This window comes from Oncorhynchus keta, chromosome 7 (assembly GCF_023373465.1).
Source record: "Oncorhynchus keta strain PuntledgeMale-10-30-2019 chromosome 7, Oket_V2, whole genome shotgun sequence".
Lineage (NCBI taxonomy): Eukaryota > Metazoa > Chordata > Actinopteri > Salmoniformes > Salmonidae > Oncorhynchus > Oncorhynchus keta.
This window is the reverse complement of record NC_068427.1, coordinates 47,676,948-47,731,048: the sequence shown is the minus strand read 5'-3', so window position 1 is coordinate 47,731,048 and position 54,101 is coordinate 47,676,948. Positions and strand designations below refer to the sequence as shown.

Below are 54,101 nucleotides of genomic sequence, written 5' to 3'. Positions count from 1 at the left end.
ACCTGCTGATCACCATGCTGGTGTTTGCCTCCATCGTGGCCCAGACTGGCTAATCCTACCTCATCCAAACGTCTTCCATTTAAGAATGATGGAGGCCACTGTTTACTTGGTGACCTTCAACGCCGCAGTAATGTTTTAGTACCCTTCCCCAGATCTGTGCCCCGACACAAACCTGTCTCGGAGCTCTACAGAGAATTCCTTTGACCTCGTGGCTAATGGCTCTGTCATGCACTGTCAACTGTGGGACCTTATATAGACAGGTGTGTGTGCCTTTCTAAATCATGTCCAAACAATTGAATCTACCACAGGTGGACTCAAATCAAGTTGTAGAAACATCTCAAGGACGATCAATGGAAACAGGATGTACCTGAGCTCAATTTCGAGTCTCATAGCAAAGGGCCTGAATTCTTATGTAAGTAAGGTTGTGCCTGGATTTTATTATTTGTACATTTGCAAAAATGTCTAAAAACCTGTTTTCATTTTCATTGTGGGGTGTCGTGTGTAGATTGACGAGGGGAAAAAATGAATTATCAATTTTAGAATATGGCTGTAACGTAACAAAATGTGGAAAAAGTCAAGGGGTCTGAATACTTTCCAAATGCATTGTAAAACCACAAGAAGCTGTTCTCTTTCTGCACCAACCTTGACAGAACAGGACCAACGTACCATGACGACATAGACATTTTACCTTGATAGGGGAGCAGATAGAAATACATCAAATCAAAGTTGATTTGTCACGTGCGCCGAATACAACAGGTGTAGTAGACCTTTGAGTGAAATGCTTACTTACAGGCTCTAACCAATAGTGCAAAAAAAGGTATTAGGTGAACAATAGGTAAGTAAATAAATAAAAACAACAGTAGCGAGTCTGGGTACATGGACTCGCTACTAATCCGGGTAGCCATTTGATTACCTGTTCAGGAGTCTTATGACTTGGGGGTAAAAACTGTTGAGAAGCCTTTTTGTCCTAGACTTGGCACTCCAGTAATACTTTCTATTATACATGAATCGATAGACATAGCAAAGGGGGGATAGCTAGTGATTTCCAAAACCTGAAAGCATTCAACTGAAATGTGTCTAACACATTTAACCCAACCCCTCTGAATCAGAGAGTTGTGGGGTGCTGCCATAATCAACATCCAGGGACCAGTAGACATTGAGGGTTAATTGCCATGCTCAAGGGCAGAACGGCAGATTGCTTAACTGCTGGGCTACCTGCCACCTACTTGTCAATTATAACTTTACATAAATGTTACAACAGTTATTTAAAACAGTCATTCCGAATAGTCATTGTAATCAAACATCCATATATTTGAACAAATCTATTTAAAAGATACATTTTATTGATCGGTCTGTTTCCAGTTAGGAACACCACATGAGAACGGATTCTGTTAGGCATTTATACATTCTCACTTAGTGAGCCGTCCAGGGGAGCCATCAGCTGCTGCAGCGTTCTATGCGGCGTTCCCTTTAAATTGCGCATAGCCCTACGTAGTAGAGTGAAGGTGTGTTCCAGGAAGTGTCACGGGACACGGCCAGTGGACGCAGCCCCCAGCCATATATCAGTGGCTTATTCATTACGATTCTGTTGCAAAACGTTTCTTAAACGGAAGAAAACGGAACGAAATGGGGATGGACCTACCTGAGTTTGTCCAATTGAAACTAACGTTTTCGTTGCTCAACGCAACTGTTTTGTAACTGTTCAGACTAATGATTACTACCCCCCACGACTGTCTGCATGCATAAGCATTTACTAAAAACAAACCGGATTTGTACATGACATGTGGGGCTGACTATCAGAATACATGATGGAGCCTCAAGAGGAGAAGCCCATTATTTACACAATGGAGAACAAGCCGATTGTGACATGTGAGTGTTTTGTTGCTGGGATGATGTTGCAGTCGTTTTTTATTCAGCCGGGCAACAATTTCTAGCGAGGTTTGTGAGTTTGACACTGAGCTCAGGCAAGGCAGCCAGTTGCCGCCGCATATCAGTGGCCCTATAAAAATTTGCTGGCTTTTTTAACGTCAGCACCATTTCTTGCAGGACAGTGGCCGTCGCCGCTTGACAAATTGATAACGCTCATTGACCCATCTTCAATCACAGTTTCTTTCCTTATCATTTTATGATGAGATATGTATTAGGCTACGCTACTATATCAGCTAATGTAGACCGATCATATGTGCTGTCCTTCTCCTTACGCCACAGCTCGTGATGCAGTTTCATCAACCTGCTGTCATCATGCACCTGCTTCAGACTGGATACATAACACCTGGCTTAGCCGGAACACACACAAATGAATGAGTCTTCAGGCTTTATACAGACAGTGGCTACAGTGTGAGCAGTGGTGTAAACATAATTTAAAGTAGTACTTAAGTCGTTTTTTTTTGTTGTTGCTATCTGTACTTTACTATTTATATGTTTCACAACTTTTACATCACTACATTTCCAAAGAAAATAATGTACTTTTTTTACTCCATACATTTTCCCTGTCACCCAAAAGTACTTGTTACATTTTTGAATGCATAGCAGGACAGAAAAAAGCTCCACGTACATCCCTGGTCATCTCTACTGCCTCTGATCTGGCGGACTCACTAAACAGAGAACATCCCTGGTCATCTCTACTGCCTCTGATCTGGCGGACTCACTAAACAGAGAACATCCCTGGTCATCTCTACTGCCTCTGATCTGGCGGACTCACTAAACAGAGAACATCCCTGGTCATCTCTACTGCCTCTGATCTGGCGGACTCACTAAACAGAGAACATCCCTGGTCATCTCTACTGCCTCTGATCTGGCGGACTCACTAAACAGAGAACATCCCTGGTCATCCCTACTGCCTCTGATCTGGAGGACTCACTAAACAGAGAACATCCCTGGTCATCCCTACTGCCTCTGATCTGGAGGACTCACTAAACAGAGAACATCCCTGGTCATCTCTACTGCCTCTGATCTGGCGGACTCACTAAACAGAGAACATCCCTGGTCATCTCTACTGCCTCTGATCTGGCGGACTCACTAAACAGAGAACATCCCTGGTCATCCCTACTGCCTCTGATCTGGAGGACTCACTAAACAGAGAACATCCCTGGTCATCCCTACTGCCTCTGATCTGGAGGACTCACTAAACAGAGAACATCCCTGGTCATCTCTACTGCCTCTGATCTGGCAGACTCACAAAACAGAGAACATCCCTGGTCATCTCTACTGCCTCTGATCTGGAGGACTCACTAAACAGAGAACATCCCTGGTCATCTCTACTGCCTCTGATCTGGCGGACTCACTAAACAGAGAACATCCCTGGTCATCTCTACTGCCTCTGATCTGGCGGACTCACTAAACAGAGAACATCCCTGGTCATCTCTACTGCCTCTGATCTGGCGGACTCACTAAACAGAGAACATCCCTGGTCATCTCTACTGCCTCTGATCTGGCGGACTCACTAAACAGAGAACATCCCTGGTCATCCCTACTGTCTCTGATCTGGAGGACTCACTAAACAAATGCTTCGTTTGTAAATGATATGGAAGTGTTGCAGCTGGCCCTGGTTATCCGTAAATACGTTTTTTTTAAAACTAGAAAATCATGGCGTCGGGTTTGCATTCAAAGCAATGTGAAATGATTCATACTTTTATTTTTTTCAATTACATTTACTTTTTAATACTGAGGTATATTTAAAACTAAATCATTTTTAGACTTACTCCAGGTATTTTACTGGGTGACTTTCACTTTTATTTCAGTCATTAAGGTATCTTTGTTTTTTGCTCCAGTATGACAATCAGGTACTTTTTCCTCCACTGAGTGTGTGTGTGTGTTGGGAGAAACTCCTCTGTTGGCCTTTCAAGTGAGCTTCTCAGAAAAGTTATTTTAAGGTTTGACCCTATTGGTGGTCTTGACAGCTCTGGCCTGCTTGTCCCCAGACCACCCTGGCTGGTCAACAAGCTCTCACAGTCACGTCAGAACTAGGTAAAAAAAAAAAAAAATGTTTCTCAAAAGTCACATTTCAAATGTCAAACTGTTTTAAGGTTAAGTTTCAGGCATTAACTCTGAAATCGTAAGGTCAGGCATTAACTCCAAATGGTTAAGGTTTTGGGATAGACTTAAAACAGATATCTCAAAAACAACTTTCTATCACTGGATTCGAAACATGCAACCTTTGGTGCCAGACAAAGACTCCCATCCACTATCCCCGTCCACAAGGACCTTGCAAAACCGAAACCCATTTTAAGGTAACAGCGCTCACTGTTGCCCCTAGTATCCTGTTTCCACGTAGTCTCCCAACGCCCTTCTAACATGGATGTATGTCGAACACTGACTTGTATCACAGGTGACCTGGTTGGGTTGGTAACCTATGGGCTTAATATACCATACTTCTAGTAGCCGATTAAACTCAACTCTGCAATTTATTGTGCGGTGACTAGTCACTTAAAGTTGTTTAAGAAAAAGACTGATTATTTTGTGTAATTGCGGACTATTTTCTGGGTAATGAAATCATTCGTTCTTGATTAAAAAATAAAATTTTCTGAGACGTCGGAGCTCTAGTCCGCCGCCACTAGTCGCCGCACATCTCCATCATAAATCATTGCGTTTAGTCGGCTATACTACTGGCATCCTATAGGTTTCCTATACTTAATTTGAGGGATGAATGGATGAGGAAGTCAGTGATTCAAATATAAGTAGAATAACCTCCGGTATGCTTGATAATATCTGTCATCATTTGGGGCGGCAGGGTAGCCTAGTGGTTAGAGTGTTGGACTAGTAACCGGAAGGTTGCAAGTTCAAATCTGTCGTTCTGCCCCTGAACAGACAGTTAACCCACTGTTCCTAAGCCGTCATTGAAAATAAGAATTTGTTCTTAACTGACTTGCCTAGTTAAATAAAGGTAAAATAAAAGAAAAACACAATTTCCATTGTAGCCAGAAACCCTTAATGAGCTTCCATTCTCTTCTCTCTGGGGGCACCATACCAGGCCTCTTCTCTCTGGGGGACCATACCAGGCCTCTTCTCTCTGGGGGGCCATACCAGGCCTCTTCTCTCTGGGGGTGGGACCATACCAGGCCTCTTCTCTCTGGGGGGCCATACCAGGGCTCTTCTCTCTGGGGGGGGACCATACCAGGGCTCTTCTCTCTGGGGGGCCCATACCAGGGCTCTTCGCTCTGGGGGGCCATACCAGGCCTCTTCTCTCTGGGGGTGGGACCATACCAGGGCTCTTCGCTCTGGGGGGCCATACCAGGCCTCTTCTCTCTGGGGGTGGGACCATACCAGGGCTCTTCTCTCTGGGGGGGGCCCATACCAGGGCTCTTCGCTCTGGGGGGGGCCATACCAGGCCTCTTCTCTCTGGGGGTGGGACCATACCAGGGCTGTTCTCTCTGGGGGCCATACCAGGCCTCTTCTCTCTGGGGGTGGGACCATACCAGGGCTGTTCTCTCTGGGGGTGGGACCATACCAGGGCTGTGTGCAGTTTTACTATTCGAGGCAACAACAGGAATTACTAGCAGAGCTATATAGCGTTGGTCTCTGAACAGCCCTATTCACAAGGGCAAAGTCTCAGCTTTATGGTGCAGCGCAGCCTTGCAGAAAAAAATTATTGAAAGGTCAATGAGATTTGAATTCCAATGGCTGTTTGCCTGTGGCAGACACACAAAACAGCAGCAATATAAGCCTCACAAGGGACATACTACATTCTTCCAGTGCATGTGTACCACAGTGTATTAGAATATTCCCACAGCTTCATTATGTCAAGCCTTGTTATGTTTCTTAGTCCTGAATGTCCAGCAGTGGGCTTTGCTTTGCTGTTGTCAAGGTAACAACAGAATGCTGTTTACCGAGACAGAATTTGTCTCAGCATCAAATTTCTGAACAGGTGTTGCCCCCCCCCCCCACCATCTCTCATAATCACACAGGGAAGGAAAGGTTGGTTCTGGGAGTCTGGTGGGGGATGGGATACTCCCTGACATATCAACCTTTAACCACACAGGAAAAGGTTGGTTCTGGGAGTCTGGTGGGGGATGGGATACTCCCTGACATATCAACCTTTAACCACACAGGAAAAGGTTGGTTCTGGGAGTCTGGTGGGGGATGGGATACTCCCTGACATATCAACCTTTAACCACACAGGAAAAGGTTGGTTCTGGGAGTCTGGTGGGGGATCTTCAAAACCTGTGCTTTTTTAATCTGTGGACGGGTTTGGATACACCACTAGGACAGAGGGGTGATAGCCAGCAGGGCTTATTGAGTGTAGCTGGATCATAGGGCAGGGCTATTCAATTACAGTCCTGAAGTTCAACTGGCTGTTTGAAATGAACGTATAATCCTGTGTTGACAGGTATTTTTTGGGTATCAGGGGATTTTCTGTTCTCCTCATTCTCTTTCCTCCTACCCTCACTCTCTTTCCTCCTTCCTTCCTTTCCTCCCTCCTCTTCCATAATTTCCCCCCTTTCTCCACCAGGTGCTGGGGACCAGGCCTTGTTCACTTCTCTCTACACCCCATTGGCCCAGCAGCTTCCCAGGGAACCAATGGAGTGGAGGAGGTGAGTGCTGACAAGATGTTCCAGGGAGTAATTGGTCTAATTGACAGTTTTTTTGAACTGTTGAATGACTTTGAATGACTTTGAATGACTTTGTCGACTAAATGTTGGCTTACTGGTCTATGCTAGATAAGAGCATCTCAGTGTATAAGCATTATAATGTATAAACTCCTTTATAGAATGTCTATACCATAATCTATATATATATTTTTTTGTCTTAGGCCGTATGGACGAGCACCAAGGATGATCCATTTAGAGGCCAACTTTGTCCAGTTCAAAGAGGAACTCCTCCCTAAAGAGGGAAACAAAGCCCTCCTCACTTTCCCCTTCCTCCATATCTACTGGACAGACTGCTGTGTACGTGGTGCTGTGCCCGTTTTACTGTAAACACACACATTCTTGTACCGCTAACCTTGTGGGGACACACAATTCAGTCCCATTCAAAATCCTATTTTCCCTTTCACCCTAACCCAAAAACATAACCCTAAAACTAACCCCAGCCTAACCCTAAAACTAACCCCAGCCTAACCCTAAAACTAACCCCAGCCTAACCCTAAAACTAACCCCAGCCTAACCCTAAAACTAACCCCAGCCTAACCCCAGCCTAACCCTAAAACTAACCCCAGCCTAACCCTAAAACTAACCCCAGCATAACCCTAAAACCAACCCCAGCATAACCCTAAAACTAACCCCAGCCTAACCCTAAAACTAACCCTAAAACTAACCCCAGCCTAACCCCAGCCTAACCCTAAAACTAACCCCAGCCTAACCCTAAAACTAACCCCAGCATAACCCTAAAACTAACCCCAGCATAACCCTAAAACTAACCCCAGCCTAACCCTAAAACTAACCCCAGCATAACCCTAAAACTAACCCCAGCATAACCCTAAAACTAACCCCAGCATAACCCTAAAACTAACCCCAGCCTAACCTAAAACTAACCCCAGCATAACCCTAAAACTAACCCCAGCATAACCCTAAAACTAACCCCAGCCTAACCCTAAAACTAACCCCAGCCTAACCCCAGCCTAACCCTAAAACTAACCCCAGCCTAACCCTAAAACTAACCCCAGCCTAACCCTAAAACTAACCCCAGCCTAACCCTAAAACTAACCCCAGCCTAACCCTAAAACTAACCCCAGCCTAACCCCAGCCTAACCCTAAAACTAACCCCAGCATAACCCTAAAACTAACCCCAGCATAACCCTAAAACTAACCCCAGCCTAACCTAAAACTAACCCCAGCCTAACCCTAAAACTAACCCCAGCCTAACCCTAAAACTAACCCTAAAACCAACCCCAGCATAACCCTAAAACTAACCTAAAACTAACCCCAGCCTAACCCTAAAACTAACCCTAAAACTAACCCCAGCATAACCCTAAAACTAACCCCAGCCTAACCCTAAAACTAACCCCAGCCTAACCCTAAAACTAACCCCAGCATAACCCTAAAACTAACCCCAGCATAACCCTAAAACTAACCCCAGCATAACCCTAAAACTAACCCCAGCATAACCCTAAAACTAACCCCAGCCTAACCCTAAAACTAACCCCAGCATAACCCTAAAACTAACCCCAGCTGCTAACCCTTAATGTAATTCTAACCTTAACCCTAAACCCCCTAGAAATAGTATTTGACCTCGTGGGGACTAACAAAACGCCCCCAGGTGGTCAAATTCTAATTTCTTTACTATTCTTGTGGGGACTTGAACACGTGTACACACACACACACACACACATAAATTCTACTCTACCCTCCATTAAATAACCGGTGAGATGTAACAGGCTAGCTTGATGATTTGCTCCAGAGTGGATAATCAGTATTATTCTCAGTGCAGGCAGCAGATGGATGGCAGACAGACACAACACATTACATGTTGTGTATTCCAGCTGGTTCACATGTTGTTTGCATTTAGTCTCAGGAGGATTCCTCTATTCCTCGTCTGTCTGTGTGTCTGTGTGTCTGTCTGCCTCTGTCCTCCTAATGAGTGTAACCTAGCTGGCCCCTCAGTTTGTTCAGGGAGAGAAGAGCGATCAGTCGAAAAGCGCTGAGGAAACAGACATTTGTTGATGTACTAAAAGTGGCGGTTCACTTGTTTTAAGGAAGTGCAGTCCAGTCAGCGACTCGTGACCGACGTGGGAAACAGTGCGTGACGGATAGCTATGGCAGAGAGCCTTTTGTTGTTTTAGAAGCACTTTTAGTATATCAAGGCTGTTGGACTCATTAAATAATACATGTCATTCATCCGGGGCATTTGATAGTAATGACTCCTATAGAGGTTGGCACCATTACTATTTCCTGGCATTTGATGCCCTGAAAAGGGACTGGAGATACACAGCAGTTTGTTTTGTTTTTACTCGTAATGTGAGAGTTACTTTATGATTGTCTGAAACAGTGAACCAACAAGAAAATACCTTTTATTGTTGTTATTATGATAATTATTATAATTATTCTTGTTATTATTATGATTGTTATGATGTCATTATTATAATTATTATTGTTATTATTACTGTTATTGTTATTACCATAATTTAATATTTGTGTTATTATTATTGTTATTATTAACAAATGGTATTATTATTAGTGTTGATAGTATTATTGTTGTTGTTATTGTTATTATTGTTTTTGTTGGTTTTATTGTTTTTGTTGGTATTATTGTCTGCTAAATGACTTAAATGTAAATGTTATTGTTAATATTATTATTATTATTATTATTATTATTATTGGTATTATTATAATAATAATTATTGGTATTATTATTATTATTATTATTATAATAATACTGGTATGGTATTGTTATTATTATTATTATTATTATTATTATTATTATTGGTATTATTATTAGGGGTTCAGAAAGGACTAACCAATGAATGAATAATGAACTGTCAATAAACCCTCTAGGACACTGAGGTGTACAAGGCGTCAGTCAGGGACAACATGATGAGGTGGCAGGGCAACCTGCGGCTCCACGGGTCAGCTGACTGGGTCATCGTTGTCGTGGAGACCAGCGACGCCAAGAAGAAGAACAAGACCAACATCCTGCCTCGCTCTTCCTTAGTGGACAAGATCCGCAACGACTTCTGTAACAAGCAGAATGACCGGTGAGACACACAAGATACAAACTAAATGGACACACTTTACAACACAAGATACAAACAAAATGGAGGCTGGAAATGAAAAACACAAATGGCCAGAAGAAATAATTGTTCTGACAGATCAGATACAAATGTCTCTCATTTGCTCTTTCTCTCTCTCTCTCCTCTCTCTCTCCTTCTCTCTCTTTCTCACCTAGTTGTGTGGTTCTGTCAGACCCTCTAAAGAATTCGTCCAGGTCTCAGGAGTCGTGGAGTGCCTTCCTGCTGAAGCTGAGGACTCTACTGCTGATGTCCTTCACTCAGAACCTGGGACGCTTCGAGGAGGACATGCGCACCCTCCGGGAGAAACGCAATCAGCCCGGCTGGAGCTTCTGTGACTACTTCATGGTACAGGTAGGTCTGTACCTGCCAGTCTGTGTGTCTCAGGTGAGAGCATGTCTCAGGTGAATCTGTGGTTTTATACAGGAAGAAGAGGGTGTGTGTGTTTTATTTATATAAATACACTACCATTCAAAAGTTTGGAGTCACTTAGAAATGTCCTTGTTTTTGAAAGAAAAGCACTTATTTTTTTGTCCATTTAAAATAACATCAAATTGATCAGAAATACGGTGTAGACATTGTTAATGTTGTAAATGACTATTGTAGCTGGAAACTGGATTTTTAATGGAATATCTACATATGTACAGAGGCCCATTATCAGCAACCATCACTCCTGTGTTCCAATGGCATGTTGTGTTAGCTAATCCAAGTTTATCATTTTAAAAGGCTAGTTGACCATTAGAAAACCCTTTTGTAATTATGTTAGCACAGCTGAAAGCTGTTGTTCTGATTTAAAGAAGCAATAAAACTGGCCTTAGACTAGTTGAGTATCTGGAGCATCAGCATTTGTGAGTTCAATTACAGGCTCAAAATGGCCAGAAACAAATAACTTTCTTCTGAAACTCGTCAGTCTATTCTTGTTCTGAGAAATGAAGGCTAGTCCATTGCCAAGAAACTGAAGATCTGGTACAACGCTGTGTACTACTCCCTCCACAGAACAGCGCAAATTGGCTCTAACTAGAATAGAAAGAGGAGTGGGAGGCCCCGGTGCACAACTGCGCAAGGGGACAAATACATTAGAATGTAGTTTGAGAAACAGAGCGCCTCACAAGTCCGCAACTGGCATCTTCATTAAATAGTACCCACAAAACACCAGTCTCAACGTCGATAGTGAAGAGGCGACTCCGGGATGTGTGTGTGTGTGTGTGTGTGTGTGTGTGTGTGTGTGTGTGTACTAATCAGTTTCTGAACTGTATGTTCGATCACGTGTGATGTGTATCTGTGTTTTGTTGTGTGCAGGAGGAGTTGGCCTTTGTGTTTGAGATGCTACAGCAGTTTGAGGATGCTCTGCTACAGTACGACGAGCTGGACGCCCTCTTCACTCAGTATGTTCTCAACTTCGGGGCTGGAGGTACATGTATAGCCACTCCCTCTCACGCAAGCTTTATAGGTGTTCTAATAAGGGTCTTTGGAAAGTATTCAGACCCCTTGACTTTTTCCACATTTTGTTAGGTTAAAGCCTTATTCTAAAATTGATTAAATTGTATTTTTTTCTCCCTCATCAGTCTACACACAATACCCCATAATGACAAAGCAAAATCAGGTTTTTAGAATTTTTTTAGAATTGAATTAAAACAAATATCACATTTACATAAGTATTCAGACCCTTTGCTCTGAGACTTGAAATTGAGCTCAGGTGCATCCTGTTTCAATTGATCATGCTTGAGATGTTTCTACAACTTGATTGGAGTTCACCAGTGGTAAATTCATTTGATTGGTCATGATTTGGAAAGGCACACACCTGTCTATTTAAGGTCTCACAGATGACTATGCATGTCATAGCAAAAACCAAGCCATGAGGTCAAAGGAATTGTCTGTAGAGCTCCGAGACAGAATTGTGTCGAGGCACAGATCTGGGAAGGATACCAAAAAATGCAGCATTTTTTGTCCACAAGAACACAGTGGCCTCCATCATTCTTCAATGGAAGAGGTTTGGAACCACCAAGACTCTTCCAAGAGCTGGCCGCCCGGCCAAGCTGAGCAATCTGGGGAGAATGGTCTTGGTCATGGAGGTGACCCGATGGTCACGCTGACAGAACTTTAGAGTTCCTCTGTGAAGATGTCCTTCTGGAAGGTTATCACAACCATCTCTGCAGTATTCCACCAATCAGGCTTTTATGGTAGAGTCGGAAGCCACTCCTCAGTAAAAGGCACATGACAGCCTGCTTGGTGTTTGCCAAGATACAACTAAAGACTCTCCGACCATGAGAAACGAGATTCTCTTACCTGATGAAACCAAGATTGAACTCTTTGGCCTGAATGCCAAGCATCATGTCTGGAGGAAATCTGGCACCATCCCTACGGTGAAGCATGGTGGAGGCACCATCCCTACGGTGAAGCATGGTGGAGGCACCATCCCTACGGTGAAGCATGGTGGAGGCACCATCCCTACGGTGAAGCATGGTGGAGGCACCATCCCTACGGTGAAGCATGGTGGAGGCACCATCCCTACGGTGAAGCATGGTGGAGGCACCATCCCTACGGTGAAGCATGGTGGAGGCACCATCCCTACGGTGAAGCATGGTGGAGGCACCATCCCTACGGTGAAGCATGGTGGAGGCACCATCCCTACGGTGAAGCATGGTGGTGGCAGCATGCCTACGGTGAAGCATGGTGGAGGCACCATCCCTACGGTGAAGCATGGTGGAGGCACCATCCCTACGGTGAAGCATGGTGGAGGCACCATCCCTACGGTGAAGCATGGTGGAGGCACCATCCCTACGGTGAAGCATGGTGGAGGCACCATCCCTACGGTGAAGCATGGTGGAGGCACCATCCCTACGGTGAAGCATGGTGGAGGCACCATCCCTACGGTGAAGCATGGTGGTGGCAGCATGCCTACGGTGAAGCATGGTGGTGGCAGCATCCCTACGGTGAAGCATCATGCTTTGGGGGTGTAGCAAAAATAATTAAAAACCTGTTTTGGGGTAATGTGTGTGTAGATTGACGAGGATAACATGTTTTTAATCCATTTTAGAATAAGGCTGTAACTTTACAAAATGTGGAAAAGTCAAGGGGTCTGAATACTTTCCGAAGGTACTGTATAACATTATATGCCATTTAGCAGACGCTTTAATCCAAAGCAATTTATAGTCATGCGTGCATACGTTTTACAGACAAGTGGTCCCGGGAATCGAACCCACAACCCTAGCTTTGCAAACAGAATGCTTTACCAACTGAGCTAAAGGACCACATAAATATATAGCCACCTCCCATGTGGCGCAGTGGTCTAAGGTTGTGCCACTAGAGATCCTGGTTCGCGTCCAGGCTCTGTCGTAGCTGGCCGGGACCGGGAGACCCACAATTGGCGACCGGGAGACCCACAATTGGCGACCGGGAGACCCACAATTGGCGACCGGGAGACCCACAATTGGCGACCGGGAGACCCACAATTGGCCTTGCCGGTTTTGCCGGCAAGGATGTCCTTGTCCCATACGGGAGTTGCAGCGATGAGACAAGACTGTAACTACCAATTGGCCAACACGAAAATGGGGAGAAAGCTAAGTGTTGAGGAGAGACTGACTGCATCACTTCTTTTGATAAGAAGAAACATCAATGTGTTGAAAATCCCAAATTGTTTGCATAGTCAACTTATACAAAGCTCTGACACACACACTTACCCCACCAGACATGCCACCAGGGGTCTTTTCACGGTCCCCAAATCCAGAACACACTTACCCCACCAGACATGCCACCAGGGGTCTTTTCACAGTCCCCAAATCCAGAACAAATTCAAGAGAGCACACAGTATTATATAGAGCCCTTATTGCATGGAACTTCCTTCCATCTCATATTGCTGAAATAAAACAGCAAACCTGGTTTCAAGAAATAGATCAAGCAACACCTCACAGCACAACACCTCTCTCCTATCTGACCTAGATCGTTGGTGTGTATGTATTGATATGTAGGCTGTGTGTAGTTCTGTCCTTGAGCTGTTCTTGTCTATTAATGTCCTGTATTATGTCATGTGTTGTGTGGACCCCAGGAAGAGTAGATGTTGCTTTTGCGACAGCCAATGGGGATCCTAATAAAATACCCCCCAAAAAATGCCCCAAAATCACTCAAGCTTTATAAGTCAGCGACTCAATACATTAAAATCAGCATATAGTTGTGTCTTTCTGCTCGTCTGTTTGTAGACGGGGCCAACTGGCTGGGTTCCTTCTGCTCCCCGGTGAAGAGCTGGACTGGCTTGCTCCTGAGGCGCCCCATAGACATGGAAAAAAGAGATGGGATCCAACGCGGGCAGGCGAGCCTGCTAGAGTTACGCAGCTACCTGTTCTGTCGTCAGTGTACCCTGCTCATCTTCCTCCAGAGGCCCTGGGAGGTGACACAGAGAGCCCTGGAGCTGCTGCATAACTGTGTCCAGGAGCTATGCCTGCTGGAGGTGTGGTTACTGGGTGGTGATGGGGGTACGGTTACTGGGTGGTGATGGGGGTACGGTTACTGGGTGGTGATGGGGGTACGGTTACTGGGTGGTGATGCGGGTACGGTTACTGGGTGGTGATGGGGGTACGGTTACTGGGTGGTGATGGGGGTACGGTTACTGGGTGGTGATGGGGGTACGGTTACTGGGTGGTGATGGGGGTACGGTCATTCTCTTCTCTCTCTCTTTCTCTCTCTGTTTTTTTCTCTGTTTAATTACAAGTGTTTTGCAGTGTGCTGTTAGCTAAACTGTCGTTGTTGTGTAGGTGTCTATGCTGGAGGGTGCTTTAGACTGCTGGGTCTTCCTCAGCTGCCTGGAGGTGCTGCATCGTATAGAAGGCTGCTGTGACCAGACCCAGCTAGAGGCTAATGTCTCCCACACTGTGGGCCTGTGGGCCTATGCTACTGACAAGGTAGGCTTCATCCTAGGTTCCTGCCTTCTAAGGAGTTTTTCATCTGTGCTTCTGCCTCTGCATTGCTTGCTCTTTGGGGTTTTAGGCTGGGTATCTGTAAATAACTGTGTGACAAATGCTGATGTAAAAAGGGCTTTGATTGGTTGAAGGTAGCACAGTGTTATTATATTATAGCTACTATAAATGTACCTCATAACTACTCATCTTGAACCTAGGCAGGTAGCCTAGTGGTTAGAGCATTGGGCTAGTAACTGAAAGGTTGCTGGGTCGAATCCCCGAGCTGACAAGGTGAAAATCTGTCGTTCTGCCCCTTAACAAGGCAGTTAACCCACTGTTCAGCCGTCATTGAAAATAAGAATGTGTTCTTAACTGACATGCCTAGTAAAATAAAGGTTAAATTAAAAGTTCATGTTTTTTATTTTCTTAACTTCTTTCAAACCCAACTCCCCTCCCTCCCTCCCCCAGCTGAAGTCTCTGGGCTATATGTGTGGTCTGGTGTCAGAGAAGGGTCCACTGTCTCTGGAGCTGAACCGAACTGTGGACCTGCTGGCTGGACTGGGGGATGAGAAGGCTGAGACTGGTGAGGGGGTGTGTGGGGGGGGGGGGTGTCAGTGGGGAGTATACAAATTATAGGCAGGAATAAAACCGTAAAACATTGTAATGGGAAACAACACAAGCTTGATATAGGCTCTCAGTAGATTGGCATTGACAAAGCAGACGGGATGAGAGCCAAATGCTACAGCCACTCCTGTAGTGGGATCAATTCCTCACTTGTTCCTCTTTCAGTCCACAGCTTGCAGAGCCCGTATAAAAAACTGAAGGAGGCCCTGTCTTCTGTGGAGGCGTTTGAGAGACATTATCTTGTAAGTTCAGATATGAAACATGTTGGTTTGTGTGTGGTGACAGGCTGTCAGATAAAAAGTATGTCGGCTTGATTCATTAAACTAAACGGCATCAATTTATCCCCTGTCCCTCCCTCCCTCCCTCCCTCCCCTCCCTCCCTCCCTCCCTCCCTCCCTCCCTCCCTCCCTCCCTCCCTTCTTTCTTTCTCTATCCCTCCCTCCCTCCCTTCTTTCTTTCTCTATCCCTCCCTCCTTCCTTCTTTCTTTCTCCCTCCCTCCCTCCTCCCTCCCTCCCTCCCTCCCTCCCTCCCTCCCTCCCTCCCTCCCTCCCTCCCTCCCTCCCTCCCTCCCTCCCTCCCTCCCTCCCTCCCTCCCTCCCTCCCTCCCCCTCCCTCCTTCTTTCTTTCTCTACTCCCTCCCTCCTTCCTTCTTTCTTTCCTACTCCATCCTCCCTTTTCCTCCCTCCATCCTCCTTTCCTAATTTCCTCCCTCATCCCTCCTTTCCTCCCTCCTTCCCTCCGTCCATTAGGAGTTGTCCTATGCTGCTGTGGAGATGTACACGGCCATTGGCAGGATGAGGTCAGCGCGGCTCGTTGGGAAGAGCCTGGCTGAGTTCTACATGTAAGAGACCGTGATGGTCATCAATTCCACTTCCGCCTGGAAGGACATGTAGTGACTTCATTTTGTGTGTGTGTGTGCGTGTGCGTGCGTAATAAGGAGGAAAGGTGATCCTGAGCAGGCGGAGAGCTTCTTGCAGAATGCTCTGAGGTCATACGTGTCAGAGGGGTGGAGCCTACCTGTCACTCACACCAGGAAGCAGATGGCTGAGTGCCAGAAACTGCTGGGGAAGACGGAGAAGTATCCCCAATCAATGAAACCCCGAAGAGCAGAGGCAGGAGCACAGTGAAAAAACTCCCTGGAAGGCAGGAACCTAGGAAGAAACCTACAGAGGAATTTTCACTGGATGTAAATGAGTAGAAAAGTGTAATGCCAAATGTGTCACTTGTTGCCATTATGTCATGTCTTTGAATGAATGCCATTCACTTTTTCTATATTCAGATTCAGAGAATGTTGATGTCCTCGGAGAGGCAATTCTTTTTGACAGCCGTCATAACACATAGCACATAAACACGTTGAATTAAAACAAATAAGAAGAAAACGACAACAAATAGCAAAGGATGTTTACAACTACAGTATAAGCTAGTCTGAAGGACCAATTTCTTTCACATATTGTAGCTCTCGTTGTCATTGCCCATTGGCTGCTGGTTTCCTTGACAACCCACCCTTAGCTACCTGCAGACAAGTGCCTTGTTGGCAGGTGATGCCAATCTGACCAATGAGGAGAGGATTCACTTCTGTCAGGAGATCCTGACTTTCGCCAAACAATCAACAGACGGCAAGGGTAAGCGGCCAGTCATAGCAGATTATTTTAGTCAGTCAACATGATTTATGTCTAACCCTGTTCCAGGAGAACTACTCTCCTATCCTGTAGGTTTTCGCTCAAACCCCAGTCGTAACTAACCTGGGCCTCGTTCGGTTACCAAACGTTTTTGAATGTTGCGGATAGAAATGCCAATGATTGGAGTCGATGTGATTCCTTATTCTACACGTCAGAGAGGCGTGTTTGTTCTACATATAACATATTTCTATCGGAAAGTTCCAGAACGTTGCGTCCTGCTGAACGTGTCAGGTGTGCTAGGTTAGTGTTGGAGCCTTGATGTAGATCCATCTATTGACACATTATTATATTTCACCGTGCCCCTGTCTCTCTCTCCCTTCACCTCTTATCCCACTACAGCCCAGAAGGTGGCGCTCAGTATGACTTCTTTCACCCAGCTCAAGCAGCTGCAGTTCCGCCCGGCAACAGCCACGGTGCACTCTGGCACCGCCCTGCAGGTGGAGTTGTGTCTGCGCAGCTTGATGCCTGTGGCCGTGCCTCTGGAACAGCTGGCTGCCAGTGTTCACTTAAACCTGGAGCAGGGAGAGACTAACGGGAAGACCAGAGGGCTACAGAGACGGCCATACCCAGGGACGGTGCTTTTCCCCCTGGGTAACTCCTCAGCGATGCCCCCCTCCGCTGCTGGTCCTTCTCTGGAGCTGGAAGAGATCCAGGTCCGCAGCTCTTCAGACCCTCGTACACTCAACTCCACCGGCATGGTGTGTAAGAACACACACCTGGTCATGCGTCGTCATGACAGCACCCTGTCACCGGACACGCCCAACCTTGTCAGCCCAGTTCCTGTTGTCATGGATGACGGGGCAAAGATGCTAATGAGCGGTGATGTCACTCTGCTGCCAGGCAACAACAGCATTGTCTTCAGTGTACCAGTAAGACCCTTATTATAATGCTGTAATTGTCCTCTTCCACAGGACAGGGCTTTAACTGCAAATACAGGACGTCATTATCACTTGAGATTGTAGATTGTCTATTGACTCCTCTCTCTTTCTCGCTCCCTCCCTCTCTCCCCCTCTCCCTCTCGCTCCCTCCCTCCCTCTTTCTCTCCCTCTTTCTCTCCCTCCCTCCCTTCCTCCCCTTCTCCCTCTCGCTCCCTCCCTCTTTCTCTCCCTCCCGCTCGCTCCCTCTCGCTCGCTCCCTCCCTCTCTCCCCCTCTCCCTCTCTCCCCCTCTCCCTCTCGCTCCCTCCCTCTCGCTCGCTCCCTCCCTCTCTCCCCCTCTCCCTCTCGCTCCCTCTCCCTCTCGCTCCCTCCCCCTCTCGCTCCCTCCCTCTCGCGCCCTCCCTCCCGCTCGCTCCCTCCCTCCCGCTCGCTCCCTCCCTCCCGCTCGCTCCCTCCCTCTCTCCCCCTCTCCCTCTCGCTCTCCCTCTCTCCCTCTCGCTCCCTCCCTCTCTCCCCCTCTCCCTCTCGCTCTCCCCCTCTCCCTCTCCCTCCCTCTTTCTCTCTCTCCCTCCCTCCCTCTTTCTCTCCCTCTCTCGCGCCCTCACTCTCCCCTGGTGTAGAGTCAGGAACTCGGTACCTACACGTTGCGTCAGCTGTGTGCCACAGTGGGCCAGGTCCAGTTTGTCCTCCCTCACATCTCTCCTCTGGTCCAGTATGAGGTCTATTCTCAGGAGCCCCAGCTCACTGTGGAGCCCCTCACAGGTCTCTCTCTCTCTCTCTCTCTCTCTCTCGCTCTCGCTCTCTCTCACACACATTTAGTTTGAGTTATTTGCACCAAAGAAAACAAGTGATAGACAACAATACAGATTTTAATAATTTTAATAAAACTGTGTACAGGTATGGTTGGAATCCAAGGGCTTATATGAAAACCAAACCAAAAAAAAACTAGATACAAGTTTAAAAAAAAAAAAAAACGTTTTTTAAAAAGGTTTGTTAACAGATTAAACAACTACTAATTGAAACACTCAAATGTTGTTTATGATATACACAGTTCAAATGACTGATATAATCACACCTGTACTACCACCTCTACTTCCCTCTTACTGGACATGATATCCACGAGTTCATCTGGGTAGTAGATAAATTGACAAAATCTAGAAGTACGCCTTTAAGACACATTTTGCAACAGAATCTGCGGACCCCGGTGGCAATAAAATGTATAAAACCGAAAAGATTACCATGACTTGGAAGAGTTGCAGTGTTGGATAGCTTTAGCCAGTTAGCTTGCTAGCCAACATATATAGCATTCCTCTCTGTTTGAGGCAGGTTGTTGAGTAGACTTAAATTAGCGGCATTAGCTAAGTAAGTGAAAGGTAAATTTAAGAAGAAAAAAAGAAATATAGCTAGCTCTCTGCTGCTTTTTTGAAGAAATTAAATGGTCTTTCTTTCTTGGTTCAACGAGTCACCACAGTTCATGCACTGCAGTGCTAGCGAGCTGTAGCTTATGCTTTCAGTACTAGATTGTGGTCCTTCTGTAGCTCAGTTGGTAGAGCATGGCGCTTGTAACGCCAGGGTAGTGGGTTTGATCCCCGGGACCACCCATACGTAGAATGTATGCACACATGACTGTAAGTCACTTTGGATAAAAGCGTCTGCTAAATGGCATATATTATTATATTATTATTATAGATTCATTCTCTGATTCTTTGATTTAACCAGTTGAACATGTCAGTTCATGCTGCAAGAGCACTGATAGGTTGGAGGACATCCTCCGTAAGTCGTCATAATTACTGTGTAAGTCTATGGCTGGGGGTGAGAACCATGAGCCTCCTAGGTTTTGTGTTGAAGTCAATGTACCCAGAGGAGGACGGAAGCTAGCTGTCCTCCGGCTATACCATACCATGGTGCTTCCCTAGAGGGTGCTGTTGAGGCTTCTGTAGATCATTGCAAAACAGTGTTTTAATGAGTTATTTGGTGACTTGACTATATTTAGCAGTTTTATCTAAAAATGTGAACTTTTTTTTGTTTCACTCCAAAACATTGTAGGAAATTCACTGAGTAGGATGGTCCTCCTCTGAGGAGCCTACCCTGCCACAAACATTAATATGCTGAACCCATACTCAGTGGTGTAAAGTACTTAAGTAAAAATACTTTATATTACTACTTAAGTCGTTTTTTTTGGTCTATCTATACTTTACTTTACCATTGATATATTGGACAACTTTTACTTTTACTTCACTACATTCCTAAAGAGAGTAAGGTACTTTTTACTCCGTACATTTTTCCTGACACCCAAAAGTACTTGTTACATTTTGAATAATTAACAGGACAGGAAAGTTGTCAAATTCACGCACCTATCAAGAGAAGATCCCTGCTCATTCCTACTGCCTCTGATTTGGCGGACTTACTAAACACAAATGCTTCATTTGCCATATACAGTGGGGAGAACAAGTGTTTGATAGGTTCACTTCAACTGTGAGAGACTGAATCTAAAACAAAAATCCAGAAAATCACATTGTATGATTTTTAAGTAATTAATTAGCATTTTATTGCATGACGTAAGTATTTGATCACCTACCAACCAGTAAGAATTCCGGCTCTCACAGACCTGTTTGTTTTTCTTTAAGAATCCCTCCTGTTCTCCACTCATAACCTGTATTAACTGCACCTGTTTGAACTCATTACCTGTATAAAAGACACCTGTCCACACACTCAATCAAACAGACTCCAACCTCTCCACAATGGACAAGACCAGAGAGGGTGTAAGGACATCAGGGATAAAATTGTTGACCTGCACAAGGCTGGAATGGGCTACAGGACAATAGGCAAGCAGCTTGGTGAGAAGGCAACAACTGTTGGCGCAATTATTAGAAAATGGAAGAAGTTCAAGATGACGGTCAATCACCCTCGGTCTGGGGCTCCATGCAAGATCTCACCTCGTGGGGCATCAATGATCATGAGGAAGGTGAGGGATCAGCCCAGAACTACATGGCATGACCTGGTCAATGACCTGAAGAGAGCTGGGACCACAGTCTCAAAGAAAACCATTAGTAACACACTACGCCGTCATGGATTAAAATCCTGCAGCGCACGCAAGGTCTCCCTGCTCAAGCCAGCGCATGTCCAGGCACGTCTGAAGTTTGCCAATGACCATCTGGATGATCCAGAGGAGGAATGGGAGAAGGTTATGTGGTCTGATGAGACAAAAATATAGCTTTTTGGTCTAAACTCCACTTGCGGTGTTTGGAGGAAGAAGAAGGATGAGTACAACCCCAAGAACACCATCCCAAGCGTGAAGCATGGAGATGGAAACATCATTCTTTGGGGATGCTTTTCTGCAAAGGGGACAGGACAACTGCACCATATTGAGGGGAGGATGGATGGAGCAATGTATTGCAAGATCTTGGCCAACAACCTCCTTCCCCCAGTAAGAGCATTGAAGATGGGTCGTGGCTGGGTCTTCCAGCATGACAACGACCCGAAACACACAGCCAGGGCAACTAAGGAGTGGCTCCGTAAGAAGTAGCTCAAGGTCCTGGAGTGGCCTAGCCAGTCTCCAGACCTGAACCCAATAGAAAATCTTTGGAGGGAGCTGAAAGTCCGTATTGCCCAGCGACAGCCCCGAAACCTGAAGGATCTGGAGAAGGTCTGTATGGAGGAGTGGGCCAAAATCCCTGCTGCAGTGTGTGCAAACCTGGTCAAGAACTAAAGGAAATGTATGATCTCTGTAATTGCAAACAAAGGTTTCTGTACCAAATATTAAGTTCTGCTTTTCTGATGTATCAAATACTTATGTCATGCAATAAAATGCAAATTCATTACTTAAAAATCACACAATGTGTTTTTCTGTATTTTTGTTTTAGATTCCGTCTCTCGCAGTTGAAGTGTACCTATGATAAAAATTACAGACCTCTACATGTTTTGTAAGTAGGAAACACTGCTGATTTTGCAGGTTATAAAAATACTTGTTCTCCCCACTGTATAAGGACTTTAAAATGATTTATGCTTTATACTTTTACTTGTTCTTTTGATACTTAAGTATATTTAAAACCAAATACTTTTAGAATTTTACTCAAGTAGTATTTTACTGGGTTACTTTCATTTTCTGTTATGGTATCTTTACTTTTACTGAAGTCTGACAATTGGGTACTTTTTCCATCACTGCCCATACTGTGTTTTCCTTGTCTTAAGTGTGTTTTTACCCTTTGTCCTATTTGATTTTGATATATTTCATTGCTGTTTTGTGTAATGCAATTAGTTTGTTTTTCTTATATATTGTATGCTGTTGTTTTTGTGTTGACTGTCATGTATTGTAAATGTGAAATACAATGTTTGAACGGACCATTTTCAAAAACACACACTGTCTCTGTCTCAGACCAGCTGCTGGCAGGCCTCCCCCAGAGGGCAAAGGTCAGGCTGCAGACAGGTCACTACACTGTGAAGAAGGGAGACGCCCTGCAGCTCACTAACATAGACAGCATGCCCATCCTCACCTCCTCCTCCTGCCCTGCTACCATCCTCGACAGCACTGCAGGTCAGAACAGAGAAATCGTGAGAAATTTTCACATATGAAATTCGGTTCCCTGGTTCGGTATCCTGGAGCGTTTCTACAAAAAAATGGAATTCTACAAAAAATATAGAATTCTACAAAAAATATGGAATTCTACAAAAAATATGGAATTCTACAAAAAATATAGAATTCTACAAAAAAATTAATTTTGCTTCCACAAGCCCTGAAAATAACAGTTTCAGGATGTGATTTGCAAGACGCATATTCTACATGATTAGTTATTACAATGAACGATAAGTTACACGCGAATTGCGATGCCTGCGTCACAATACCTGGCACTCATTTCAGCCAGGGTTCGTTTGCATTTCATTACATGCTTTATGGCTCGGATGAGCACACTAAATGCTCCGGGATCCGGATTATACAGGGGAGGGGGGCGACATGTCAAAGCACCCTAAATTGTATCCTGATCCTAGCTGTAGTTTTCTGCTCGTCCGTGTCTTCCTTCTCAACTTAGTTCCACACCAATCATCCTTCCTCATCCCTCACTGAGTCGCTCTCTCGCTCTCTCTCTCCCTCTCATCTGCAGAGCGTGTGGATGAGAGTGTTCTGTTCATCAAGTCGTCTGACAAAGTGACCAGTATCTCTCTACCTCCCACCCCACCCTATCACACCCTGGAGTTTCAGCTGGAGGTACTGTGTGTCATGCCTTCTGATCCAGTCCGGCCCGAGAACCAGAGACTCACAAACGGCGAGATGCACCACCGGCCCCGGAGCTACAGCCACCCCGATAACCACATGACCGCCATCAACCAGAGGGTACTGAGGACAGAGACATGTTTGATCTTGTTGACAGCAATGTAGGATACATAATGTAGTGATTTTTCAATGACTTTCATGATTTGTTATGCATTTCGTCTACATTGTCAAGTGAACTATTATTTTTCTTAATTTATAAATAATTGGATGGCTTATTTTGAATGGAGACGAGTAACATATTCTGTCATTGTCTCTCTCTGTTCTCTGTGCACAGATGTCTGTAGACTGTCCCTGGTCCATCTACTCCACTCCAATATCTCTCACCTTCTACATCCCCTTTAAGGCCAAGCACTCACTATTATCAGCAGGGAACAGGTAAACCCTCACTATTATCAGCAGGGAACAGATAAACCCTCACTATTATCAGCAGGGAACAGGTAAACCCTCACTACTATCAGCAGGGAACAGGTAACCTGGGGAAAAAACAATGCCTAGTATTCAAATCTTAACTTATGAGGTCCGGGGTACTGCTGGTTTTCTGTTTGTAGATCTGAAAGAATTTGACCTTTTGACCGCTACCCTTTGACCCGACTCACAGGAAGTACATCCAGGTGTGTCTACAGAACGTGTCAGATGTGAACTTTCACCTGATGGACCAGAGGCTAACAGAGAAATATCATGAGTCTTCTCTGGAACTGCAGTCCCTCAACACTAAAGCACAGCAGGTAACTTAACAATGAACCATCAGAAGAGACAGACGCTCTGACAAGTCTCAACATCAGCAATAGCCCTATTTTCATCAGATTTAAGCCCTTCACTTTTGTAACTTTCACTTGATGTCAGGTGGTTATCTCTCTCTCTCTGTATAGTTGGTGTACAACAAGCAGTGTGTGGTTCTCTCTCTATATACACTGCTCAAAAACATAAAGGGAACACTAAAATAACACATCCTAGATCTGAATGAATGAAATATTCTTATTAAATACTTTTTTCTTTACATAGTTGAATGTGCTGACAACAAAATCACACAAAAATTATCAATGGAAATCAAATGTATCAACCCATGGAGGTCTGGATTTGGAGTCACACTCAAAATTAAAGTGGAAAACCACACTACAGGCTGATCCAACTTTGATGTAATGTCCTTAAAACGAGTCAAAATGAGGCTCAGTAGTGTGTGTGTGGCCTCCACCTGCCTGTATGACCTCCCTACAACACCTGGGCATGCTCCTGATGAGGTGGCGGATGGCCTCCTGAGGGATCTCCTCCCAGACCTGGACTAAAGCATCCGCCAACTCCTGGAGAGTCTGTGGTGCAACGTGGCGTTGGTGGATGGAGCGAGACATGATGTCCCAGATGTGCTCAATTGGATTCAGGTCTGGGGAACAGGCGGGCCAGTCTATAGCATCAATGCCTTCCTCTTGCAGGAACTGCTGACACACTCTAGCCACATGAGGTCGAGCATGGTCTTGCATTAGGAGGAACCCAGGGCCAACCGCACCAGCATATGGTCTCACAAGGGGTCTGAGGATCTCATCTTGGTACCTAATGGCAGTCAGGCTACCTCTGGCGAGCACATGGAGGGCTGTGCGCCCCCCAAAGAAATGCCACCCCACACCGGTCATGCTGGAGGATGTTGCAGGCAGCAGAACGTTCTCTACGGCGTCTCCAGACTCTGTCACGTCTGTCACATGTGCTCAGTGTGAACCTGCTTTCATCTGTGAAGAGCACAGGGCGCCAGTGGCGAATTTGCCAATCTTTGTGTTCTCTGGCAAATGCCAACCGTCCTGCACGGTGTTGGGCTGTAAGCACAACCCCCACCTGTGGACGTCGGGCCCTCAGACTCCTCATGGAGTCTGTTTCTGACCGTTTGAGCAGGTGCATGCACATTTGTGGCCTGCTGGAGGTCATTTTGCAGGGCTCTGGCAGTGCTCATCCTGCTCCTCCTTGCACAAAGGCGGAGGTAGCGGTCCTGCTGCTGGGATGTTGCCCTCCTATGGCCTCCTCCACGTCTCTTGATGTACTGGCCTGTCTCCTGGTAGCGCCTCCATGCTCTGTCAGACACAGCAAACCTTCTTGCCACAGCTCGCATTGATGTTCCATCCTGGATGAGCTGCACTACCTGAGCCACTTGTGTGGGTTGTAGACTCCGTCTCATGCTACCACTAGAGTGAAAGCACCGCCAGCATTCAAAAGTGACCAAAACATCAGCCAGGAAGCATAGGAACTGAGAAGTGGTCTGTGGTCACTACCTGCAGAACCACTCCTTTATTGGGGGTGTCTTGCTAATTGCCTATAATTTCCACCTGATGTCTATTCCATTTGCACAACAGCATGTGAAATGTATTGTCAATCAGTGTTGCTTCCTAAGTGGACAGTTTGATTTCACAGAAGTGTGATTGACTTGGAGTTACATTGTGTTGTTTAAGTGTTCCCTTTATTTTTTTGAGCAGTGCATATAGTTGATGTGCAGGAAGCAGTGTGTGGTTCTCTCTCTATATATAGTTGGTGTGCAGTAAGCAGAGTGTGGTTATCTCTCTCTCTCTATATATATATATATATATATATAGTTGGTGTGCAGTAAGCAGTGTGGTCCTTCTCTCTCTATATATATAGTTGGTGTACAGTAAGCAGTGTGGTGGTTCTCTCTCTATATATAGTTGGTGTGCAGTAAGCAGTGTGGTTCTCTCTATATTTATAGTTGGTGTACAGTAAGCAGAGTGTGGTCCTTCTCTCTATATATATAGTTGGTGTGCAGTAAGCAGAGTGTGGTCCTTCTCTCTCTCTATATATATATATATAGTTGGTGTGCAGTAAGCAGAGTGTAGTATTCTCTCTATATATATAGTTGGTGTGCAGTAAGCAGAGTGTAGTTCTCTCTCTCTATATATAGTTGGTGTGCAGTAAGCAGTGTGGTCCTTCTCTCTATATATATAGTTGGTGTGCAGTAAGCAGTGTGTGGTCCTTCTCTCTCTATATATAGTTGGTGTGCAGTAAGCAGAGTGTTTACTGCGTATGGGATGTGAGGTGGAAGGAAAACATGCCAGTCTGTCTACAGTGTGTGTTCTCTGCCAGCTTCTCTTCTGCTTCTGAGGAAGTCTCAGCCTTCAAGCCCTACCACTACGAGTTTCAACTGGAGAGAGTGACAGTGAGTAGCCTAATGTACCTGATACCTACCTGATCCTGTCAGCTTAAAAGGCCCAGTGGAGTCAAAGTTCTGTTTTTATTGTGTTTTGTATCATATTGTACAACAGCTGATGAAACTAACACTGTAAAAGTGTGAAACATTTTCATCAGTGTTATTTCCTGGTAATTTCTGATTGAAAATACAATCTACACAGGTCCTACTAATCAGCAGATTTGCATTGGGTGGAGTTTTAGCTTGCCTGGCGACATCACCAGGCCATATAAGTTAATAGACCAATAACAGAGTTTCAAACCTCTCTACCAATAACAGCTAGTTTTCAGGTTCCATATTCCTCCCATTAGGCTCGTCCAATGATGCCCCTCATTTAGACCACTCCCAGACAGTCGTAGCGAAATGATTGCTTTAGCTTTTTGCTAAACAGCTATTTTTTTTTTACTGTGTTCCACTCTACGTCTGTGTTCCACTCTACGTCTTTGTTCTACATCGGTGTTCTACTTTATATCTGTGTTCTACTTTATATCTGTGTTCTACTTTATATCTGTGTTCTATATCTGTGTTCTACTTTATATCTGTGTTCTACTTTATATCTGTGTTCTACTTTATATCTGTGTTCTGCTTTATATCTGTGTTCTACTTTATATCTGTGTTCTACTTTATATCTGTGTCCTACTTCTGTGTTCTACTTTATATCTGTGTTCTATATCTGTGTTCTACTTTATATCTCTGTTCTACTTTATATCTGTGTCCTGCTTCATATCTGCGTCCTGCTTCATATCTGTGTTCTGCTTCATATCTGTGTTTTACACCTGTGTTCTACTTTATATCTGTGTTCTACATCTGTGTCCTACTTCATATCTGTGTTCTATATCTGTGTTCTACTTCATATCTGTGTTCTACTTCATATCTGTGTTCTACTTTATATCTGTGTTCTACTTCATATCTGTGTTCTACTTCATATCTGTGTTCTACTTCATATCTGTGTTCTACATCTGTGTTCTACTTCATATCTGTGTTCTACATCTGTGTTCTACTTCATATCTGTGTTCTACATCTGTGTTCTACTTCATATCTGTGTTCTACATCTGTGTTCTACTTCATATCTGTGTTCTACTTCATATCTGTGTTCTACTTCATATCTGTGTTCTACATCTGTGTTCTACTTCATATCTGTGTTCTACATCTGTGTTCTACTTCATATCTGTGTTCTACTTCATATCTGTGTTCTACATCTGTGTTCTACATCTGTGTTCTACTTTATATCTGTGTTCTACTTTATATCTGTGTTCTGCTTCATATCTGTGTTCTACATCTGTGTCCTGCTTCATATCTGTGTCCTGCTTCATATCTGTGTTCTGCTTCATATCTGTGTTTTACACCTGTGTTCTACTTTATATCTGTGTTCTACATCTGTGTCCTACTTCATATCTGTGTTCTATATCTGTGTTCTACTTCATATCTGTGTTCTACTTTATATCTGTGTTCTACTTCATATCTGTGTTCTACATCTGTGTTCTACTTCATATCTGTGTTCTACATCTGTGTTCTACTTCATATCTGTGTTCTACATCTGTGTTCTACTTTATATCTGTGTTCTGCAGGGTTGGGGTCAATTGGAATTAGTCAGTCAATTCAGAAAGTAAACTGAAAAGTAGAAAATCTGTTTTTCACTTCTTTTAAATTCAAATCAGTTCCTGAATTCAAAATGGAGCCCAACCCTGGTGTGTTGTGTTGCAGACACTGTACAGTGTGAGGGCAGAGATCATGCCTGCGGCTGGTCAACAAAACTGTCACTCTGGCTCCCTCTGTGGGCTGGAGATGTCCATTACACGACTGGCTGAACCTGATGATGATGAGGAAGATGATGGAGGGACAGAGGAGAAAGGGCAGACAGAGACAGAGGAGGTCTGCTCCACCAAGCTCATGTATGAAGGTAAGTGTGCATCAACTCAGGAAGTGGGTTTACTTCAAGTGGTGGATTATAGTCGTGTGTGTGCGTGTGTGTGCGTGTGTGTGCGTGTGTGTGTGTGCGCAGTGAGCACATTAAACCCATTTCTGTTCTCTCCCCCAGTGGCAGACAGCAGCAGTAGCTGGGTGGTGTATGGCAGAAGCTCAGGGCTGGTGTCCATGCCAGCGGATGCTAATGCCAACCACAGGGTACAGGTTGAGTTGATGCCCCTGCTCGCTGGGCACCTGCCATTCCCTGACATCAAGGTGTTTAAGTACCTACCTCCCGGTGCCAACTCCGCCAGCCAACCTGATACAGGTGAGTCCTACCTCCCTTCTTCAGGCTCTCTCCTCCACTCACAGAGGTTTGACTCTCACAGGGCTAAATCCTAACCTGTGTATATTGGATATTCATGCAAATCAACCATTGACATGAATGTATGTTTTTAATTGTTTTTAATTATGCATTGTGCCAGGTGCTAACTGCCCTTTACCCTTCTGTTCACAGACGGCTGTGTAGAAAACGACATCCTCTCCCTGATGGACCGGCCTCTGGATGACCAGGGGGACACGGCCAGCTTCTGTAGCCAGGGAAGTGTCCACTCTGTGGGCAGCGGGGAGCAGCAGTCCAGGGTTCTTCCCATGCCCTGCCTGGAGCCCTTCAGCCCGGGACAGGTGTTCAACCACAGCCAGGGATGCCAGGTCCTGGTGCTTCCCTCTACTGATGACCACGTTCTAGAGATCAACGCTACGTGACCCTGGCGGTTGGTCAACACCCACTACCATCACCTCTTGCCCCAGACCTCCTGTGGAGCTCCGCTGTTCTGGAGCTCTTAAGTTTGGTTGGGACCCAAAAGTAGCTGTTCAAAGATCAGACTATGGACTATGACTGTGGGCTCTGCTAGCTGGACTAGCCCCCGAGCCTGCAGCGAACACAGTCACATCCGTAGAGCCCTGATGAACGAGACACACCACAACCTGCTGATGTGTTGACATGCGTCTTCCTGCTCTTCTTCAGACTGTGTTTTGGCTCAGTGAATAGATCTGTGTTTGACTACTTGATGACATACTAAGACCTTAGCCAAGGCAATCTTGTCCTTCCTTTCTGTATTAAACTCAAATGCAACAAAGACCTGAGTATAGTAATGTGTGTGTGTGTGTGTGTGTGTGTGTGTGTGTGTGTGTGTGTGTGTGTGTGATGTATGTCTCAGCTATGTACACGTTCCTGTCTCCTTCTGGCCTTTCACCATTCTCACCAAACCCACAGTCCATAAGTAACATGTGTAGTTACACTGCCCTCATCTGACCACTGTACATACTGTTATGGAAGTAAATTTACAAAAGCTGAAGAATATACGCATATCCAGGTACTTTCCACAGGTGCTGGAGGTTTAGGCAAACTCACTGAAAAACAGAAAGGAAAACGCTGCTCGTGCTGCCAGGTGATATTTATTTATAACCATTAGGTCTTCATATATATATAGGGGCAGTACTCAGTGACATCACTTCCTGAAACAGATGTATTACATAGTTTCAATTCAATTCTAAACTGGATTCAGCTCTAAACTGTACTCAGGACTACTACTATTTACATGTCAATTCTAATCTGGATTCAGCTCTAAACTGTACTCAGCATCCTAAAGTCCATTCACATCTACCATAACTAAATTGTAAAAAAAAAAGTTTTTTATTTAACGAGGCAAGTCCGTTAAGAACAAATTCTTATTTACAATGACGGCCTTCCCCGGCCAAACCCTAGCCCGGACGACGCTGGGCCAATTGTGAGCCACCCTGTGTGTTAGAGTGGATGGTTGTGTGTGTGTTTGGAGTGATGAAGATGTGTCTGGTCACCTGCTGCTGTTGTCCAGGTGACATACACAGTGAAGGCCCAGAGCCATGTCAGCCGAAGGGTTGACTTCTCACTGAGAACACACACAGTCAGGACTAAGTCAAACTATGCATAGCAGTACTTCAGTAGACTGAGGAGTAGCATCCAAAGCTTTTGCAGCAGAGATAAGATACAGATAGCATACTGACTATCAGTAGCATGTAAATCTTGGTAGGGCAAACAAACAATAAGTACTTGGGGGATGCATGCCAGCAAAGCCACTACACAACACAACACTAAACAATACATGAATTGCACTATAACAGTGACAAACGGTGGCCACAAACTGTTAGGACCTACATAAAGCTGTCCCCAACAGCAGAGTCCCAACACTTTACCGGTGCTACACCGGTCGTTCAGCGGAGCCTTGTCTGGCATCGAAGCAGTTCATTCAGCCTCATTTACTGCCTTTTAAAAAAACATAGCTGATGTGGCTGACTTGCTTAAACCAATGTGGTTTCTAATGACAATTAAGATCTACAAACTATCGCATAAAGGGCTAAGAGGCAATCCGTAATTTCGATTAAGACATTAATGAGTGAGCTAGGACAGACATAGTTAAAATAACTATTTGTTCAGAACTTTGAAATGTACAGTGACATAATTCAGAGCATGGGCCGTTCTTGCAGAGTTCTCCCTGTACACCAAGTCAGAACCGTAGGATAAATAAAGGGGGAATATAATCAGACAATGAAAGCTCTTACAATATTCTATGATTACATTTCTCTAAAACAGGTTATACGTGCACCACCAAGTCAGAACAGTAGGTGAAATTAAGATGGGAAAATAGACCAGATTATTAAGGTGAGGCACATGGGCTACTAACAGCTTACTACACAACATACACTTAGTATTACTTTCTTAGCTACGGTACACATATCTCCCTGGCATATTACATCATTTATGCAGCAGCGTACAATACATTTTTGGACTCACCTTGCTGTGCTGTGCTCACCTGGAACAGGAAGGTGAAGCGGCAGTCCTTCGTGGGCAAAGTTTGTCATCAGACTTCGTCATCAAAGTCTACCATTCTCTGGATTTATGGTGCTTTCAAGACAACTGGGAACTCTGGAGAAAAGAAAACTAGCTTGAATCATGATGACGTCAGTGATCTTCAGGTTGTAGCTCGAGAAAGAGGCCCGAGTTCCCGACTGACAACTGTGCGTTGGATGACCGTTCAAAAGTATTTTCCCAGTCAGAGCTAGTTTTTTCCTGAATTCCAAGTTGTCTTGAACCCATTGAAGTCAGATTTCCCAGTTCCGAGTTAACACTTGTTTTGAGCATGGAGAAATTATACTGGATTGACAGCATGGCCAATGTTGAATGTTTATCATAAGCTTGGAAAAGAGACCCTTAAACCTAGAATTGGTACCACACATCCACTCCACTGAATAGCAGGCTAGTGATTGCACTGCAATGCTTAAAGTTAACCACTGATTCCTTCTACACCACTCATTGTTGAATTTGTAATTTCCAACTTGTTGTGTAATGTTTATGTCCAATGGCTGATGAGCACCGATACGTTTTATCTATAATTTCCCTTCATTATTTGTCTTCATATGACAAGGATTAAAAAGGATTTGCCAGTAGCTTGTCGACTTGATTCAAAATGGTGACTGCTTGCCTGCAAGCTAAGATTTTGAGAGTATGATGTCCAATCATAGCTACTGTGGATATACTGTGATTTTATGTAATTTTATCTGCGGCCAATGACCTTGAGCCTTCTTGGATGGGCACTTCTAATGTAACTCTATGGCAGGACACAAAGAGCTTGAATTTTCTAGCTCTACCCTTAGATTTATCAGTGACATAGTGTCCCCATGAGTGACAGAACACTGAGCCAGTCACGGCACAATCAGAGAACATTACCAACACATACACTTCGTATTTTCCACTGGCTGCCCCACCACCACAGAAAGCACTGAGCTTGGCTGAAACACCTGCATTTTGGAGCTGCTCAAGAAAGCAAAACAAGAGACCATGTTTGAATACGGCTTTATTAACTCAATGATTTTCAATTTCTTTGTACATTGTTTGCAAACTGATATGTGACACGTATTAATGCCAAAACAACAAAAAATGTGGGGCTCAGAGCCCCACCTGCCCTGAGTGACGGGTTGCCACTGCTGACTATGCCACTACTGCCACTACTACTGTCTGTATTGCTGACGATATACATTGTACTGTCTGTGTCCATATTAAGTTACCAGCATCACCAACCTCCAGACACCAGTGACTTAAAAAAATATATTTAAAAAATAAATATTATTTTTCATTTGTGGTAATATTTTCTCTCTTCCTCTCTTCTCAATACATCTTCATTGTCTGAATTTTATTGTATTTGACACTTATTTAGTGCATTTAAAAATATACAATTTCAAAACTCAAAAATGCTATTTGGAGAACAACAAAAACAAGCCAAAATTACCCATTTTCACCATGGCTGCTGTAGCTTCATTCACTTCAGTGCACCTACAAACACAGTGTCCAGTGTCCAATTACTTTAATAAGTAACAGAGTTAGTATCCGGTGTGGCCACCAGCTGCATTAAGTACAGAGTAACATGTTCCCTTTTTTTTTTCATTGGTTAAATATTACAGTTATTTTGTCAAACAACGCGTGCGTTACTTTGACTCATATCTTTACCGTGCACTTGTTTCCATGACGAGATCTCAACAAGTTTCCTCATTCAATTCTCGAGTGAGCGGAGAAAGACTGACTGGAGAAAAGTCATGAAAGCTGCTGTCCATAGAAATGTACAGAGAGTGCGCATCTCTGATGTTTGCTATTCACTCCTGTGATAGGAAAGCCCATATAGAGGGTTTTCCAGTCCAGTGGCAAGTGTGCCCTCCTATACATTTTTTTTGTAGATTAGTTTCGATGTTTATTTAGTCACATGCACAGGGTCGCAGAAGTAGTTGCAGTGAAACAGTGAAATTCTTTATAACTTTTTTTAGGGCATTCCCCTAGCGGGACAACTTCCAGGAGGGAACGCAAATCAAATATATAATCATAAAATTATGGATATTAAACATTTAGGTACATATAAGTGTCTTATATCGGTTAAAAGCTTAAATTCTTGTTAATCTAACTGCACTGTCCGATTTACAGTAGCCATGCGATTGTTTGAGGACAGCACCCCAGATCAAAATATTTTTACACCGGCAAAGGTTTCATAAATTCACAAATGGAGATTAAATATTCACTTACTTTTTTGAAAATCTTCTACACCTGCATTGCTAACTGTTTGGGGTTTTAGGCTGGGGTTTGGTACAGCACTTTGAGATATCAGCTGATGTAAGAAGGGCTTTATAAATAAATGTGATTTGATTAATGTCAAGATCCTCAGAGATTAATTTGGATAGAGATAGCAGAAATACAATTGTTTTTGTTCTGTCATAATGATAGAAACTCAAGAAAAGCGGGCATAATTGAGGTAGGCTAACTTGAAGGTAACTTTTGTAGATTTTAGGCAAATGCTCTTTATCTATGAGATAGGTCCTCATTACCATATCTTGTCTACGCAGTCTCGCACCTAGGTGTGGACAGAAACCATCCGGGATGCCAATCAATCAGCGCCAATGATCAATCACACATTGGCACGCAGGGACTTTTAAATTCACAAGCAAATGTGGGACAGACAGAGAAAGAATATAAGCTTGTCTTACCCTGTTTGTAAAACAATTAAGTAACATCTTTTTTTATTTTTTATTTTTTTATTTAACCTTTATTTAACTAGGCAAGTCAGTTAAGAACAAATTCTTATTTTCAATGACGGCCTGGGAACAGTGGGTTAACTGCCCTGTTCAGGGGCAGAACGACAGATTTATACCTTGTCAGCTCGGGGGTTTGAACTCGCAACCTTCCGGTTACTATCTAAATGTAATTGTGAACTGTGTAGCCGGAAAACATGGTTAAAACTATCATTTTGATCAAATGGATGGGCCTTCGTGGCGTCTGTATGAATTTGAGTGGTTCGGCTACATTTCTACAGCCACATACCTCGGCTGTTTTCCTAAAAGGTGGCATATTTCCCATTTAAGATCAGTGGATGACAGAGGGAATGTCTGTTTTTTTTTAAACACAATATTAAATGAGTCATCGTGCTACATGGGCCTACACAATCCACACTGGAACTTGTTTGATATTTTACAGATATTGTACGTTTTTTTTATTTTTTTTTAAACAATTACATCTGGAGTGCCTTCACTCCTGTTGTTTTAGAGCCAGAATTGACCAATGAAAATGGAAACAAGGGGGACAAGGTCAGAGAGAATTTGGTTTGTTTATGCAGCTAAAGGCCGATATTGACTGTGACCTTCCAAATACTGTCAATTGAAACCAAGGTCCTACTTCTAGAGTGTAGACCTAATGTCCTTTATTCTTTTAATTTTGTCTGTCCTCTGCAGGTAGACTGGTGTCAGGCTGGAGCGGCAGCTGCCACGGCTGTGTGGAGAAATACATGTTCTTCAACATTTCTGTGCTGCAGCCCGTGGAGCAGCTCTCTCTGGCGCAGCTGGAAATCAAGTTCCAGTTGGACATGTTCCGCACACCAAGGTTCCTCCTGGGCCCACAGGCGCTTAGCGTGTCCCCGTACAAGGTCCTGCACGTGACCCTGAGGGGAGCGAGCCATGAGGCCCACCACAGGCTGGTGCTGTCCCTGTCGGTGCAGCTGGAAGCAGAGGCCAGATCCCTCACCCTGGACCTCACAGCACTGGCATAAACCGGGTCATAACTACGGCCTGGTGCTGGAGCTGCAGCCACACCCCGTCCACACCCATGCGGCGGACATCTTCATGTCCCAGAACCTGGTGAACGCCGTCCCGTTAGGGCCGACCATAACCCTCCCAGAGTTCCATGCCTCCCTGGTGGTTGTATCCCTGAATCCACTCCAGTGCCGCTGGGGTAACATATCACAGCAAGAACTGGCATACCTGGTGCAGTCCAAGAGGAGGAGATGCACTGCAGTACTTAATGCAGCTGGTGACCACACCAGATACTGACTGTTACTTTTGAATTTACCCCCCCCCCCCTTTGTTCAGGGACACATTATTCAATTTCTGATTAGTCACATGTCTGTGGAACTTGTTCAGTTTATGAATCAGTTGTTGAATCTTGTTATGTTCATGTTAAAATATTTACACATGTTAAGTTTGCTGAAAATAAACGCAGTTGACAGTGAGAGGACGTCCTTTTTTCGCTGAGGTTATATATTTTTGTGGGGATGTGCATGTTATTTTGCATTAATACGTGTTATATCAGTTTGCAAACATTGTAAAAAAATATATGTCATTGAGTTAATAAAATCCCATACAAACATGGTCATTTCTTTTTTTTCTTGAGTAAGGCAGGTCCAAAATGCAGGTGTTTCAGGCTAGCCCAGTGCTTTCTGTGGTGGTGGGGTTAGCCAGCAGAAGATACGGAGCATTGCGCCATGATTGGCTCATTGTTCTGTCACTCATGGGGACAGTATGTCACTGCCAAATCTAAGGGTAGAACTTGAAAATTCTAGCCCCTTGGGTGCTGCCATAGTTACATTAGAAGTGCCCATCTAAGAAGGCTCAAGGTCATTGGCCACAAATAAAATGTCAATTCACATTTTATCTACAGTAGCTTTGATTGGACTGATCATGTCAATGTCATACTTTCAAAATCTTAGCTAAGTCATCATGAATCAAGTCGACAATCTACTGGCAAATCCTTTTTGATCCTTGTCATATGAATATAAATGATAGATAAAACATATCGGCCATTGGACGTAAACATTACATAAGTTGGAAGTCGCAAATTCAACAATTAGTGGTTTGGAAGGAATCAGTGACAGTGGCTAACTGCCAGCATTGGAAAGCAATCACTCGCCTGCAATTCTGTGGAGTGGCTGTGTGGTTCCAAATCTGGGATTAAGTTTAAAGTTCCAAGTTTAAAATTCTAAACATTCAACATTGGCCACGCTGTCAATGAAGAATGATTTGTGCCGCGCACAAAACAATTAACTCAGAACTGCGAAAACTTGACTTCAGTGAGTTCAAGATAACTTGAAGTCGGGAATAAACTAGCTACGACTGGGAAAATACGATTTGAACAGTCATCCCAACTCAGAATTGTAAATCTATGAAGATCAATGACGTCATCATGATTCAACCTTGTTTTTTTTCCGAGTTCCCATTTGTTTTGAAAGCCCCATAAATCCAGAGAATGCCAGACTGATGACAAAATTTGCTCATGAAGGACAGCCGCACTATCTTCCTGTTCAAGTGAGCACAGCACAACAAGGTGAGTTCAAAAAATGTAAGATAATATACCAAGGAGATATGTATACTGTAGCTAAGAAAGTAATACTAAGTGTATGTTGTGTAGTAAGATGTTAGTAGCTCATGTGCCTCACCCTAATAATTTGGTCTATTTACCCATCTTAATTTCAACTACTGTTCTGACTTGGTGGTGCACATGTAGCCTGTAATCATTGAATATTGTAAGAGCTTTCATTGTCTGCTTCTATGCCCCCTTTATTTATCCTACGGTTCTGACTTGGTGTACAGGGAGAACACTGTAAGAACGGCCCATGTTCTGAATTCTGTCGCTTTACATATCAAAAGTGCTAAACAAATAGTTATATTGACTACGTCCTTCCTAGCGCGCTCATTAATGTCTTAATTGAAATTACGGATTGCCTCTTATCCGCTTGTCGTCCCCTTATATCATAGTTTGTTCATCTCAATTGTCATTACAAAAACCAGTTGTTTAAGCAACAGTCATATCAGCTATGTTTTTTTTAAAGGCAGTAAATGAGGCTGAATTAACTGTTTCACTGCCAGACAAGGCTCCGCTGATAGCCAGGTGTAGCAGTGAAAAAATGTTGGGACAGCTACATAAGTAGGCCGTTTGTGGGCACTGTTTGTCACTGTTATAGTGCAATTAATGTATTGTTTAGTGTTGTGGCTTTGCTGGCATGCATCCAACTTTTTATTTTAATTTTATTTCCAACCAAGATTTATGCTAAAATCAACACTGGTCTCTTCTCAGTTTGGCAGAGGCACACTTTTCACCTTAAACCGAAAGTTCAGATTTTAAATTAACTTTATAAAAGAGACTTACTTATCTGTCATATACAGATGTAGGATCTTCATTTGATCACTCTTTCATTGCTGAGAATTTACCTTCCCAGCAGGAAATGCATACTTGTAGTGTATTCAAGGAGTCTAAAGTTTGTAATTTACACTTTAAAATGTAAGAATTGAAATCATATGTCTTGTTGCTGCATGATTATTTTCCTGCTGTAGAAAACTGGCTCAAATTAAGATCCTACATTTGTAAAGTCAAGTTCTCTGTCACAGATTTTGGATTACCCTGCCATCCTCTGGCCACTGCACATACTGAAAGCAATCCCCCTCCTCTCTGTTTCACTGCAGTAAACAAAAACAATTTGTCTCTTTACTCCAGCATTTTGGATTTGAGATCAACATTTTCATATCAGGCAACATTATAGAATGTCACCTTTTATTAAAAATTAAATATTAAGTCAATACTTAGAATCACCTTTGGCAGCGTTTACAGCTGTGAGTCCTTCTGGGTAAGTCTTTAAGAGATTTGCACACATGGAATTTACAATATTTGCAGATGATTATTTTTTACAACTCTTCAAACTCTTCAAGTTGGTTGTTGATCATCGCTAGACAGCCATCTTCAAGTCTTACCATAAAATTTTAAATAGATTTAAGGCAAAACTGTAACAAGGCCACTCAGAAACATTCAATGTCATCTTGGTAAACAACTCCAGTGTATATTTGGCCTTGTGTATTAGGTTATTGTCCTGCTGAAAGGTTAATTTGTCTCCCAGTGTCTGTTGGAAAGCAGACAACCAGGTTTCCACAAGGATTTTTCCTGTGTATAGATCTATTCTTATCCTGGAAAACTCCCTATTCCTTGCCGATGACAAGCCTACCCATAACATGATGCATCCGCCACCATGCATCACCAATCACTGAAATTTGGGCACAACATTTTTTTCCCCACCTTTATTTAACCAGGTAGGCAAGTTGAGAACAAGTTCTCCTTTACAATTGCGACCTGGCCAAGATAAAGTAAAGCAGTTCGACAGATACAACAACACAGAGTTACACATGGAGTAAAACAAACATACAGTCAATAATACAGTAGAAAAATAAGTCTATATACAATGTGAGCAAATGAGGTGAGATAAGGGAGGTAAAGGCAAAAAAAGGCCATGGTGGCAAAGTAAATACAATATAGCAAGTAAAACACTGGAATGGTAGTTTTGCAATGGAAGAATGTGCAAAGTAGAAATACAAATAATGGGGTGCAAAGGAGCAAAATAAATAAATTAATTAAATACAGTTGGGAAAGAGGTAGTTGTTGGGCTAAATTATAGGTGGGCTATGTACAGGTGCAGTAATCTGTGAGCTGCTCTGACAGCTGGTGCTTAATTTGAGAGAAATACGTTTTTTGTGCTTATGGAAAAATGTTTAGATCTTTTATTTCAGCTGATGAAACATGGGACCAATACTTTACATGTTGCGTTTATATTCTTTGTTCAGTATAATATATAAATATTTCAAGTAACTAATCCTAAAACTGCACATACCTTATTAGCTATACAATTAGCCATTACACATTAACTCAGAACCGGGATTAAAAACTATAATTGAACACATACAGATGGATCTGTTAGCAGAAAATGTATTTTATTAATTAAGGTAAACAAATACATTTACTTTACAGAACTTCTTTTGTTGTTGCATTTTTACAGCAAATTTCCTGCAATTGTACACACAATATATCTGAGTGAGAGTGACTAACAAAATCATGGGGGCCCACTGGTGGTCAGGGCCCGTGGGCACATTCCCGGTCGATAATTTGACCGTGATTACTTCAAGTTTAGTTTAGATAGCTGGCTTGACTAATTTACCAATCTAAAAGTGTTTTACTGACATGGGCTAATTGAGTGTCTGTCAGTGAGTGACATATAACAAGAGGAAAACTACTGATGCACAATCTAGTTTCTAAATTGCATGCTGTTCATTTTACTATTCAAACTCTGAACAGTCATTTGAGACCCTGACTGAGTCCCTAAATGTATATTAAAACAAAAATATATATATATACATATATATATATAAATAAAATAAAAAAATACTCATATATAGCTATGGCCCTGCTGGAGATAACATATCCATCACTGTTGCTAATATTTCACACAGGGAGTTAAATAACGCATCTCTGTTGATAATAAGTGGTTTGTTTGGTCTATGACCAGTTTCTGTCTGACCCAGAGGAGGCAGCCATTGCCATGGCCCTTGTTAACTGATCCAGGAAATCATCATCAATGAACCAGTGATATTGCTAGTGAAATTGGATTGGACAGCACATCTGGCTCCCTGATCCCAATTTGGAAAACCTGGCATCATCACAGTGGAAACATTTACATTACATTTAAGTCATTTAGCAGACGCTCTTATCCAGAGCGACTTACAAAGAAGCACCTCTAGTGTCCCTAGAAATATGCCACATTACATCTGGAGACAGTTAATGTCAAGATCCTCAGAGATAAATTTGGATAGAGATAGCAGAAATACAATTGTTTACGTTCTGTCGTAATGATAGAAACTCAAGAAAAGCGGGCATAATTGAGGTAGGCTAACTTGAATGTAACTTTTGTAGATTTTAGGCAAATGCTCTTTATCTATGAGATAGGTCCTCATTAGCATATCTTGTCTACGCAGTCTCGCACCTAGGTGTGGACAGAAACCATCCGGGATGCCAATCAATCAGCGCCAATGATCAATCACACATTGGCACGCAGGGACTTTTAAATTCACAAGCAGACATAGAAAGAAAAGCTAAACACACGCTGTAGTTTAGGCTAGTTTGTTTGTAGCAAAGCCTAGGTCAAACGTGAAGAATGGAGACTTTGGTTCTTTTAGCCCTAGCTATTTTATCCATTAGTGCGTCTGCTTTAGGAAATGGAGAAGAGTTGAAGACTCAGGAGCGCTTGTTTTTAAATTCGTTGGGCCTCTCCGCTCGGCCAAAGCCGTCAGCACACCGCCGCGTTCCCTCGGTGTTGTGGAGGATGTTCAAACGTACCAGCACCCGGGAGAACGACACCCACGAAAGAGACCCGTGCATGGTGTCTGAGTATGGAGTTCGCGGAAACATTGTTCGATTTGTGCAGGACCAAGGTGAGCTTTATTCCTATTCTCTCCTTCCATAATGCGGCTTCCCCATAGTTCTGTGTGGTTAAAAGGGTCACTCTGCGATTTACGTTAATTTGTAATTATTTAACGTTTTAAATTAACAATATAAAGGCTACTCATTGATTATTTATTTAATATAACTGATACATAATGCCCCATGCGTTTAGTTCAACGGTGGTACCCTCTAAAAACCCAAAATATAAACGTGTCTTACCCTGTTTTCTAAAACAATTAAGTAACCATTTAAATGTAATTGTGAACTGTATAGCCTGAACATGGTTAAAACTATCATTTTGATATAATGGATGGGCCTTCGTGGCGTCTGTATGAATTTGAGTGGTTCGGCTACATTTCTACAGCCACATCCCTCGGCTGTTTTCCTAAAAGTGGCGCGGTAAACGCTTATTGTTGGGAAGGCAGATTGCCCCTTCAGTGGATGAGAGAATTTTCAAACCCGACATTCCATCAGAATTACAATGCGAGATCAATTCATTGTTGAGTTACTATACACAATCCATTTTCGAACATGTTTGTTATTTAGGAATACCTTCATTCACGTTGTTTTGGAGCCAAAATTAACCATCGAGGTAAAGACAGTTTCCGGTTGAATATTCGACGGATTTTCGCTTGTAGTTTTCCTTACGTTCACCAACCGCAGTTAGATACCGTCAACATAGTGACAAATCAAATATTTCAATAACTCTGTAACCATTACTCCTAAAACTTTCAACTGGGTGTAGCTGACCCGATGACATAGACACATTGCACATGTTGTGATTTATTGACATTTTTGAATGTCAGCAGTTCATTGGTCATGTGACCTAGTGACTTCAAACAAGGTTCAGAATATCCACTGACAACCCTGCTATATTGCACACCGTTCAGTTTGTCCAATTTCATCTCACATGATTTTCCATGAATTTTTCAAACTTCATGGAACTTTCAATAGCTCCATGGTCATGTGACCTACTGACTCCAAACAAGGTTCGGAATGTCCACTCAGTGCCCCTACAACATTGCACACCATTTAGTTTGTCCATTTTCATCTCGCATGATTTTACATGAACTTTTCTACATTTAAAATGTAAATTAGCTCCTTGGTCTTGTGACCTACCGACTTCAAACATGGTGCAGAATGTACACTGACTACCCTTATATATTGCCACTTGTTTGTGTACTGTAAAATCAGGTGGTGTAACATACATTTTTCATCATTTTAAATTTCAACAGCTCCTTGGTCATGTCCATTACACACCTAAGAAGCATAACAGTAGATATACACCCATATTGCATAACCTCTAGTTATGTCTCTTCTATATTGTTGTACATTATTAGTTTGACAATTAGGGGGTTCAGTCCAGTGTTTACCCTTTAATTCAATATTTATCTATATAATAATTGGTAGTTCTAAGTACTTATTTTCCACGTTTTTAATTTTTGCGCAGTATTTAACAGCGGTACACAATAGGAGAGAGACAAACAGATTTTTTGAACATTTTATCATTAATATCAACCATAAAGGAATTAGGGCAAAGTACGAGAGTCATGTTATTAATTGTCCAATGGAGAGTGAGGTAGGCTGGTCTATATATACATATATACACTGAACAGGGATGGAGAGTGAGGTAGGCTGGTCTATATATACATATATATACTGAACAGGGATGGAGAGTGAGGTAGGCTGGTCTATATATATATACTGAACACTGAACAGGATGGAGAGTGAGCTGGTCTAGAACAGGGATGGAGGCAGGCTGGTCTATATATATTACACTGAACAGGGATGGAGAGTGAGGTAGGCTGGTCAATATATATTACACTGAACAGGGATGGAGAGTGAGGTAGGCTGGTCTATATATGGAGAGTGAGGTATATACACTGAACAGGGATGGAGAGTGAGGTAGGCTGGTCTATATATATATGAACAGGGATGGATACTGAACAGGGATGGAGAGTGAGCTAGTGAGGCTGGTCTATATCTGAACAGGGATGGAGAGTGAGGTAGGCTGGTCTATATATACATATATATACTGAACAGGGATGGAGAGTGAGCTAGTGAGGCAGGCTGGTCAATATATATTACACTGAACAGGGATGGAGAGTGAGCTAGTGAGGCAGGCTGGTCTATATATATTACACTGAACAGGGATGGAGAGTGAGGTAGGCTGGTCTATATATATTACACTGAACAGGGATGGAGAGTGAGGTAGGCTGGTCTATATATATTACACTGAACAGGGATGGAGAGTGAGGTAGGCTGGTCTATATATATTACACTGAACAGGGATGGAGAGTGAGGTAGGCTGGTCTATATATATTACACTGAACAGGGATGGAGAGTGAGCTAGTGAGGCAGGCTGGTCTATATATATTACACTGAACAGGGATGGAGAGTGAGCTAGTGAGGTAGGCTGGTCTATATATATTACACTGAACAGGGATGGAGAGTGAGCTAGTGAGGCAGGCTGGTCTATATATATTACACTGAACAGGGATGGAGAGTGAGCTAGTGAGGCAGGCTGGTCAATATATATTACACTGAACAGGGATGGAGAGTGAGGTAGGCTGGTCTATATATATTACACTGAACAGGGATGGAGAGTGAGGTAGGCTGGTCTATATATATTACACTGAACAGGGATGGAGAGTGAGCTAGTGAGGTAGGCTGGTCTATATATATTACACTGAACAGGGATGGAGAGTGAGCTAGTGAGGCAGGCTGGTCTATATATATTACACTGAACAGGGATGGAGAGTGAGGTAGGCTGCATTGGGTTTGCTGGTCAGTACATATACTGAACATGTAACCACAGTAATGGTGGCCAGTAAATCAATGAATAAAAATGTAATATTGACAAATTTAAACAAATTGTAGACCTTTAATATTTTAAGTATGACACATGTCAGTGTTAACGTTCTCTGTATCCCTGGTTGATGTACATGTCAGAGCCTCTGCAGTGTGGATGGGGTACAGCAGACATCTTCAACAACAGACTGCACTTCCTGTTTGTGTTCTTTACTCTGAACTCTTTGGTCTTCATTCCTGGGCACAGCACATGGAACCACCGTTGGCAGGCAAAACATTCAATCTAAAACAAAACATAAGTGTAACACGTTATAAATAATGTCAATGCAGAATGACCAATTAGCCATCCATTGTATTATATCATCAATTGTCTTACATGCTGTCACTGTTGTCAAAAGATTCTAATGATTTTAAATGAAGTTACCAACCCGGTCAGTCTTTGGGCCACATCCAGGTTCTTCATCAGTGGCACATATGAAGCAGTTGTTGACTTTGTTGAACTCTGAAATCATAGGTGTGACCTGAACATATGGCTGTCCCACACAACTACATAAAAATAAACCATTTACATTTACTTTGAATTAAATGTCATTACATACCGGGCATTTTTTTGTATATCGTCAGCCATTTATTTTCGCAGTTCGCTCCATGTGTTTTTTTTTTAAGGATCCTTATCAATTTGGGAGGGGATGTTGGAAGTTCCGTGCAACTTCCTTGGCCATCTTTACCAAAAAATAAAATGGGTAAAAAAAAATAAAAATAAAAATTGTCACATAACAGCTAACCTTTCCTTATTGAAAATATAACTATCAAACCTGCATTACAAAGACCTCACAGCTGAAGGTGTCCTGCTGCATGGTGGGAGGTAATTTCCCCTCCTTTCCACTTTATGTCCGCCCAGTTGTCTTTTCCATGGCAGGACCTTCTCATTTTGAAGTATTCCCTTGTTTTTATGTGAACATAATGGAATTCTGGTTAGCTAATGAATACATAAGCCAAATTTGTATGCTGTATTCCTTTATCACTATAATCTAGTAGTAATTTAGTAGTAGAGGTGATTTCCTTTATGCCCCATTCTATCTATATATCCTAAATTATAGGCACTGAACCATTTACAGGACAATGATAAAAGTAGCATATAGGATCCAACCCTATCAGATTGAGTAAATGTAGAGCGTTTGTAGACTTTAAGAAAAAAAAAATTAATTGAAAGTTCAGTATGTGCTTATAGTCATATCACAGATGACAGTACCCACCAAATCTGACAATAGAGAATGAATTGTAAGCACCAAAGTGTGTTTGTCAAAATATTATCTGAAAATGTCAGTTTTTGAACATAAATTGCTATTGCAGGTATAAGTTTTATGATATATGTAGTTTAGGGATATTCCATGTACAAACGCTACATGTAGGATGGACATTAAAAAAAATACTGTATGTGGGAATGTCTTCTCACCTTTTATTCTACCAGGTAAGCTAGTTGAGAACAAGTTCTCATTTACAACTGCGACCTGCCCAAGATACAGCAAAGCAGTGTGACAAACAACACAGTTTCACATAAACAACTGTACAGTCAATAACACAATAGAAAAGTGTGTTTGTGCAAATTAAGTAAGATTAGGGGTGTAGCGGTATTTATTAGAGAGGGGTAAAGAATTATTTTGTTGGCGCGCCAGGCAGCTATTAACCATGCCGAAAGGAAAAGAGTAGAATAGAGAGAGTACCACTACCAGACCCACACACACACATCAGCAGAAGAGACTGCCTAGAGTGTAGCCCGTTTACCAGATAGCCAGTGGAGAGAACAGAATACACACCATATAAACCCCACATCACAGCACAGGGGTAACCCCAACAAGAATACCTCATACAATAATACTAATAATGGCAGAGCAATTTAACAGCAACTTCATACAATAAAGAACCGAGTCATCAGAGGATTTGCAATAATATGTATTATCGTCCAGTGGAGGAGTGTAGAGGGTATGAATGTGGGGGGTGTTCATAGTGGAGGAGTGCAGAGGGTATGCATGTGGAGGAGTGCAGAGGGTATGCATGTGGGGGGTGTTCATAGTGGAGGAGTATGAATGTGGGGGGGTGTTCAGAGGGTATGAATGTGGGGGTGTTCATAGTGGAGGAGTGCAGAGGGTATGAATGTGGGGGTGTTCATAGTGGAGGAGTGCAGAGGGTATGAATGTGGGGGTGTTCATAGTGGAGGAGTGCAGAGGGTATGAATGTGGGGGTGTTCATAGTGGAGGAGTGCAGAGGGTATGAATGTGGGGGTGTTCATAGTGGAGGAGTGCAGAGGGTATGAATGTGGGGGTGTTCATAGTGGAGAGGGTATGAATGCAGTGGAGGGTATGAATGTGGGGGGTGTTCATAGTGGAGGAGTGCAGAGGGTATGAATGTGGGGGGTGTTCATAGTGGAGGAGTGCAGAGGGTATGAATGTGGGGGTGTTCATAGTGGCCTTAGAAATGTCCACAATCTTCTCAGCCACATGTCAGAGGCTTAACTTGCAAGCAACCTCCCTTTTTAACTAAAATGAATGTGGGGGCTGTTCAATGGGAAGTGCATTGGAAAAATAGTCTGTTTCAGGGTAAAGCACTGGAATGAGGGAAGAGAAAAAGAGAACAAGAGATCTTAGCTGTGGTCTTCAGGTGTACTGTCTGACGGTCCGATGGTTTGTATGTTAAAAGGTTGCTAGGGGCTGCGGTCCCAAACGAAAACAACCACGACCTAGAGCGATTATGAATGTGGGGGTGTTCAATAGTGGAGTGCAGAGGGTATGAATGTCTGTTCATTGGAGCAGTGCAGAGGGTATGAATGTGGGGGTGTTCATAGTGGAGGAGTGCAGAGGGTATGAATGTGGGGGGTGTTCATAGTGGAGGAGTGCAGAGATGAGTCTCCAGCTTCAGTGGTGAAAGGAGGAATTGGCTTTGGGGGTAACCAGTGAAGTATACCTGCTGGAGCGTGTGCTACGGGTGGGTGCTGCATGGTGACCTGTGAGCTGAATGTTCAAGTAGAGACACTGGGGTGCAAAGGAGCAAAAATAAATAAATAACAGTATGGGGATGAGGTAGTTAGATGGGCTATGCACAGGTGCAATGATCTGTAAGCTGATCTGCTAGCAGATGCTTAAAGATGGTGAGGGAGATGAGTCTCCAGCTTCAGCGGCCAAAGGAGGAATTGGCTTTGGGGGTAACCAGTGAAGTATACCTGCTGGAGCGTGTGCTACGGGTGGGTGCTGCTATGGTGACCTGTGAGCTAAGGCGGAGCTTTAACTAGCAAGTACTTATAGATGACCTGGAGCCAGTGGGTTTGGCGACGAATATGAAGCGAGGGCCATCCAACGAGAACATACAGGTCGCAGTGGTGGGTAGTATAAGGGACTTTGGTGACAAAACGGATGGCACTGTGATGGACTGCATCCAATTTGCTGAGGTGAGTGTTGGAGGCTATTTTGTAAATGAGATCTCTGAATTCAAGGATCGGTAGGATAGTCAGTTTTACAAGGGTATGTTTGGCAGCATGAGTGAAGGATGCTTTGTTGCAAAATCGGAAGCTAATTTAATTTTGGATTGGAGATTAACTTCTTGCATCGAGCAATCCCGGATCCGGGATCCTATTTATAGCCTCAAGCTCATTAGCATAACGCAACGTTAACTATTCATGAAAATCGCAAATGAAATGAAATATATTTGCTCTCAAGTTTAGACTTGTTTTTAACAACACTGTCATCTCAGATTTTCAAAATATGCTTTTCAACCATATAGCTAAACAAGCATTTGTGTAAGAGTATTGATAGCTAGCATAGCTATAAGCCTAGAATTCAGCCAGCAACATTTTCACAAAAACAAGAACCATTCAAATAAAATAATTTACCTTTGAAGAACTTCAGATGTTTTCAATGAGGATAATCTCAGTTGGATAGCAAATGTTCAGTTTTTCAAAAAAAAACTCCGCTCCGTTTTGTTCACGTTTGGCTATGAAAAAAACCTGTATCCAGTTATAGCCTCAAGCTCATTAGCATAACGTAAAGCTTAGCCTTTTCTTAACACTGTCATCTCAGATTTTCAAAATATGCTTTTGAACCATAGCAAAACAAGCATTTGTGTAAGAGTATTGATAGCTAGCGTAGCATTTAGCGGGCAACATTTGCACAAAAACCAGAAAAGGATTCAAATAAAATAATTTACCTTTGAAGAACTTTGGATGTTTTCAATGAGGAGACTCTCAGTTACATAGCAAATGTTCAGTTTTTCCTGAATGATTCTTTGTGTAGGAGAAATCGCTCCTCTGAATCCCTTGGAAAAAGACTTGCAGCTGAAGATGATGCACCAATTTCGACGGAGGACACCGGGCGAACACCTGGCAAATGTAGTCTCTTATGGTCAATCTTCCAATGATATGCCTACAAATACGTTACAATGCTGCAGACACCTTGGGGAAACGATAGATCGGGCAGGCTCACTCCTTGCGCATTCACAGCCATATAAGGAGACAATGAAAAACAGAGCCTCAAAAATCCTGCTCATTTCCTGTTTGAAGTTTCATCTTGGTTTCGCCTGTCACATCAGTTCTGGGGCACTCACAAATAATATCTTTGCAGTTTTGGGAACGTCAGAGCGTTTTCTTTCCAAAGCTGTCAATTATATGCATAGTCGCATCTTTTTGTGACAAGATATTGCGCTTAAAACGGGCATGTTTTTTTTATCCAATAATGAAATAGCGCCCCCATAGATGTAAGAGGTTAATTAGTCTTGAAGGAGATTTTAATCTAGGTAGTTGTCCACATATTCTAAGTGCGGGCAGCGATCGGTTGAAGAGCATGCATTTAGTTTTACTTGCATTTATGAGCAGTTGGAGGCCACGGAAGGAGAGTTCTATGGCATATATAGATATAGATATAGATAGAAGAGTTGGCCCAAGAATTGAACCCTGTGGCACCCCCAGAGACTGCCAGAGGTCCGGACAACAGGCCCTCCGATTTGACACACTGAACTCTATCTGAGAAGTAGTTGGTGAACCAGACGAGGCAATCATTTGAGAAACCAAGGCTGTTGAGTCTGTCAATAAGAATGTGGTGATTTACAGAGTCGAATGCCTTGGCCAGGTCGATGAAGACTGCTGCACAGTGTTGTCTTTTGGCGATTATGATATCGTTTAGGACCTTGAGCATGGCTGAGGTGCACCCATGATCAGCTCGGAAACCAGATTGCATAGAGAAGGTACGGTGAGATTTGAAATGGTCGGTAATCTGTTTGTTGACTTGGCTTTCGAAGACCCTAGAAAGGCAGGGTAGGCCAGATACAGGTCTGTAGCAGTTTGGGTCTAGAGTGACTCCCCCTTTTGAGGGGGATGACTGCGGCAGCTTTCCAATCTTTGGGAATCTCAGACGATACGAAAAAGAGGTTGAACAGGCTAGTAATAGGGGTTGCAACAATTGCGGTGGATCATTTTAGAAAGAGATGTTCCAGATTGTCTAGCCCAGCTGATTTGTTGGGGTCCAGATTTTGCAGCTCTTTCAGAACATCAGCCGTCTGGATTTGGGTGAAGGCGAAAGGGGAGAGGCTTTGGCAAGTTGCTGTTGACCGGGGTAGGGATAGCCAGGTGGAGAAAAATGGTTATTGAAATTCTCGATAATCGTAGATTTATTGGTAGTGAGTGTTTCCTAGTCTCAGTGCAGTGGGTAGCTGGGATGAGGTGCTCTTATTCTCCATGGATTTTAGTGTCCCAGAACATTTTAGAGTTTGTGCTACTGGATGCAAATTTCTTTTAGGAAAGGCTTTTTCAATCTACCTGTGTAAATTCGTTCCTAGCTTCCCTGAACAGTTGCTTATCGCGGGGGCTATTCGATGCTAATGCACAACGCCACAGGATGTTTTTGTGCTGGTCAAGGGCGGACAGGTCTGGAGTGAACCACGTGCTATATCTCTTCCTGGTTCTACATTTTACGAATGGGGCATGCTTATTTATGCTTATACACAGACCTGGATAGCATGACAGAACTCTGCAGTCTGTCTCTGCAGTAGATTGGGCAAAGACCTGGATAGCATGACGGAACTCTGCTGCCCTGTCTCTGCAGTAGATTGGGCAAAGACCTGGATAGCATGACAGAACTCTGCTGCCCTGTCTCTGCAGTAGATTGGGCAAAGACCTGGATAGCATGACAGAACTCTGCTGCCCTGTCTCTGCAGTAGATTGGGCACAGACCTGGATAGCATGACAGAACTCTGCAGGCTGTCTCTGCAGCAGATTGCAACTCTACCCCCTTTGGTAGTTCTGTCTTGGTGGAAAATGTATACACATACATAGTCATTTTTCAGCTCTGATTTTACCACTCAGAATCCAGAATGGATATGACAATGGGGCCAGCACAGGATGGAATACATGGGGCCAGCACAGGATGGAATACATGGGGCCAGCACAGGATGGAATACATGGGGCCAGCACAGGATGGAATACATGGGGCCAGCACAGGATGGAATTACATGGGGCACAGGATGGAATTACATGGGGCACAGGATGGAATTACATGGGGCACAGGATGGAATACAGGATGGGGGGCACAGGATGGAATTACATGGGGCACAGGATGGAATACATGGGGCACAGGATGGAATTACATGGGGCACAGGATGGAATTACATGGGGCACAGGATGGAATTACATGGGGCACAGGATGGAATTACATGGGGCACAGGATGGAAATACATGGGGCACAGGATGGAATTACATGGGGCACAGGATGGAATTACATGGGGCACAGGATGGAATACATGGGGCACAGGATGGAATACACCGTTACAACAATCTACTTTTTGATCTTCCTGACCTTTTTATCTGGTAAACTGCCGCTGTGTGTCAAGAAAAGAGACCCAATTAGGGGTTTGTGTACTCCAGTAAAAAAAGTCTGGTTTAGATTTTTTTTTTTAAATCGATGAACGCCTGTGTCCCCGTTCACAGGGAAGTTAGAGACTAGTCAATGGTAGAACTGAGTTGGCACTTTATTGGCCCAAAGACCCACGAGGTTGAGGTTACTCATGGACAGTAATCGGTAAAAAAAAATTGGATTGATGCATTGTCCTCTAACTGTCCAACAATAGGATCCAAAGTGTTAGGAAATATTTGCTCCCATAAATAAAGGAGGATGTCTCCTCATACCTCTGGCCCTTTAGTCAGACTGCCAGACTGTGCACCACAGAGCACCACAGAGCCAATCAGGAGAGAATACATACAGGTCTCTGGTTCCATTTGAAAGTCAAGGGGTGTATCTGTGCCTTTTAGATTACTCTCTCTATACAGAGAATCCCTGTGGTTCAGGTCAAGAGCTACCCTGTCCCTTTCAGTCTGCTCTGTGCATGTCTGAAAGTGACAGAATGTATGTATTAGATCCAGTACAATGGAATAACTAAGATGTGAATGTATGTATTAGATCCAGTACAATGGAATAACTAAGATGTGAATGTATGTATTAGATCCAGTACAATGGAATAACTAAGATTTGAATGTATGTATTAGATCCAGTACAATGGAATAACTAAGATTTGAATGTATGTATTAGATCCAGTACAATGGAATAACTAAAATTTGAATGTTCCGGTTCCTCCTTCTCTTTCTGTCCAGCACGGTCAACCAAAAACACTTGGCCTGATGGTTCATGCAGATACTGAGGAAGCAATATAGAAATGTATTGATTCATTAAATGATTTTACTATGAAAGGACCCATATCACAAAAATGTACCTAAATCAATTTTGGAAAAAGGATTTTACTCGCAAATTTTTCCAGTTAAAAAAGAGTAGGCAATGCATCATAACTACGTTCATCAGAAAAACAAACTCTCAAAATGCATTATTGCATTTTGTAAGTTGTCCGCAGGTAGTTTTGTGGTGAATGCACTCAAATAGCAGGCTATGTAACCGGTGTTCTAATAGTCAACGTAGACGGTCTTCATGTACAGTATATGAAAGTGATGCTATGTATGAAAAGGCTTCTTTCACCTTATCAAGCTCACTCTGACTGACGTCACTCTGCCTATTACTGTGAGTTTAACAAAAGAGAATATGAAACATTTGAACACCTGTCCTGCAGATCTTTCCGTGTCCATGTGAAAGATCATTATTGTGAGGCTGCAACATTTGTTAATGTGTTAAAAAAAAAAAAAAAAATTTTATATATATATTTTTTTTTACATGTAAAATGAAGGCCTGTGAAACTTACAGATTTAAGCATGAGATGAAAGTAGACGACCGAGTGTGCGATTATGAAGGTATAGCCAGTGGACATTCTGAACCTTTGTGGTCAGAAGGTCACATGACCTAAGGTTTGAATTGAAATTTGAATGTAAAAGAAGTTTGTACTTTGTCGACGCTCCCTAACTAATTCAACTAGGAATACAAAATGCTGCTCACATTTCCACGTGTTTTATTAGCTTTGGAAAGTGAATTAATGTCCAAATCGTGAAAATAAGACCTGTGCAATGTTTCAACATCATGACACTTATCTGGAGTCTGTGGCTTTAGTGGTATGAAAGCGGCTTGAAAGTGTGAATATCCGTCAAATATCCAACTTGAAACTGTCGATTTTTAAATTAACCAATGAAAAATAAACGACGGGGACAAAGTATGAGAATTTGCTTTGTTTATTGGCTATAGCCGTAACAATGCTAATAAAGTTGTCAATTGAAACCAAGGTCCTACTTCTAGAGTGTAGACCTAATGTCCTTTATTCTTTTAATTTTGTCTGTCCTCTGCAGGTAGACTGGTGTCAGGCTGGAGCGGCAGCTGCCACGGCTGTGTGGAGAAATACATGTTCTTCAACATTTCTGTGCTGCAGCCCGTGGAGCAGCTCTCTCTGGCGCAGCTGGAAATCAAGTTCCAGTTGGACATGTTCCGCACACCAAGGTTCCTCCTGGGCCCACAGGTGCTCAGCGTGTCCCTGTACAAGGTGTTGCGTGCGACCCTGAGGGGAGCGAGCCACGAGGCCCACCGCAGGCTGGTGCTGTCCCAGTCGATGCAGCTGGAACCCGAGGCCGGATCCCTCACCTTGGACCTCACAGCACTGGCAGAGAACTGGCGTAAGCCGGGTCATAACTACGGCCTGGTGCTGGAGCTGCAGCCACACCCCGTCCACACCCAGGCGGCGGACATCTTCATGTCCCAGAACCTGGTGAACGCCGTCCCGTTAGGGCCGACCATAACCCTCCCAGAGTTCCATGCCTCCCTGGTGGTTGTATCCCTGAATCCACTCCAGTGCCGCTCTCGGCAGAAGAGGAGCGCCGTCTACCTGCCGGTTACACCCAGCAATGTGTGTAAGCCGCGCCGCCTCTACATTGAATTCAAGGATGTGGGCTGGCAGGATTGGATCATCGCTCCGCAGGGCTACCTTGCCAACTACTGCCACGGAGAGTGCCCGTTCCCACTGAGCGAGAGCCTGAACGGCACTAACCATGCCATCCTGCAGACTCTGGTGCACTCCCTGGACCCCCACGGCACACCCCAGCCCTGCTGCGTACCCATCCGCCTGTCACCTGTATCCATGCTCTACTACGACAACAACGACAACGTAGTCCTACGTCATTACCAGGACATGGTGGTGGATGAGTGTGGCTGCAGATGAAATGCATTCGGTGTTGGTGGTGTGGATTGTAGAGAAGTTTGAATTGTTTTTTGTATTTTTTTTTTAACCCGTAATAAAACGCTTATTCATTGATTCTCCTGTAATGAAAAGGATTTGGTATTATTCTGACAGATGATCTCTTTTCAGTTTGGCAGAGGCACATTTTCACCAAACACAAAGTTCAGATATAAATTGACTTCATAGAGGAGACCTACTTCTGTCATATACTGATGTAGGATCTTAATTTGATCACGCTTTTGTTGCTTAGCAGGAAATGCAATCTTGTGCATTCACGGTTTACAAAGGCTTCTAAAATTTAATTTCCACACATTTTTTCATTAGCAAATCAAGTCTATCAACCCCAACAATTTATTTTCTTGTTTATCTACGTAATTCATGTCCTGTTGCTGCATGATTATCTTCTCCCGAGTCCGTAGGGGAGTTGCAGCGATGGAACAATACTATAACTACCAATTGGGAACAAAAGTGGAAAAAGTACAATGAAATAAAATGTCTCTTGACTCAAAATAGCATTTTGGATTTGAGCTTAACATTCTCATATGAGGCAATGGTATAGAAAATATTTTTTTTTTGTGTGTATTTTTTAAATACATATGTCTTACCATTTTAAAAAGGAATACACTTTATGACTCAAGTAAAGATCTCCTCAATTTAAATTTGTCCATTGTATGATTGTTTTATGATACCATCTAGCGTTTCATATTTGTGCAAATCTATCTAAAACAGAAAATGGGACACAATTCAATGGATATCAATCAACGAAGAGGTAAGAATATGTTGAAGACTATCTGTACTGGATGCAGATGACTGAACTGCTCACTTTTCTGTCTGTTTTGCAGGTATACAGACAAGGCGTTACAAAGGTATGTTATGCAGATTACATTTCCCATCCTCTACCTCTTCAATGAATATCCCATAGGCTATGAGGTAAACTCCCAGCAGAGCCCAAAGTCCAATGGGTATATCCTGTGGCGTGTTGACTATTTAAAAATGGTGAAAGCCCTCAATGGGGCTGCCCATGACAAAACAGGCCTCCCCATCAAAATCCATCCTTAAGCTGGAGATGTATGCTATTTTTGCACAGGCTGCATTTCAATTCACCGACGCTGCATCTTGCTACAGCGTTTTTTTTTTTTTTTTTTTTTTTTGTCAGACCAGGAGACATTCCGAAAATCGGCATTTTCATGACAATGTCTGTAGCGCCTCTATGCTTCACGGGCCTTGTCTGAAGTTGGGGAAAACTTCTGTCTGTAGCAACCGAACGGTTTGGACGACAAAAACTAATATGACCACACCGTCGACAAACTTCTACATGTTGGTTGTTTTGTGTGATGCCCTCAAGACTCACGGAACTCGCCTCAAGTTTAACCCCGTACCAGTTTTTAAAAATGAAGTATGGAAATACTTTAGTGCCAACAAATAGTCCAAAAACTAAAGGAAGTATCTGTTTTTACCATGT

At 43.3% G+C, this 54,101-nt stretch overlaps 2 protein-coding genes across 3 annotated transcripts; both read left to right on the top strand.

The window, feature by feature from the left end:
• The first annotated feature begins 1,569 nt into the window (after nt 1-1,569).
• Nucleotides 1,570-29,245, top strand: LOC118386448 (trafficking protein particle complex subunit 10-like). 2 transcript variants are annotated; one of them, XM_052523036.1, is made up of 23 exons: nt 1,570-1,869; nt 6,449-6,530; nt 6,749-6,884; nt 9,429-9,628; nt 9,820-10,015; nt 10,961-11,072; nt 13,858-14,105; nt 14,410-14,556; nt 15,022-15,136; nt 15,343-15,419; nt 15,928-16,019; nt 16,116-16,256; nt 16,688-16,800; nt 17,197-17,726; nt 18,355-18,496; nt 22,110-22,268; nt 22,834-23,063; nt 23,278-23,378; nt 23,602-23,728; nt 25,987-26,151; nt 27,886-28,081; nt 28,220-28,414; nt 28,604-29,245. In XM_052523036.1, the coding sequence occupies exons 1-23, from the start codon at nt 1,806-1,808 to the stop codon at nt 28,849-28,851; spliced, it is 3,816 nt and encodes a 1,271-aa protein (XP_052378996.1). In that variant the 5' UTR covers nt 1,570-1,805; the 3' UTR covers nt 28,852-29,245. The 2 variants fall into 2 exon arrangements, with proteins under 2 accessions (XP_052378996.1, XP_052378997.1); XM_052523037.1 differs by lacking the exons at nt 1,570-1,869; nt 6,449-6,530; nt 6,749-6,884 and adding an exon at nt 8,003-8,805.
• Nucleotides 29,246-39,550: 10,305 nt separating this feature from the next.
• Nucleotides 39,551-52,731, top strand: gdf3 (growth differentiation factor 3). Its single transcript, XM_035774152.2, has 2 exons — nt 39,551-40,179; nt 51,759-52,731. Exons 1-2 carry the CDS (start codon nt 39,903-39,905, stop codon nt 52,619-52,621), a joined length of 1,140 nt encoding a protein of 379 aa, XP_035630045.1. The 5' UTR covers nt 39,551-39,902; the 3' UTR covers nt 52,622-52,731.
• Nucleotides 52,732-54,101: the final 1,370 nt, after the last annotated feature.

Excerpts from the sequence above, each read along its gene's own strand:
- gdf3 (XM_035774152.2), top strand. The coding sequence starts at position 39,903 with ATGGAGACTTTGGTTCTTTTAGCCCTAGCTATTTTATCCATTAGTGCG. Across the intron at positions 40,180-51,758 it reads TCGATTTGTGCAGGACCAAG|GTAGACTGGTGTCAGGCTGG; the intron begins GTGAGCTTTATT and ends TGTCCTCTGCAG.
- LOC118386448 (XM_052523036.1), top strand. The coding sequence starts at position 1,806 with ATGATGGAGCCTCAAGAGGAGAAGCCCATTATTTACACAATGGAGAAC. Across the intron at positions 14,106-14,409 it reads AGGAGCTATGCCTGCTGGAG|GTGTCTATGCTGGAGGGTGC; the intron begins GTGTGGTTACTG and ends GTTGTTGTGTAG. Across the intron at positions 16,020-16,115 it reads AGCCTGGCTGAGTTCTACAT|GAGGAAAGGTGATCCTGAGC; the intron begins GTAAGAGACCGT and ends GTGCGTAATAAG.